This window comes from Agelaius phoeniceus, unplaced genomic scaffold (genome assembly GCF_051311805.1).
Source record: "Agelaius phoeniceus isolate bAgePho1 unplaced genomic scaffold, bAgePho1.hap1 Scaffold_434, whole genome shotgun sequence".
In the NCBI taxonomy this organism is placed as follows: Eukaryota; Metazoa; Chordata; class Aves; order Passeriformes; family Icteridae; genus Agelaius; species Agelaius phoeniceus.
Window position 1 is genome coordinate 1 of NW_027510007.1, and position 62,208 is coordinate 62,208.

At 54.8% G+C, this 62,208-nt stretch overlaps 3 protein-coding genes and 1 long non-coding RNA gene across 4 annotated transcripts; 1 reads left to right on the forward strand and 3 right to left on the reverse strand.

Moving 5' to 3' along the window:
- Positions 1 to 3,268: 3,268 nt before the first annotated feature.
- LOC129134641 (uncharacterized) lies at positions 3,269 to 7,610 on the reverse strand. The gene is made up of 4 exons (XM_077173221.1): positions 7,479 to 7,610; positions 5,776 to 5,846; positions 4,712 to 5,182; positions 3,269 to 4,192 (listed from the first exon to the last, which is right to left on the reverse strand). The coding sequence occupies exons 1-4, from the start codon at positions 7,528 to 7,530 to the stop codon at positions 3,269 to 3,271; spliced, it is 1,518 nt and encodes a 505-aa protein (XP_077029336.1). The 5' UTR covers positions 7,531 to 7,610.
- A 3,128-nt stretch (positions 7,611 to 10,738) lies between these two features.
- On the reverse strand, positions 10,739 to 11,330 carry LOC143693232 (uncharacterized). The gene is made up of 2 exons (XR_013180746.1): positions 11,206 to 11,330; positions 10,739 to 10,953 (listed from the first exon to the last, which is right to left on the reverse strand). It is a non-coding gene; the product is annotated as an uncharacterized LOC143693232 (long non-coding RNA).
- Positions 11,331 to 16,870: 5,540 nt separating this feature from the next.
- SRRT (serrate, RNA effector molecule) lies at positions 16,871 to 56,668 on the forward strand. The gene is given in 23 exon segments (XM_077173222.1): positions 16,871 to 17,017; positions 18,091 to 18,210; positions 19,621 to 19,746; positions 22,150 to 22,228; positions 22,230 to 22,306; positions 23,486 to 23,674; positions 30,225 to 30,394; positions 34,816 to 34,985; positions 35,773 to 35,889; positions 36,458 to 36,545; positions 38,440 to 38,657; positions 41,183 to 41,244; positions 42,268 to 42,346; positions 45,289 to 45,552; positions 47,175 to 47,366; positions 48,587 to 48,740; positions 50,990 to 51,183; positions 52,399 to 52,562; positions 53,460 to 53,518; positions 53,521 to 53,550; positions 55,201 to 55,272; positions 55,275 to 55,305; positions 56,473 to 56,668. Coding segments are annotated over 22 exon segments (2,730 nt in total). The 5' UTR covers positions 16,871 to 17,017; position 18,091; the 3' UTR covers positions 56,549 to 56,668.
- Positions 56,669 to 57,172: 504 nt separating this feature from the next.
- Positions 57,173 to 60,231, reverse strand: TMEM256 (transmembrane protein 256). The gene is given in 5 exon segments (XM_077173223.1): positions 57,173 to 58,891; positions 58,894 to 58,972; positions 59,678 to 59,758; positions 59,898 to 59,935; positions 60,072 to 60,231. Coding segments are annotated over 5 exon segments (336 nt in total). The 5' UTR covers positions 60,148 to 60,231; the 3' UTR covers positions 57,173 to 58,829.
- Between the last annotated feature and the right edge of the window lie 1,977 nt (positions 60,232 to 62,208).

The window sequence follows — 62,208 nt, forward strand, 5'->3', positions numbered from 1 at the left end:
TGACCCCCAAAATCCCCCCTTGGGACCCCCAAAACACACCCAGGAACCCCAAAATTCCACCAAGGAACCCCCAAATCCCAACCGAGTGAGAGACACACCCAGGAACCCCAAAATCCCCCATTGGAACCCCCAAAATCCCCTATTGGGACCCCCGAAACACACCCAGGACCCCCCAAATCCCGCCTGGGACCCCTAAAACACCCCGAATTCCCCCCCAAACACCCCAAAATTCCCCCCAAACACCCCAAAATTCCCCCAAATTCCCCCAAAATGCCCCAAACCCGAGTACCGGAGCAGGGGTCCGCGGCTCCCTCGCCCGGGGCCCGGTAAAATCCCGGCCGGCAGCGGCACCCGGGGGCTCCGGGGGCGGGGGCTTCGCTCTGGGCGGGGCAGGGCCGGCACCGCCCCGCCCCCGGCTCCGCCTTGAACGTCTGGGGGGGACACGCTGGGGGGGGGGGACACACAGAGGGGGGGTCAGCCAGAGACCCCCAAATATCGCACATCAAGACAGCTGAAAACGCCCAAAAACAGCGAAAAACGCCCGAAAATACTGCACGAAACACCTCAGGATACCCCAAACACCCCAAAACGCCTGAAAACGCCCCAAAAACAGCGAAAAACGCCCTAAAATACTGCATGAAACACCCCATAATACCCCAAACACCCCAAAACACACCAAAACACCTGAAAAAGCCCCAAAAACAGCGAAAAACGCCTTAAAATACTGCATGAAACACCTCAGAATACCCCAAACACCCCAAAACACCTGAAAAAGCCCCAAAACCAGCGAAAAACGCCCTAAAATACTGCATGAAACACCTCAGAATACCCCGAACACCCCAAAACGCCTGAAAACGCCCCAAAAACAGCAAAAAACGCCCTAAAATACTGCATGAAACACCTCAGAATACCCCAAACACCCCAAAACACCTGAAAACGCCCCAAAAACAGCGAAAAACGCCCTAAAATACTGCCTGAAACACCCCAGAATACCCCAAACACCCCAAAACACCTGAAAACGGCCCAAAAACAGCGAAAAACACCCTAAAATACTGCATGAAACACCCCAGAATACCCCACAGCCCCCCCAAACACCCCGAAACACCTGAAAAGGCCCCAAAAACAGCGAAAAACGCCCTAAAATACCCCTCAAAACACCCCAGGAATCTCCCACAGACCCCAAAACACACCAAAACCACCAAAAAACACCAAAAACCACCCTAAAATACCGCCCAAAACACCCCAGAATACCCCAAACACCCCAAAACACACCAAAAACACCAAAAAACACCAAAAACCACCCTAAAATACTGCCCGAAACACGCCAGGAATCCCCCAAACACCCCAAAACACACCAAAAACTCCCCAAAAACACCCTAAAATACCCCCCAAAACTACCTAAAACAGCCTGAATCACCCCAAAACACCACCAAACACCCCAAAACACCACCACACACCCGAAACCATCCTAACACACACCAGAACGCATCAAAAAGCACAACAAAGCACCCTGAAACACCCTAAATTTACATCAGGGGACCCTAAATCACCCCAAACATTTCGAAACACCCTAAAAAAACCCGAAAACACACACAAAAAACACCCTAAAACAACCCTAAAACACCCCAAAACCGGCTCAAATCACCCCAAAACCAGCTCAAATCACCCCAAACTCACGCCGGCACCCCAGGGCGGGCAGCTCGGCCCAGCGCCCGTCCCACAGCCCATAAATCACCCAAAATCCCCATAAATCACCCAAAACCAGCCGAAATCACCCCAAATTGCCCGTAAATCATCCTAAATTCCCCATAAATCACCCCAAAATCCCTGTAAATCACCCAAAATCCCCATAAATCACCCAAAATCCCCGTAATTCACCCCAAACTCACGCCGGCACCCCGTCCCTTCACTGGGCTCCATTCCGGCCCCGCACACGCATCCCAGGGCAGGGGGCTCGGCCCAGCGCCCGTCCCACACCCTATAACACCCCATAAATCACCCCAAAATCCCCATAAATCACCCAAATTCCCATAAATCATCCTAAATTCCCCATAAATCACCCAAAATCCCCATAAATCACCCAAAACCACGGTAAATCGCCCCAAACTCACGCCGGCACCCCGTCCCTTCACTGGGCTCCATCCCGGCCCCACACACGCATCCCAGGGCGGGCGGCTCGGCCCAGCGCCCATCCCACACCCCATAAATCACCCAAAACCAGCCCAAATCACCCCAAATTTCCCGTAATTCACCCCAAACTCACGCCGACACCCCGTCCCCTCGCTCGGCTCCATCCCAGCCCCGCACACGCATCCCAGGGCAGGGGGCTCGGCCCAGCGCCCGTCCCACACCCTATAACACCCCATAAATCACCCAAAACCAGCTCAAATCACCCCAAACTCACGCCGGCACCCCGTCCCTTCACTCGGCTCCATCCCAGCCCCACAGACGCATCCCAGGGCAGGGGGCTCGGCCCAGCGCCCGTCCTCCCGGCAGTACATCAGCAGCATCCCCTTTGCGGCAATCCCACACCCCAAAATCCCCATAAATCACCCAAAATCCCCGTAATTCACCCCAAACTCACGCCGGCACCCCGTCCCTTCACTGGGCTCCATCCCAGCCCCACAGACACATCCCAGGGCGGGCGGCTCGGCCCAGCGCCCATCCTACACCCTATAACACCCCATAAATCACCCCAAAATCCCCATAAATCACCCAAATTCCATAAATCATCCTAAATTCCCCATAAATCACCCAAAATCCCCATAAATCACCCAAAACCACCATAAATCGCCCCAAACTCACGCCGACACCCCGTCCCTTCACTGGGCTCCATCCCGGCCCCGCACAAGCATCCCAGGGCAGGCGGCTCGGCCCAGCGCCCATCCCACACCCCATAAATCACCCAAAACCAGCCCAAATCACCCCAAATTGCCCGTAAATAACCCCAAACTCACGCCGACACCCCATCCCTTCACTGGGCTCCATCCCGGCCCCGCACACACATCCCAGGGCAGGGGGCTCAGCCCAGCGCCCATCCTACACCCCATAAATCACCCAAAATCCCCATAAAACACCCAAAATCCCCATAAATCACCCCAAACTCACGCCGGCACCCCGTCCCTTCACTCGGCTCCATCCCAGCCCCGCACACGCATCCCAGAGCAGGCGGCTCGGCCCAGCGCCCGTCCTCCCGGCAGTACATCAGCGGCGAGCCCTTTGTGGCAATCCCACACCCCAAATCCCCATAAATCACCCCAAAACCAGCTCAAATCACCCCAAACTCACGCCGACACCCCGTCCCTTCACTGGGCTCCATCCCGGCCCCACAGACACATCCCAGGGCAGGCGGCTCGGCCCAGCGCCCGTCCTCCCGGCAGTACATCAGCGGCGAGCCCTGCGCGGCGGGCACGGCGCCCGGCACGCACTGCCCGGCCACGGGCGCCACCAGCTCGGCGGGCACGGTGGCGGGGAAGCGGGCGAGGCGCGCCGTGGCCGCGGGGCAGCGGCGGAAGAAGAGGCGCACGGAGAGCAGCGCCATGCAGGCGCCCAGGTCCTGGAAGGCCAGGTAGAAGCCGGCGCGGCTCAGCGGGCCCAGCCGCAGCACCTTGCGGTTGACGCGGCCCCGGGGCCCGCCCGGCCGCGCCAGGTGCTCGGCGGCCACCGTGTCCACCTTGACGTAGGGGTTCTCCATCCACGGAGGGGACGTGGCCGTGGCCGTGTCGGCGTCGGACTCGTGGTAGAACACCGAGAACGTTTCCTTGCAGGTGCGGGGCGCGGCGGGGACGGGGCTGCGGCGGCGGCGGCGGGCGGGGCCCGGGGCGTGGAACGGGTGGAGGTCGAGGGGTTCGGGGTCCTTTCCATGGAGATCGCGGGGTTCGGGGTCGTTTGGGTGGAGATCGAGGGGTTCGGGGTCGTTTCCGTGGAGATCGAGGGGTTTTGGGTCATTTCCATAGAGATCGAGGGGTTCTGGGTCGTTTCCGTGGAGATCGAGGGGTTCGGGGTCGTTTCCATGGAGGTCGAGGGGTTCGGGGTCGTTTCCTTGGAGGTCGAGGGGTTCACGGTCGTTTGGGTGGAGGTCGAGGGGTTTTGGGTCCTTTCCATAGAGATCGAGGGGTTCGGGGTTGTTTCCGTGGAGATCAAAGGGTTCAGGGTCATTTCCATAGAGATCGAGGGGTTTGGGGTCCTTTCCCTGGAGATCGAGGGGTTCGGGGTCCTTTCCATGGAGATCGAGGGGTTCGGGGTCGTTTCCATGGAAATCGAGGGGTTCGGAGTCGTTTGGGTGGAGGTCGAGGGGTGGATTGGGGTGGTTGTCATGGAAATCAATGGATTTTGGGTCATTTCTTTGCAGATCCAGGTGTTTGGGGTCGTTTCCATGGCGATCCAGGTGTTCGGGGTCGTTGTCCCACGTCCCCCTGGCCCTGTCCCTGTCCCTGTCAGTGTCCGGTATCCCCCGTGTCCCCCTGGCCCTGTCCCTGTCCCCCGGGCTGGCCCCGAGGCTGTCCTTGTCCCTGTCCCTGTCCCTGTCCCTGTCCCTGTCAGTGTCCCGTGTCCCCCTTGCTCTGTCCCCGGTGCCCGGGCTGGCCCCGAGGCTGTCGCTGTCCCTGTCCCTGTCAGTGTCCCGTGTCCCCCTGTCCCAGTCGCTGTCCGGTATCCCCCGTGTCCCCCTGGGTCTGTCCCGTGTCCCCGATGTCCCCAATGTCCCCCCGGCCAGGATGTCCCTGTCCCTGTCCCTGTCCCTGTCAGTGTCCGGTATCCCCCGTGTCCCCCTGGCCCTGTCGCTGTCCCCGGTGCCCGGGCTGGCCCCGAGGCTGTCGCTGTCCCTGTCCCGGTCCCTGTCCGGTATCCCCCGTGTCCCCCTGGCCCTGTCCCGGTCCCGGTCCCGGTCGCTGGCCCCGAGGCTGTCGCAGGCCATCACGGTGAACCGGATCTCGGCCATCACGGTGGTGGCGGCGCCGCGGGGCACCCAGCGCGACCGGAGCCAGCTGTTCTGGGCGGGGCTCCAGCTGTTCTGGGCGGGGCTCCAGCTGTTCTGGGCGGGGCTCCGGCCGTTCTGGGCGGGGCTCCGGCCCCGCGGAGGGGCGTGGTCCCGCTCGGCCCCGCCCCCGCCCCGCCCCGAGCACACCTCGAAGGTGCGAACGGCCCCGCCCAGCTCCGCGTCCAGCGCGCTCAGCTCCTCCCACTGCGGGCACGGACGGACGGACGGACACCGGGGGGACAGAGGGACAGAGGGACGGACAGAGGGACAGGGAGGGACAGGGGGACAGGGGGGACACCGGGGGGACAGGGGGGGACAGGGGGGACAGAGGGACAGAGGGACAGAGGGACAGAGGGACAGGGGGGACAGAGGGACAGAGGGACAGGGGGACAGGGGGTGAGCGGGGCTGGCGACCTCTGGTCCACCCCGCCGCGTCCCCAGGTGTGTCCCAGGTGTGTCCCAGGTGTGTCCCAGGTGTCACCTGTCCCTCCCCAGGTGTGTCCCAGGTGTGTCCCCAATGTCCCAGGTGTCCCCAGGTGTGTCCCAGGTGTGTCCCAGGTGTGTCCCCAATGTCCCCAAGTGTCTCCAGGTGTCCCCAATGTCCCCAGGTGTGTCCCAGGTGTGTCCCCAGGTGTGTTCCAGGTGTCCCCAGGTGTCACCTGTCCCTCCCCAGGTGTGTCCCAGGTGTGTCCCCAATGTCCCCAGGTGTCACCTGTCCCTCCCCAGGTGTGTCCCCAATGTCCCCAGGTGTCACCTGTCCCTCCCCAGGTGTGTCCCCAGGTGTCCCCAGGTGTCACCTGTCCCTCCCCAGGTGGATGCACCGTCCAGCGCAGGTCGCTCGTCTCCAGCCTCGTGTCCAGCAGCGTCTCTGGGGGGGCGGGGGGGGTCAGACCGGGGCCCAAAATATCCAAAAACCCCAAATCTGCCCCAAAAACCCCGGATATCCCCCAAAAACCCCGGATATCCCCAAAAACCCCAAATATCCCCCAAAAACCCCGGATATTCCCCAAAAAACCCCAAATATCCCATCAGAAACCACAAATATCCCCCCAAAACCCCCCAAAAACCCCGAATATCCCCCAAAACCCCGAATATCCCCAAAAACCCCGGATATCCCCCAAAAAACCCCGGATATCCCCCAAAAACCACAAATATCCCCCAAAAACCCCGGATATCCCCCCCAAAACCCCGGATATCCCATCAGAAACCACAAATATCCCCCCAAAACCCCCCAAAAACCCCAAATATCCCCCAAAAACCCCGAATATCCCCCAAAAAACCCGGATATCCCCCAAAAACCCCAAAAATTCCCCAAAAACCCCGGATATCCCCCAAAAACCCCGAATATCCCCCAAAAACCCCAAAAATTCCCCAAAAACCCCGGATATCCCCCAAAAACCCCGGATATCCCCCAAAAACCCCGAATATCCCCCCAAAACCCCGGATATCCCCCAAAACCCACAAATATCCCCCAAAAACCCCAAATCTGCCCCAAAAACCCCGGATATCCCCCCAAAACCCAAAGCATCTCCCGAAAACCCCAAATCCACCCAAAAAACCCCTAAAATCAGCCCAAAACACCCCAAAATCGCCCGGAACCCCCCAAATCTCCCACCAGAAAACCCAAATCCAGCCCAAAAAACCCCAAATATCCCATCAGAAACCACAAATACCCCCAAAAACCCCAAATATCCCCCCAAAACCCCAAATATTCCACCAGAGACACCAAATCTGCCCCAAAAACCCCAAATATCCCCCAAAAACCCCAAATCTGCCCCCAAAACCCCCAAATATCCCCCCAAAAACCCCAAATCTCGCACCAGAAACCCCAAATCCGCCCCAAAAAACCCCAAATCTCCTCCTCAGAGGGTCCCGGGGGGGTTTTGGGGGGTCCCGGGGTGTCCCAGGGGGGTCCCAGGGGAGTTTTGGGGGGTCCTTGGGGGTTTTTGGGGGTCCTTGGGGGTTTCAAGGAGGTTTTTTGGGGGTCCCAGGGGGTTTTTGGGGGTCCTTGGGGGTTTTGGGGGGTTTTGGGGGTTCCAGGGAGGTTTTTTGGGGGTCCCAGGGGGGTTTTGGGGTCCCGGGATGTCCCACGGGGGTTTTGGGGGGTCCTTGAGGGCTTGGGGGGTCCCGGGGGAGTTTTTGGGGGGTGCCAGGGGGTTTTGGGGGGGTTTTGGGGTCCCAGGAGAGTTTTGGGGGTCCCGGGGGGATTTCTGGGGGTCCTTGGGGGTTCCAAGGGGGTTTTTGGGGGGGTCCCAGGGGGATTTGGGGGTTCCAAGGGGGATTTGGGGGTCCCGGGGGTGTTTTTGGGGGGGGGTTTGGGGTCCCAGGAGGGTTTTGGGGATCCCAGGGCGGTTTTGGGGGGTCCCAGGAGGTTTTTGGGGGTCCCAGGGGTTGTTTTGGGGTGTTTTTGGGGGATTTTGGGGGGTTTTGGGGTGTTTTTGGGGGGTTTTTGGGGGGTTTTTGGGGGATTTTTGGGGGGTTTTTTTGGGGGGTCGCTCACCCTCCTCCGCCAGCCCCAGGGGGACCCAGAGCCAGAGCAGCCACAGCCCCATGGCCGGGGGGGGGGGTCCCCAAAATCCGGGGGGCTCCCAAAATCCGGGGGGGTCCCAAAATCCGCGAGGAGGCTCCAAAAAATCCCGAGGAAATCCCAAAATCCGCGAGGGGGATCCCAAAATTCCGAGGGAGTCAGAAAATCCAGGGGGGGGGTCCCAAAATCCAGAGGGGGATCCCAAAAATCCAAAGGTGAATTTCAAAGTCTGGGAGGTCCCAAAAATCCGAGGAAATCACAAAATCCAGGGGGGAGATCCCAAAATCCAGGGGGGGTCCCAAAATCCAGGGGGGGTCCCAAAAATCCAGGGGGAGACCCCAAAAATTCAGTGAGGATCCCAAAAATTCAGTGAGGATCCCAAAAAAATCCAATGGGGGAGATCTCAAAATCCAGGGGGGTCTCCAAACTTTTTATAAGGATCCCAAAAATTCCGGGAGGGTCCCAAAAATTCCACGGGGACCCCAAAAACTCCCGGGAGGGTCCCAAAAAATCCCCAGGGGGGTCTCAAGAGATTCCAGAGGGTCCCAAAAAAATCCGGGGGGGGGAGACCCCAAAAAATCCAGAGGGGGGATCCCAAAAAAACCCGAGGGAATCCCAAAAAATCCGGGGGGGGGGGGGGGTCCCAAAAACCTTTTCGGAAAGACCCCAAAAAACTCCCCGAGGGTCCCAAAAATTCCACGGGGACCCCAAAAACTCCGGGAGAGACCCCAAAAAATCCAGAGGAGGATCCCCAAAAAATCCGAGGGAATCCCAAAAAATCCGAGGGAATCCCAAAAAACCCGAGGGGGTCCCAAAAACCCTTTTTGGGGGGGGGGTCCCAAAACCCCAGAGGGTCCCAAAATTTTTTGGAAGGGCCCCAAACACCCCCGGGGGGGTCCCCAGAATCCCCGGGGGGTCCCGGCCGCCCCCCCCCGCGCGTTTCGGGGGTCCCGGCGCCGTTTTTGGGGCGATTCGGGCGCGTTTGGGGCGGGCGGGGCCGCCCCTGCCCCTCCCCCCCCCGCCCCTCGGGGGTCGCGGGGGTCGCGGGGGGAGGGGCGGGGTCCCCCCCCCACAGGAAAGGAGCCCCTCCCCCCACAGGAAAGGAGCCTTTGTTCGGGGCTTCCCGGGAGGGACCGGGAGGAACTGGGAGGGACTGGGGGGGACTGGGGGGGCTAAAATGGGACTGGGAGGGACTGGGGGGGACTGGGATGGAACTGGGGGGGCCCCAAAATGCAACTGGGAGGGACTGGGGGGGACTGGGAGCGACTGGGGGGGAATTGGGGGGGCTAAAATGGGACTGGGAGGGACTGGGGGGAACTGGGGGGGACTGGGATGGAACTGGGAGGGACTGGGGGGAACTGGGATGGACTGGGGGGGGATTGGGAGGGACTGGGAGGGACTGGGGGGAACTGGGAGGGACTTGGGGGGCTAAAATGGGACTGGGAGGGAACTGGGAGGGGATTGGGGGGGATTGGGATGGAATTGGGGGGGACTGGGGGGGGATTGGGAGGGACTGGGGGGGAATTGGGGGGGACTGGGATGGACTAAAATGGGACTGGGAGGGACTGGGAGGAACTGGGATGGAATTGGGGGGGCTAAAATGGGACTGGGAGGGGACTGGAAGGAACTGGAGGGGACTGGGGGTGGACTGGGGGGAACTGGGATGGACTGGGAATCACAGACTGGGACACTGGGAGGGACTGGGGGGGGTACTGGGGGGGCTAAAATGGAACTGGGAGGGACTGGGATGGACTGGGAGGAACTGGGAGCACTGGGTGGGGGACAAAATGCAACTGGGAGGGACTGGGAGGGAACTGGGAGGAACTGGGGGGGAACTGGGGGAGACTGGGAGCACTGGGGGGAAGCCCAAAATGCAACTGGGAGGAACTGGGATGGACTGGGGGGGTACTGGGAGCACTGGGAGGGACTGGAGGGGACTGGGAGGGCTAAAATGGGACTGGGATGGACTGGGATGGACTGGGATGGACTGGGATGGACTGGGAATCACAGACTGGGAGCACTGGGGGGGACTGGGGGGGTACTGGGAGCACTGGGGGGGGGGGTTCCAGTTTCTGACCCATTTTTGACGAGTACAAACCAGTACAGACCAGTTTGGGCCTGTACGGACCAGTAAAAAAAACCAGTACAAACCAGTATAAAACCAGTACAAACCAGTACAAACCAGTATAAAACCAGTATAAAACCAGTACAAACCAGTATAAAACCAGTACAAACCAGTACAAACCAGTATAAAACCAGTATAAAACCAGTACAAACCAGTATAAAACCAGTACAAACCAGTACAAACCAGTATAGAACCAGTATAAAACCAGTACAAACCAGTATAAAACCAGTATAGAACCAGTATAAAACCAGTACAAACCAGTATAAAACCAGAACAAACCAGTACAAACCAGTATAAACCAGTACAAACCAGTATAAAACCAGTACAAACCAGTACAAACCCAGTATAAAACCAGTATAAAACCAGTACAAACCAGTAGCCATCATCACCAACCCCTGTGTGGAAAACGGCTCGATTTTTTAAAATCGCTCGATTTTAAAACTTTAGAAGTTTAACAGCAATAAAATGGTTATAAAAACAGTGACACAATTAGAATAATAATAATTTGGGCAATTTTAATTAGGACAATTTGAGGCAACAAAAACAAAGAGTTAGGGACAGTCCGGGTCCCATTTCTGGGCAAAATAAACCCAAAAAAGGACCCGGGTTAACAGAGGATCAACCCTTAAAATCAACAGCCTGTTGAATATTCATAGACCTCATTAGCGATGCATAAATTCCACTCAAACACAGGATTCTGGCTGCTCAGTGCGTTTATTTTGATAATGGGGCAATAAATTCTCTTTCTCTGAAGGATTCAGGCGTCCTCCTTTCTTTTAAAAAATAAAGGATATATTTATATGTGTTTGTATATATATATTTATATATATTATTATATATTTATTTATAATATATTATATAATGTATATAATATATATAATATAAATATATATAATATATATAATATATAATATATATAATATATATTATATAAATATATAATAAATAAATAAATATATTTATAAAATATATATTTATATATTTATATATGTTTATATATTTATATATATTTGTATATTCTCCTACACAGCGTCGTTTCTATTTGAACAATTTTTATAACCTAAAACTGTATTTAAAGCACTACATAAGAGAATTAAAACAGCATCACTTTCCACCACGACACGTACAACATTTATTTGAATATTTGCCAAAATCCAAGCACAAAACGCGGGCGTTTTTCACACTTAGAACGTGGGCAGCAGATTCCGCCGTCCCTTTTCGCTTTTGGCAATTCTTTTATCTCGTGAGGTGGGACGGCCGCATGGCACAGGCACGGCTGCAGCATTTGGAATTTCTTCTTTGCAAATCTGGCTTCATCCCAGCCTGTTAGTCGAAAATAATCAAAATATTTTTGTGGGTTTTCTAATTTTGGCATTAATGCTGGCGAATTTTGAGCATTTACTGTCTAATTTTGGGTCGAGAAATCTGTCCCAAACACTGAGGGGACTCTGGAGCTATTTGGGAACAGTTCTTTTTTGAAATTCTTTTTTGTTGGGATCAAAGGGTTGGCATTGGCAGGGGCAAAATAATTCTCTGTCTGTCCTGTATTTATTAAAGCAGCTGTCATATTCCAACCTCCTCCTCCTCCTCCTCCTCGCACGGTTTGTGTGCACGGATGTGGCTGTGCAGACAAATCGTGACACAAAGTAGTCCCACTCGGTGTGGAAGGCAAAAACGCGGAGGGATACCAGGTGTGGGTTCGACCGCTTTACGCGCTGCGGAGGGATCTCTCGGTGATGCGGCCCTGCCCTCCTCAAGTTCCGGCAGCGGCAGAGACGCGGAAGGATACGTGCAAGGCGCTGCAGTTTTCGCCTGCTGTGGTGCCGTGTATAGACGCAGTGGCGGCAGAAGTGGCGTGACAGGGCACAGGGATGCCGGCTGTGGCTGGACAGCGGCACGCAGTGGCTCGGAACCGGGACCGCGCTGTGCCAAAGCTGCGGCGAACGCAGTGGGGGGTGGCAGCGGGGCCGTGGAGATAGAACTGCGCATGCGTGCGGCTGATCCCGGAAGCAGCGCTGTGGTTGGATGAGGCGGCGCGGAGTGATATCGCTGGTGCTGGGTTGTAGCAACTGCGCATGCGTGGCTCCCGTCACTATGGCAACGTGGGCACAGCTATCATGGCGGCGGGCGGGCTGGGGGGTGCGGGAGGCGGCGGAGCCGCGGAAACGGGAACGCGGCTGCGGCTGCGGCCATGGAAGGGAACCGGGAACGCCGCGGTTGCAGGAGGCGGCGGGGCCGCGCCATCCGGCAGCTCTGAAGAGGGGGGCCGCGCTGGGGAAGGCGCGGCTCGGCCCCCGCCATGCAGCGGCGGCGGCAGGAGCGGGACAGCGACCGCGGGCGGCGGCGGGGCGGCCTCGTCAGCGGGAGATGATCCCGGGGTGGCGGGAGGAGCGGCGTGGAGGCGGCGGGAGTCTGTTGCGGGGTGGGGGGGCGGGACAGGCGGCGGCTCGGCCGCGGCGTGCAGCCGCTGGGGGCTGCGGTGGCTGCCGGCCCGGCGGGCAGGGGCGGCGCTGAGGGGAGGCTGCGCTGGAGCGGCGGGGGGGGGCCGCGGCGTGCGGCCGCTGGAGGCTGCGGTGGCTGCCGGCCCGGCGGGCAGGGGCGGCGCGTACCGGAGGCTGCGCTGGAGCGGCGGCAGAGGCGGCGCTGGAGCGGCTGCAGGCGCGGCAAAGGCTGCACACACCGGTGTAGGCGCCGCGGCGCCGGCACGGGGCGGCCGGGCGGGCTGGGGCGCCCCGGTCCCGGCGCAAGCGGGGCCGTGCCGGGCTCCCGCGGCAACGCGCACAGGGGGCGCCAGAGGCGGGGGGGCGGCCGCGCCCGGAGCGCTCGGCACCGCAGATCCGGGAGCCGCGGGGAACGGCAGAGACGCGGCAGCAGCGGCGGGACCGGGGCCAGTACCGGCCCCGCTGGGTCCGCAAAGGGAGGGGGGGGGGGGCAGGAGCGGCCGCACTCGCGGGTAACGGGGGGGGGGGGGGGGGGGGGGGGGGGGAAAAGCGGCGGGATCAGCGGGGGCAGGAGGGGGCGGGGCCGCGGTGACGCCGGGGGGCGGGCTCGTAGCGGCGGGGTTAGGGGGCGGGGCCGCGAGGATGGCGGGAGCGGTGGGAGGGGCCGGGGGGCGGGGCGGAAGGCGTGGGCGGGACCGCGGGTACCGGAGCTGTGCGGTCACGTGGGGGGCGTGTCCCGCCGGAGACTCGCGGCGGCGAGGGGCGGAGTCGCGGCAGGGGCGGAGCTGGGCGGGGCGGCGGCTGCGGGCCCCCCCCCGTGCGGCAAACGCGGCTCGAGCGGCGCCCGGCGGGGCTGGGAGCGGCCCCGCGGCAGCCACGGCCCGGCGGGAGATGCAAATAAACGGCTTGAAACACCTGGGTCTCAAAAGTCTCTGGGAAACGCGGCTGAACGGCAGTCGCGCTTTACGGCCCCTTTTGCGACAGTCGCGCTTTACGGCCCATTTTACGACAGTCGCGCTTTACGGCCCCTTTTACGACAGTCGCGCTTTACGGCCCCCTTTGCGACAGTCGCGCTTTACGGCAGTCACGCTTTACGACCCCTTTTACGACAGTCGCGCTTTACGGCACCTTTTTACGACAGTCGCGCTTTACGGCAGCCGCGCTTTACGGCACCTTTTGCGACAGTTTTGCTTTACGGCAGTCGCGCTTTACGGCCCCTTTTGCGACAGTCGCGCTTTACGGCCGCCGCACTTTACGGCAGCTTTTACGACAGTCGCGCTTTACGGCAGCCGCCCTTTACGGCACCTTTTACGACAGTTTTGCTTTACGGCAGTTTTGCGACAGTCGCGCTTTACGGCACCACGCTTTATGGAACTTTTTCGGTACTTTACATCACTTTATGGTTTTTATTGTGTTTTTCATTAATTTTTAATAATTTTTTTTTATTTAATTTTTAATTCAATTTTTATTTTTAATATTTCTATTTTTAAAGCTTTTTAAAATTTTTAAAAATTTTTATTGTTAATTTTTCTATTTTTAAAGCATTTCTTGTTTTTTAATTGTATTTTTCATTTAATTTTTATTTTTAATTTTTCTATTTTTTGAGCTTTTAATTTTTTTTAATATTATTTTTTAGTTAATTTTTTTTTAAATTTTTCTATTTTTAAAGCTTTTTAAATTTTTTATTTTATTTTTATTTTTATTTTTTCTATTTTTAAAGCATTTCTTGTTTTTTAATTGTATTTTTCATTTAATTTTTATTTTTAATTTTTCTATTTTTTGAGCTTTTAATTTTTTTAATATTATTTTTTAGTTAATTTTTTTTTAAATTTTTCTATTTTTAAAGCTTTTTTAAATTTTATTTTTATTTTTATTTTTATTTTTTCTATTTTTAAAGCATTTCTTGTTTTTTAATTGTATTTTTCATTTAATTTTTATTTTTAATTTTTGTATTTTTTGAGCTTTTTATTTTTTAATTTTATTTTTTCCTTAATTTTTTAAAAATTTTTTTTATTTTTAAAGCTTTTTAAAATTTTTTATTTTATTTTTATTTTTATTTTTTCTATTTTTAAAGCATTTTTGTTTTTTAAATTTTATTTAGTTTTTTTAAAATTTTTCTATATTTGAAGCATTTTTTAATTTTTTTAAATTTTATTTTTAATTTTTCTATTTTTAAGGGGTTTTTTTCTAATTTTGTTTTTTATTTAATTTTTAAAAATTTCTCTACCTTTGAAGCATTTTTAATTTTTTTAATTCTATTTTTTATTTTTAATTTTAATTTTTCTATTTTTACAGCTTTTAAATTTTTTATTTAATTTTTATGCTTAGTTTTTCTATTTTTAAAGCATTTTTTTAAATTTTGTTTTTTATTTATATTTACTTTAATTTTTCTTTTTTAAAATAGTTTTAATTTTTTTATTTTATTTATAATTTTTTTTATTTTTTGTTTTTCTGTTTTTGAAGCATTTATTTTATTTTTAAAATTTTCTTTCTTTAATTTTTATTTTTAATTTTTTTATTTTTGAAGCTTTATTTTTTAATTTTGTTTTTTATTTAATTTTTAATTTTAGTTTTTCTATTTTCAAAGCATTTTTTTATTTAGTTAGTTTTTGTTTTTATTTATTTATATTTTTATTTTTTCTTTTTTTGAAGCGTTTATTTTTATTTTTTAATTTTGCTTTTATTTAATTTTTATTTTTAATTTTTTGCACTTTTGAAGCATTTATTTTTTTAATTTTTTTTTTTTAATTTTTCTATTTTTAAAGCAGTTACTTTTTAAATTTTGTTTTTATTTAATTTTTATGGCAGTCGCGCTTTACGGCATTCCCTTTTTATGATGCTGTTTTCACAGCTGGGAACTGGGATGAGCTGGGGGGGCCTAAAATGGCACTGGGAGCGACTGGGAGCACTGGGGAGGGTGAGAGGAGGGACTGGGAGGGAACTGGGACGGACTGGGAGGGAACTGGGATGGACTTGGGGGGAACTGGGACGGACTGCGGGGGAACTGGGATGGATTGGGGGGAACTGGGACGGACTGGGAGGGAACTGGGACGGACTGGGGGGGAACTGGGATGGACTGGGAGCACTGGGGGGGACTGGGGGGAACTGGGATGGACTGGGAGGGGACTGGGATGGACTGGGAGGGAACTGGGGGGGAACTGGGATGGACTGGGAGGGAACTGGGACGGACTGGGGGGGAACTGGGATGGATTGGGGGAACTGGGGGGGACTGGGGGGGAACTGGGAGGGAACTGGGATGGACTGGGAGCACTGGGGGGGACTGGGGGGAACTGGGATGGACTGGGAGGGACTGGGAGGGAACTGGGATGGATTGGGGGGAACTGGGACGGACTGGGGGGGAACTGGGATGGATTGGGGGGAACTGGGAGCTCTGGGGGGGGACTATGAGGGAACTGGGACGGACTGGGAGGGAACTGGGATGGATTGGGGGGGAACTGGGATGGATTGGGGGGAACTGGGACGGACTGGGGGGGAACTGGGGGGGAACTGGGAGCTCTGGGGGGGACTATAAGGGAACTGGGATGGACTGGGAGGGACTGGGAGGGAACTGGGATGGACTGGGGGGGGAACTGGGATGGATTGGGGGGAACTGGGAGAGAACTGGGATGGGCTGGGAGCACTGGGGGGGACTGGGGGGGTGAGAGGAGGGACTAGGATGGATTGGGGGTAAACTGGGTGGCGTAAAATGGAACTGGGAGGGACTGGGAGCACTGGGGGGGGGGTAATTGAGGTGGCTAAAATGAAACTGGGATGGACTGGGGGGACTGGGAGGGATTTAGGGGACACTGGGGGTCAATTTCTGACCTATTTGTGACCAGTACAGACCAGTACAAACTGGAACGGGCCTGCACGGGCCTGTGCAGACCAGGACAAAACCAGTATGAGACCAGTGCAAACCAGTTTGTGCCTGCACACACCAGTAAAACACCAGTACAAACCAGTACAGACCAGTATCCAATGTCACCAATCCCTGCGAACATTCCAATGGTTCTGAGGGGGGCACTGTGGCCATACTGGGATGATACTGGGAGCACTGGGGTGATACTGGGAGGGTACTGGGAGCACTGGGGGCACTGGGGTGATACTGGGGGGCACTGGGAGGACACTGGGAGGGCACTGGGACCATACTGGGAGGCACTGGGAGGGCACTGAGCAATACTGGGAGCACTGGGGGGGTACTGGTGGTACTGGGGGGGGGCACTGGCGGCACTGGGGCTATACTGGGAGCACTGGGAAGGCACTGGGGTGTTACTGGGAGGGAACTGGAGTGATGCTGGGGGCACTGGGGGAACTGGGAGGGCACTGGGGGCACTGGGGGGGCACTGGCGGCACTGGAGCTATACTGGGAGCACTGGGAGGGCATTGGGGGGGGCACTGGCAAAATGTCGGCGTCTGAAACGGCCTCACAGCCGCTCTGCGCCTGCGCGGAACCCGCCGACACAAAATGGCGGCCGCCCGCGTCACGTGACGCGGGCGGAGAAGATGGCGGCGCCCAGGGAGGGGCGGGGCCATCCCGCGCGCGGTAGCGGCGGTCAATGGGAAGGCGGCGGGCGCGCAGGCGCAGTCGGCGAGGCGCCATCTCCCCCCTTCAGGGACCATAGAGAGGAGCGCGGGCGGAGCGGCCCCCGCGACCATAGAGAGGAGCGGGGCCGCGGCGGCTGCAGCGGCTCCTGGGAGCGCCCCGAGCTCCGCCCGCGGCCCCGGCGGTTTCTGCGCACCGGAGCAGCCCCAGGTGAGGCTGCGGCGGGCGCGTGGCAGCCCCAGAGGCGGCTCGGTCCTCCCCCCCCGCCTCAACTCCCCCCTCTCCGCCAGCGCCATTTTGGCGGCGGCGGCGGCCCCGTGGACGTCTCTTCCGGCGGAAGCGCCGCGGGCCGGAAGCGAGCGGGCGGCGAGCGGCGCGCGCGGGGCCGGGAGCGCGCGGGCAGGTCTGGGGGGGTGGGGGGTCTCCGCCTGACGTCACGGAGAGGGGCAGTGACGTCATAGAGGGGGTGCGATGGGGGGGTTCAGCACCCGGGGTCCGGGAAGGGGGCGGGGGGTCCGGGGGAGGCCGCAGAGCATCACGGGAGGGGCTCCGTGAGGGGCTGGGGGGGAGCCGGGGGTCTGGGCTGGGGAACTGGGGAGTCCCGAGGGTCTGGGGGGGGGTCTGGGGGATCATGGGAGCGGAACTGGGGGGTCCCGAGGGTCTGAGAGGGGCCTGGAAGATCATGGGAGCGGAACTGGGGGGTCCCGGGGCTCTGGGGGGGCCTGGGGGATCATAGGACGGAATTTGGGGGCTGTGGGGGGGGCCCAGGGGAGCATGGGAGGGCGATTTGGGGCGACCTGGGGTCACTGTGGGGGTCAGGGGTGTCCGGGGGGTCCCTTTGGGGGTCACTTTGTGGCTCCGGGGGTTCCTTTTGGGTGCAGTTTGTGAGTCTGGGGGTCACTGTGGGGGCAGTCTATGGGTCTGGGGGGTCACTGTGGGGGCAGTTTATGGGTCTGGGGGTCACTGTGGGGGCAGTCTATGGGTCTGGGGGTCACTGTGGGGGCAGTTTGTGAGTCTGGGGGTCACTGTGGGGGTAATTTATGGGTTTGAGGTGTCACTGTGGGGGTCAGGGGTGTCCAGGTGGTCACTCTGGGTGTCCCTTTGGGGACAGTTCGTGGCTCTGGGGGTCACTCTGGGCGCTTGGGGACAGTTTGTGCGTCTGAGGGGTCACTTTGAGGGTCCCTTTGGGGTCACCCTGTGACCCCCGGCGTTGGGGTGGTCACTGTGGGGGTCAGTGCAGTGGTCACTGTGGGGTCAGGGGTGTCCGGGTGGTCCCTGTGGGGTCAGGGGTGCCCGGGTGGTCACTGTGGGGGTCTCAGTGCAGTGGTCACTGTGGGGTCAGGGGTGTTCTGGGGGTCCCTGTGGGGTCAGGTCTGTCCGGGTGGTCCCTGTGGTGGTCACTTTGTGCCCTGGTGGTCCCTCTGGTGGTCAGTGACCCCGCGGTGACCCTGCGGTGACCCCGCGGTGTCCCCTCAGGATGGGTGACAGTGACGATGAGTACGACCGGCGGCGCAGGGACAAATTCCGGCGGGAGCGCAGCGACTACGAACGGTCCCGGGAGAGGGAGGAGAGGAGGAGGGACGACTGGAGCGACCGGTACCGGGAGCACTGGGGATACTGGGAGGGACTGGGAGGGACTGGGGGCACTGGAGCGACCGGTACCGGGGATACTGGGGATACTGGGAGGGACTGGGGGATACTGGAGCGACCGGTACTGGGGGCACTGGGAGGGACTGGGGGGGACTGGGGGGGACTGGGGATACTGGAGCGACCGGTACTGGGGATACTGGGGATACTGGGAGGGACTGGGGGGGACTGGGGATACTGGAGCGACCGGTACTGGGGATACTGGGGAGACTGGGAGGGACTGGGGGGGACTGGGGATACTGGAGCGACCGGTACCGGGGATACTGGGAGGGACTGGGAGCATTGGAGCAACTGGTACCGGGAGCACTGGGGGATACTGGGAGGGACTGGGGGGCACTGGGGATACTGGGCAGGGTCACTGGGAGGGACTGGGAGCATTGGGGATACTGGGAGGGACTGGGAGGGACTGGGGGCATTGGAGTGACCAGTAGTGGGGGGACTGGGAGGGATTGGGAGGGACTGGGGATACTGGGAGGGACTGGAGAGGGACTGGGAGCATTGGAGTGACCGGCACTGGGGATACTGGGGATGCTGGGGGGGACTGGGGGCACTGGAGCGACTGGTACTGGGGATACTGGAGATACTGGGAGGGACTGGGGGCACTGGAGCGACCGGTACTGGGGGAACTGGGGATACTGGGGGGGTACTGGGAGGGACTGGGAGGGACTGGGAGCATTGCAGTGACCAGTACTGGGGATACTGGGAGGGACTGGGGGCACTGGGGATACTGGGCAGGGTCACTGGGAGGGACTGGGAGGGACTGGGGGGCACTGGAGCGACCGGTACTGGGGATACTGGGAGGGACTGGGAGGGACTGGGAGGGATTGGGGATACTGGGAGGGACTGGGAGGGACTGGGAGGGACTGGGAGGGACTGGGGGCATTGGAGTGACTGGTACTGGGGATACTGAGAGGGACTGGGAGGGACTGGGAGGGACTGGGGGCATTGGGGATACTGGGAGGGACTGGGAGGGACTGGAGAGGGACACTGGGAGCATTGGAGCGACTGGTACTGAGGATACTGGGGATACTGGGAGGGACTGGGAGCATTGGAGTGACCGGTACTGGGGATACTGGGGATACTGGGGATACTGGGAGCACTGGGGACACTGGACAGGGTCACTGGGAGGGACTGGGAGCACTGGGGACACTGGGAAGGACTGGGAGGGACTGGGAGCATTGCAGTGACCGGTACTGGGAGCACTGGGAGGGGTCCCTGGTTCCCAGTTGATCCCAGTTTGCCCAGTACCAATACCGAGGGGGTTCTGGGGGTTCCCTGGCTCCCAGTTGATCCCAGTTGATCCCAGTTGATCCCAGTTGATCCCAGTTGATCCCAGTTTAACCCAGTTTGGCCTCACAGGGACTGGGAGCGGGGCCGGGAGCGCCGCAGCCGCGATTACCGGGACTACGACCGCACCCGGCGGGAGCGATTCTCCCCACCCCGGCACGAGCTGAGCCCGCCCCAGAAACGGCTGCGCAGGGACTGGTGAGAGAGCCCCAAAACGGCCCAAATTCACCCCAAAATCACCCCAAAACTGCCCCAGAAACGGCTGCGCAGGGACTGGTGAGAGAGCCCAAAACGGCCCAAATTCACCCCAAAATCACCCCAAAATCAGCCCAGAAACGGCTGCGCAGGGACTGGTGAGAGAGCCCCAAAACGGCCCAAATTCACCCCAAAATCACCCCAAAACTGCCCCAGAAACGGCTGCGCAGGGACTGGTGAGAGAGCCCCAAAACAGCCCAAATTCACCCCAAATTCACCCCAAAACTGCCCCAGAAACGGCTGCGCAGGGACTGGTGAGAGACCCCAAAACAGCCCAAATTCACCCCAAAATCACCCCAAAATCAGCCCAAAATCATCCCAGAAACGGCTGCGCAGGGACTGGTGAGAGAGCCCCAAAACGGCCCAAATTCACCCCAAAATCACCCCAAAACCATCCCAGAAACGGCTGCGCAGGGACTGGTGAGAGAGCCCCAAAACGGCCCAAATTCACCCCAAAATCACCCCAAAACTGCCCCAGAAACGGCTGCGCAGGGACTGGTGAGAGAGCCCAAAACAGCCCAAATTCACCCAAAATTCACCCCAAATTCACCCCAAAATCAGCCCCAGAAACGGCTGCGCAGGGACTGGTGAGAGAGCCCCAAAACGGCCCAAAATCACCCCAAAATCATCCCAAAATCACCCCAAATACAGCCCAAAACTGCCCCAGAAACGGCTGCGCAGGGACTGGTGAGAGACCCCAAAACGGCCCAAATTCACCCCAAAATCATCCCAGGTAAACCTCAAATACAGCCCAGAAACGGCTGCGCAGGGACTGGTGAGAGAGCCCCAAAACGGCCCAAATTCACCCCAAATTCACCCCAAAATCAGCCCAAAACTGCCCCAGAAACGGCTGCGCAGGGACTGGTGAGAGAGCCCCAAAACGGCCCAAATTCACCCCAAAATCACCCCAAAATCAGCCCAAAACTACCCCAGAAACGGCTGCGCAGGGACTGGTGAGGGAGCCCCAAAACGGCCCAAATTCACCCCAAAATCAGCCCAAAACTGCCCCCTGAGTGACCACTGTCCACTGTCCAGCCGCAGGGATGACCACAGCACTGACCCCTGACCCCTGTCAGTGACCCCCAAGTGACCAATGTCCACTCTGTGGCCGCAGGGATGACCACAGCACTGACCCCTGTCCCCAGTGACCCCCCTTACCCCCCAAGTGACCAATGTCCACTCTGTGGCCGCAGGGATGACCACAGCACTGACCCCTGTCCCCTCCCTGTCCCCTGAGTGACCTCCAAATGACCAATGTCCACTCTGTGGCCGCAGGGATGACCACAGCACTGACCCCTGTCCCCTCCCTGCCCCCTGTCAGTGACCCCTGAGTGACCAATGTCCCCTCTGGCCGCAGGGATGACCACAGCACTGACCCCAGTGACCCCCCTTACCCCCCAAATGACCACTGTCCACTCTGTGGCCGCAGGGATGACCACAGCACTGACCCCAGTGACCCCTGAGTGACCCAAGTGACCCCTCCCTGCCCCCCAAATGACCAGTGTCCACTCTGTGGCCGCAGGGATGACCACAGCACTGACCCCTGACCCCTCCCTGTCCCCTGAGTGACCAATGTCCCCTCTCCGGCCGCAGGGATGACCACAGCACTGACCCCTGACCCCTGACCCCTGTCAGTCCCCCCTGAGTGACCAATGTCCACTCTCCGGCCGCAGGGATGACCACAGCACTGACCCCTGACCCCTCCCTGACCCCTGTCCACTCTGGCCGCAGGGATGACCCCAGCACTGACCTCTGTCCCCTCCCTGCCCCCCAAATGACCACTGTCCACCCTCTGGCCGCAGGGATGACCACAGCACTGACCCCTGTCCCCTGAGTGACCCCTGTCAGTCCCCCCCCAAATGACCAATGTCCACTCTGGCCGCAGGGATGACCACAGCACTGACCCCTGACCCCTCCCTGACCCCCAAGTGACCACTGTCCACTCTGTGGCCGCAGGGATGACCACAGCACTGACCCCTGACCCGAGTGACCCCTCCCTGCCCCCCAAGTGACCAGTGTCCCCCCTCTGGCCGCAGGGATGACCACAGCACTGACCCCTGACCCCTCCCTTACCCTCCAAGTGACCAATGTCCACTCTCCGGCCGCAGGGATGACCACAGCACTGACCCCTGTCCCCTCCCTGACCCCTGTCAGTGACCCCCTGAGTGACCAATGTCCACTCTCCGGCCGCAGGGATGACCACAGCACTGACCCCTGACCCCTCCCTGCCCCCTCCCTGCCCCCCAAATGACCAATGTCCACTCTCCGGCCGCAGGGATGACCCCAGCACTGACCCCTGACCCCTCCCTGCCCCCCAAGTGACCAATGTCCCCTCTCTGGCCGCAGGGATGACCACAGCACTGACCCCTACCACGGCGGGTACGAGCTGCCCTACGGGGGGGGCGGCGCCGGCCCCACCTACGGCCCCCCCCCAGGCGCCCTGGGGCCCCCACGAGATGCAGCAGCAGCTCCTGCAGCACCAGCTGCTGCCCATCCAGGCCAGGTGAGCCAAAATCCCCTGAATTTACCCCAAAAAATGAGCCCAGACACCCCAAAAACCCCCCAGAAAATCCCGAAATTCCCCGAGTTCTGTGAGCCCCCAAAATGTCCCAAATTCACCCCAAAACCGTGCGGGGTCAGCAGCAGCAGCTCCTGCAGCACCAGCTGCTGCCCATCCAGGCCAGGTGAGCCAAAATCCCCTGAATTTACCCCAAAAACCGAGCTGGGACACCCCAAAAACCCCCCAGAAAATCCCGAAATTCCCAGAGTTCTGTGAGCCCCCAAAATGCCCCAAATTCACCCCAAAACCGTGCGGGGTCAGCAGCAGCAGCTCCTGCAGCACCAGCTGCTGCCCATCCAGGCCAGGTGAGCCAAAATACCCTGAATTTACCCCAAAAAATGAGCCCGGACACCCCAAAAACCCCCCAGAAAATCCCAGAGTTCCCAGAGTTCCCTGAGCCCCCAAAATGTCCCAAATTCACCCCAAAACCGTGCGGGGTCAGCGGCAGCAGCTCCTGCAGCACCAGCTGCTGCCCATCCAGGCCAGGTGAGCCAAAATACCCCAAATTCACCCCAAAAAATGAGCCCGGACACCCCAAAACCCCTGAGCCCCCGTAATGACCCCAAATTCTTCAGTAATTGCCCCAAAGTGCCCCATTGTGACTCTAAATCCCTGATATTGATCCCAAATTCTCAAATAGTGACCCCAAATCCCTGATATTGATCCCAAATCCCCGATATTGGCCCCAAATCCCCAATAGTGACCCCAGACCCCCCAATATCGCCCCCAAATATCGCGATATCCCCCGATATCGATCTCAAACCCCCTGATATTAACCCCAAACCCCCCAATATCCCCCGATATCGACCCCAAACCCCCGATATCGCCCCCAAATATCGCAATATTGATCCCAAACCCCCCGATATCCCTCGATATCGATCCCAAACCCCCAATATTGATCCCAAACCCCCCAATATCCCCCGATATCGCCCCCAAATATCGCGAAATCCCCCAATATCGCCCCCAAATATTGCGATATCCCCCAATATCGCCCCCAAATATCGCGATATCCCCTGATATCGATCCCAAATCCCCGATACCAACCCCAAACCCCCCGATATCGCCCCCAAATATCGCGATATCCCCCGATATCGCCCCCAAACCCCCGATATCGCCCCCCAGGCTGGGCACGATCGCAGAGGTGGACCTGGGCATGGCGCCCCCGGTGATGAAGAGCTTCAAGGAGTTCCTGCTGTCCCTGGACGACGCCGTGGACGAGACGGAGGCCGTGAAGCGCTACAACGACTACAAGCTGGACTTCCGGCGGCAGCAGCTGCAGGAGTTCTTCCTGGCACACAAGGACGAGGAGTGGTACGTGCTGGAAGGGGTTCTGGAAGGTTCCGTGCCTCTAAAGTGTCATGGGAGACCCCAAAAGTGTCCTGGGAGGCCCCAAAATGGCCTGGGAGACCCAAAAATCCGGGCCCACAAGGACGAGGAGTGGTAGGTGCTGGAAGGGGTTCCGGAAGGTTCTGTGTCACTAATGTGTCATGGGAGACCCCAAAATTCCAGTTCTGCACCCCAAAAATCCGGGCCCACAAGGACGAGGAGTGGTACGTGCCCAAAGGGGTTCTGGAATGTTCTGTGCCACTAATGTGTCATGGGAGACCCCAAAAATGGCCTGGAGACCCCAAAATTCCAATTCTGCACCCCAAAATTGTCCTGGAGACCCCAAAAGTCCTGGCCCACAAGGACGAGGAGTGGTAGGTGCCCAGAGGGGTTCTGGAATGTTCTGTGTCACTAATGTGTTATGGGAGACCCCAAAAGTGTCATGGGAGGCCCCAAAAATGGCCTGGCCCACAAGGACGAGGAGTGGTAGGTGCTGGAAGGGGTTCTGGAATGTTCCGTGGCACTAAAGTGTCATGGGAGACCCTAAAATTGTCCTGGAGACACCAAAAATCCGGGCCCACAAGGACGAGGAGTGGTACGTGCCCAGAGGGGTTCTGGAACGTTCTGTGCCTCAAAAGTGTCCTGGGAGACCCTAAAAGTGTCATGGGAGACCCCAAAAATGGCCTGGAGACCCCAAAATTCCAATTCCGCACCCCAAAAATCCGGGCCCACAAGGACAAGGAGTGGTAGGTGCTGGAAGGGGTTCTGGAATGTTCTGTGTCACTAATGTGTCATGGGAGACCCTAAAAGTGTCATGGGAGACCCAAAAATGGCCTGGAGACCCCAGAAATCCTGGCCCACAAGGACGAGGAGTGGTACATGCTGGAAGGGGTTCTGGAAGGTTCCGTGCCACAAAAATGTCTGGGCGACCCCAAAAATGGCCTGGGAGACCCCAGAATGTCCTGGGAGACCCCAAAAACCCAATTCTGCACCCCAAAATTGTCCTGGGAGGCCCCAAAAACCCAGGCCCACAAGGACGAGGAGTGGTACATGCTGGAAGGGGTTCCGGAATGTTCTGTGCCACTAATGTGTCATGGGAGACCCCAAAAATCCTGGCCCACAAGGACGAGGAGTGGTACGTGCTGGAAGGGGTTCTGGAAGGTTCTGTGCCTCTAAAGTGTCATGGGAGACCCCAAAAGTGGCCTGGAGACCCCAAAATTCCAATTCTGCACCCCAAAATTGTCCTGGAGACCCCAAAATTGTCCTGGAGACCCCAAAATTCCAATTCTGCACCCCAAAATCCCCCCCAGACCCCTCAACGGGGGAGCCCCCCCCCACCCTGGGCCCTGTGGGGTCTCGGTTTGGGGCGGATTTGGGGCAGGTTTGGGGCAGTTTTGGGGCAATTTTGGGGCAGTTTGGGGTGGATTTTTGGGGTCTCTCCAGGTTTAACACTTTGCTTCTCCCCCAGTGCCCTTGGGGCAGTTTTGGGGTTGGTTTTGGGGCAGTTTTGGGGCAGTTTGAGGTGGATTTTTGGGGTCCCTCCAGGTTTGACCATTCCCTTATTTCAGCCGTCTCGGGGCAGTTTTGGGGTGGATTTGGGGCAGTTTTGGGGTGGATTTTTGGGGTCTCTCCAGGTCTGACACTCGCCTTATTTCAGCCGTCTCGGGGCAGTTTTGGGGTGGATTTTGGGTGATTTTGGGGTGGATTTTTGGGGTCTCTCCAGGTTTGACCATTCCCTTGTTTCAGCAGTCTCAGGGCAGTTTTGGGGTGAATTTGGGGCAGTTTTGGGGTGGATTTTTGGGGTCTCTCCAGGTTAAACACTTTGCTTCCCCCCCAGTGCCCTTGGGGCAGTTTTGGGGTGAATTTAAGGTGATTTTGGGGTGGATTTTTGGGGTCTCTCCAGGTTTAACACTTCCCCTCTCCCCAGCGCTCTCAGGGCAGTTTTGGGGCTGGGTTTGGGGCAGTTTTTTGGCAGTTTTGGGTTGGATTTTGGGGTCTCTCCAGGTTTAGCGATTCCCTTATTTCAGCAGTCTCAGAGTTGGTTTTGGGGCAGTTTTTTGGCAGTTTTGGGGCAGTTTTGGGATGGATTTTTGGGGGTGTCTCCATGTTTGACATTCCCTTCTCTCAGTAATCTCGGGGCTGGATTTGGGGCAGTTTTGGGGTAGATTTTGGGGCAGTTTTGGAGCAGTTTTGGGGTGGATTTTGGGATGGATTTTTGGGGTCTCTGCAAGGTTAATGCTTCCCTTCTCCCCCAGTGCCCTCAGGGCGGTTTTGGGGTAGATTTTGGGGCAGTTTTGGGGCAGATTTGGGGCAGTTTTGGGGTAGATTTTGGATAGATTTTGGGGCATTTTTGGGGTAGATTTTGGGGCAGTTTTGGGGCAGTTTTGGGGTAGATTTTGGATAGATTTTGGGGCAGTTTTGGGGTAGATTTTGGGGCGTCTCCGGGATTAACGCTCCCCCAGCGCCCTCGGGGCAGTTTTGGGGCAGTTTTGGGGCACATTTTGGGGCAGTTTTGGGGCACTTTTGGGGCAGTTTCGGGGCAGTTTTGGGGTGTATTTTGGGGCAGTTTTGACATACATTTTGGGGCAGTTTTGGGGCAGTTTTGGGGTGTATTTTGAGGCAGTTTTGATGTACATTTCGGGGCAGTTTTGGGGCAGTTTTGGGGCAGTTTCGGGGCAGTTTTGACGTACATTTCGGGGCAGTTTTGGGGCAGTTTTGGGGCAGTTTTGGGGCAGTTTTGGGGTGTATTTTGGGGCAGTTTTGACGTACATTTCGGGGCAGTTTTGGGGCAGTTTTGGGGCAGTTTCGGGGCAGTTTTGGGGCACATTTTGGGGCAGTTTTGACGTACATTTTGGGGCAGTTTCGGGGCAGTTTTGGGGTGTATTTTGGGGCAGTTTTGATGTACATTTTGGGGCAGTTTTGGGGCAGTGTTGGGGTGTATTTTGAGGCAGTTTTGACGTACATTTCGGGGCAGTTTTGGGGCAATTTTGGGGCAGTTTTGGGGTGGTTTTGGGTCTGTTTCGGGTTTAACGCTTCCCTTCTCCCCCAGCGCCCTCGGGGCAGTTTCGGGGCAGTTTTGGGGTGTATTTTGGGGCAGTTTTGACGTACATTTTGGGGCAGTTTTGGGGCAGTTTGGGGCAGTTTTGGGGTGTATTTTGGGGCAGTTTTAACGTACATTTCGGGGCAGTTTTGGGGCAATTTTGGGGCAGTTTTGGGGCAGTTTTGACATACATTTTGGGGCAGTTTCGGGGCAGTTTTGGGGCAGTTTTGGGGTGCATTTTGGGGCAGTTTTGATGTACATTTTGGGGCAGTTTTGGGGCAGTTTTGGGGTGGTTTTGGGTCTGTTTCGGGTTTAACGCTTCCCTTCTCCCCCAGCGCCCTCGGGGCGGTTTTGGGGCAGTTTTGGGGTGTATTTTGGGGCAGTTTTGATGTACATTTTGGGGCACATTTTGGGGCAGTTTTGGGGCAGTTTTGGGGTGTATTGTGGGGCAGTTTTGATGTACATTTTGGGGCAGTTTTGACATACATTTTGGGGCAGTTTTGGGGCAGTTTTGGGGTGTATTTTGGGGCAGTTTTGACGTACATTTTGGGGCAGTTTTGGGGCACTTTTTGGGGCAGTTTTGGGGCAGTTTTGGGGTGTATTTTGAGGCAGTTTTGACATACATTTTGGGGCAGTTTTGGGGCACTTTCGGGGCAGTTTCGGGGCAGTTTTGGGGTGTATTTTGGGGCAGTTTTGACGTACATTTTGGGGCAGTTTTGGGGCAGTTTGGGGCAGTTTTGGGGCACATTTTGGGGTGGTTGTGGGGTCTGTTTCGGGTTTAACGCTTCCCTTCTCCCCCAGCGCTTTGGGGCCATTTTGGGGCACATTTTGGGGCAGTTTTGGGGTGGTTTTGGGTCTGTTTCGGGTTTAACGCTTCCCTTCTCCCCCAGCGCTTTCGGGCCAGTTTCGGGGCAGTTTTGGGGCACATTTTGGGGCACATTTTGGGGTGGTTTTGGGTCTGTTTCGGGTTTAACGCTTCCCTTCTCCCCCAGCACCCCGAGGAGCCGCTCTGGAGCCGCCGGGCGGGGCAGGCAGAGAGGGCGGGGCCGCGCACAATGCGGCGAGGTCTCAGTGCAGGACGTAGCCAGGGACTTTTGTTGTTTTATTTTTTTTTTGGGGGGGTTCGCCACCAAAAAAAAAAACCCAAACAAACCAAAAACACAAAAAAACCCAAAAAGCCGCGGCCGATTTTTCGGGGTTTTTAAAAGCGCCGCAGTTTTCGGGGCCCGGCGGACGGCGACGCTCGCGGCGAGTGTAGGTATGAGCATCCCCCCCACGGGACACCTGGCAACACCTGGGACACACCTGGAACCGCCCTCAGAGAGCCCCAGAGCAGCCCAGAAACGCCCCAAAAACACCCCAGGAACGCCAGCCCAAAATAGCCTAAAACAGCCCAAAAATGCCCCAAAAACACCCCGGGAACACCAGCCCAAAATAGCCTAAAATATCCCCAAAATGCCCCAAAAGCACCCTGGAAACGCCAGCCCAAAATGTCCTAAAATATCCCCAAAATGCCCCAAAAACACCCCGGGAACGCCAGCCCAAAATGTCCTAAAATATCCCAAAAATGCCCCAAAAACACCCCAGAAATGCCAGCCTAAAATATCCCAAAAATGCCCCAAAAGCACCCTGGAAATGCCAGCCCTAAATGTCCTAAAATATCCCAGAAATTGACCCAAAAGCACCCCAGGAACGCCAGCCCAAAATAGCCTAAAATATCCCAAAAATGACCCAAAAACACCCCAGGAACGCCAGCCCAAAATAGCCTAAAATATCCCCAAAATGCCCCAAAAACACCCCGGGAACGCCAGCCCAAAATAGCCTAAAATATCCCAGAAATTGCCCCAAAAACACCCCGGGAACGCCAGCCCAAAATGTCCTAAAACAGCCCAAAAATGCCCCAAAAGGACCCTGGAAATACCAACCCAAAATGTCCTAAAACAGCCCAAAAATGCCCCAAAAACACCCTGGGAACGCCAGCCCAAAATGTCCTAAAACAGCCCAAAAATGCCCCAAAAACACCCTGGAAACGCCAGCCCAAAATGTCCTAAAACAGCCCAAAAATGCCCCAAAATCACCCTGGAAATTCTCAAAATTTTGCTCAAAACAGCCCAGAACCAGCTAAAAATGATGCTGGAAGTTCCCCTAAACTGCATCAAAATTGTGCCTAAACACTTTGAGATGATCCCAAAATATGATAAAAACTGGGAAACCACCCAAAAATGTACCTGAAAACGCCCAGAAACCTGCATTTAATGCATGGTTAAAAACAGCCCCAAAAATGAAAAAAGCAGCGCCAAAAATGCCCCTGAAAATGTCTTGAAACGGCCCCAAAAATGCAAAAACCGGCCCGAAAATGAGCCATGAAAACGTCTTGAAACACCCCAAATTCAGAGCCAAATTCAGGCCCAAATTCTCCCAATTTCAGACCCAAATTCTCCCCAGTTTCAGACCCAAATTCAGAGCCAAATTCTCCCAAATTCAGAGCCAAATTCTCCCCAAATTTTCCCAAATTTAGACCCAATTTCAGACCCAAATTCTCCCAATTTCAGACCCAAATTCTCCCAATTTCAGGCCCAAATTCGCCCAAATTCAGAGCCAAAATCTCCCAAATTTAGATTCCATTTCAGACCCAAACTCTCCCAATTTCAGACCCAATTTCGGACCCAAATTCTCCCAGTTTCAGCCCCGAATTCTCCCCAAATTCTCTCAATTTCAGACCCGGGTTCAGCCCCAAATTCTCCCATTTTCAGCCCCAAACTCTCCCATTTTTAGACTCAGTTTCAGACCCGAATTCTCCCCAAATTCTCCCAATTTCAGACCCACATTCAGACCCAAATTCAGACCAATTTCAGACCCAATTTTCTCCCCAAATTCAGACCCGAATTCTCCCAATTTCAGAACTAAATTAAGACCCGATTTCAGACCCAAATTCTCCCAGTTTCAGACCCAGTTTCAGACCCAAATTCTTGCAATTTCAGACCCGGTTTCAGACCCAAATTCTCCCCAAATTCAGACCTAAATTCTCCCAATTTCAGCCCCAAATTCTCCCAGTTTCAGCCCGAATTCTCCCATTTTCAGACCCCATTTCAGCCCCAAATTCTCCCAGTTTCAGACCCAGTTTCAGCCCCAAATTCTCCCAGTTTCAGCCCCAAATTCTCCCATTTTCAGCCCCAAATTCTCCCCAAACTCTCCCATTTTCAGCCCCAATTTCAGCCCCAAATTCTCCCATTTTCAGCCCCAATTTCTCCCCAAACTCTCCCATTTTCAGCCCAAATTCGAGCCCCCTCCCTCTCCCTCTCCCCTCTCTCCCCCTTCCCGACCCCCCCCACATTCCGGGGTCCCCCCTGCGCGCCCCCATCTCCGTCCCCCCGTGTTTCTCACCCCGATCCCAGGTTCCGCTCCAGGTACCCCCTGCTCAATCCCCCCCCATTCCGGGGTCCCCCCTGCGCGCCCCCATCTCCGTCCCCCCCGCATTTCTCACCCCGATCCCAGGTTCCGCTCCAAGTACCACCCGGACGAGGCCGGGCGGCGGCAGCAGGAGGCGCAGGCGGCGCTCAGGAACCGCCTGGGGGTGTTCCTGTACCTGTGGGAGCACGGCTGGCTGGAGAACCTGCTGCTGGACATTGACCGTGCCCCGCAGATTGTCAAAACACTGGACGCAGGTACCCCAAAATAAATATAAAATAATTATAAATATAGGTATAGATATAGTTATAGCTATAGAAATACATATAGACATCGAGAACCTGCTGCTGGACATCGACCGTGCCCCGCAGATTGTTAAAACCCTGGACGCAGGTAATCCTGAAAAATATAAATATAAAATAATTATAGATAATAGTTATAGATATAAATATAGCTATAGAAATACATATAGACATCGAGAACCTGCTGCTGGACATCGACCGTGCCCCGCAGATCGTTAAAACACTCGATGCAGGTAACCCTGAAAAATATAAATATAAAATAATTATAAATATAGAAATACATATAAACATTGAGAACCTGCTGCTGGACATCGACCGTGCGCCGCAGATCGTCAAAACCCTGGATGCAGGTAATCCTGAAAAATATAAATATATAAATATAAATATAGGTATAGATATAGTTATAGCTATAGAAATGCATATAGACATCGAGAACCTGCTGCTGGACATCGACCGCGCCCCGCAGATTGTCAAAACACTCGATGCAGGTAACACCAAAAATAATGTAAAATAAATATAAATATAGGTATAGATATAGTTATAGCTATAGAAACATCGAGAACCTGCTGCTGGACATCGACCGTGCCCCGCAGATTGTCAAAACACTCGATGCAGGTAACCCAAAATAAATATATATATATATAAATATAGTTATAGATATAGAAATACATATAAACATCGAGAACCTGCTGCTGGACATCGACCGCGCCCCGCAGATCGTCAAAACACTCGATGCAGGTAACACCAAAATAAATATAAAATAATTATAAATATAGGTATAGATATAGTTATAGCTATAGAAATACATATAGACATCGAGAACCTGCTGCTGGACATTGACCGTGCCCCACAGATCGTCAAAACCCTCGATGCAGGTAACCCTGAAAATATATATATATATATATAAATATAGGTATAGATATAGATATAGCTATAGAAATACATATAGACATCGAGAACCTGCTGCTGGACATTGACCGTAGCGCCGCAGATTGTCAAAACACTCGATGCAGGTAGCACCAAAAATAATGTAAAATAAATATAGATATAGATATAGGTATAGAAATACATATAAACATCGGGAACCTGCTGCTGGACATTGACCGTAGCGCCGCAGATTGTCAAAACCCTGGACGCAGGTACCCCAAAATAAATATATATATATATAAATATAGGTATAGATATAGATATAGCTATAGAAATACATATAAATATCGAGAACCTGCTGCTGGACATCGACCGTGCCCCGCAGATCGTCAAAACACTCGATGCAGGTACCCCAAAATAAATATAAAATAATTATAGATAATAGTTATAGATATAAATATAGCTATAGAAATACATATAAATATCGAGAACCTGCTGCTGGACATCGACCGTGCCCCGCAGATCGTCAAAACACTCGATGCAGGTAACACCAAAAATATAAAATAAATATATATAAAAATATAAATATCGAGAACCTGCTGCTGGACATCGACCGTGCCCCACAGATTGTCAAAACCCTGGACGCAGGTAATCCTGAAATTAAATAAATATATATATATAAATATAGTTATAGATATAGTTATAGCTATAGAAACATGGAGAACCTGCTGCTGGACATCGACCGTGCCCCGCAGATTGTCAAAACCCTGGACGCAGGTAACACCAAAAATAATGTAAAATAAATATAAATATAGATATAGATATAAATATAGCTATAGAAATACATATAAACATCGGGAACCTGCTGCTGGACATTGACCGCGCCCCGCAGATCGTCAAAACACTCGATGCAGGTAACCCAAAAATATAGATATATAAATATAAATATAGATATAGATATAGGTATAGATATAGATATATGTATAGAAATACATATACATATACATATAAACATCGAGAACCTGCTGCTGGACATCGACCGCGCCCCGCAGATCGTCAAAACACTCGATGCAGGTAACACCAAAAATATAAATATAAATATAAATATAGATATAGATATAGATATAGCTATAGAAACATCGGGAACCTGCTGCTGGACATTGACCGTGCCCCGCAGATCGTCAAAACACTCGATGCAGGTAACCCTGAAAAATATAAAATAAATATAAATATAGATATAGATATATAAACATCGGGAACCTGCTGCTGGACATCGACCGCGCGCCGCAGATCGTCAAAACCCTGGACGCAGGTAACCCAAAAATAATGTAAAATAAATATAAATATAGTTATAGCTATAGAAATACATATACATATACGTATAAACATCGAGAACCTGCTGCTGGACATCGACCGTGCGCTGCAGATCGTCAAAACCCTGGACGCAGGTAACCCAAAAATATAGATATATAAATATAAATATAGGTATAGATATAGATTTAGCTATAGAAATATCGAGAACCTGCTGCTGGACATCGACCGTGCGCCGCAGATCGTCAAAACACTCGATGCAGGTAACACCAAAATTAAATAAATATATATATAAATATAGGTATAGATATAGATATAGCTATAGAAATACATATAGACATCGAGAACCTGCTGCTGGACATCGACCGCGCGCCGCAGATCGTCAAAACACTCGATGCAGGTAACCCTGAAAAATAAATATATATAAATATAAATATAGTTATAGATGTAGAAATACATATAAACATCGAGAACCTGCTGCTGGACATTGACCGTGCCCCGCAGATCGTCAAAACACTCGATGCAGGTAACCCCAAAAATAATGTAAAATAAATATAAATATAGGTATAGATATAGTTATAGCTATAGAAATATATATAAACATCGAGAACCTGCTGCTGGACATTGACCGCGCCCCGCAGATCATCAAAACACTCGATGCAGGTAACCCTGAAAAATATAAAATAAATATATATATAAATATAAATATAGATATAGATATAGATATAGCTATAGAAATACATATAGACATCGGGAACCTGCTGCTGGACATCGACCGTGCGCCGCAGATTGTCAAAACACTCGATGCAGGTAACACCAAAAATATAAATATAAAATAATTATAAATATAGAAATACATATAAACATCGGGAACCTGCTGCTGGACATCGACCGCGCCCCGCAGATCGTCAAAACACTCGATGCAGGTACCCCAAAATAAATATAAAATAAATATAAATATAAATATAAATATAAATATAGATATAAATATAAATATAGAGGACATTGACCGCGCGCCACAGATCATCAAAACCCTGGATGCAGGTAACCCCAAAAATATAAATATAAATATAGATATACATATAGATATAGATATAGAGGACATTGATCCCCATTTTTTGCCATTCCTAACCCATTTTTTGCCACTCCTAACCTGTTTTTTGCCCTTTTCCCCCATTTTTTGCCATTTCTAACCTGTTTTTTGCCCGTTTCCCGCCCATTTTTTGCCATTCCTAACCCATTTTTGGCCATTCCTAACCCATTTTTGGCTGTTTCTAACCCGTTTTTTGCCCGTTTCCCCCCGTTTTTTACCATTTCTAACCCATTTTTGGCCGTTCCTAACCCATTTTTTGGCCATTTCTCCCCCATTTTTGGCCGTTTTCCCCCCATTTTTTGCCATTCCTAACCCCTTTTTTACCATTTCTAACCCATTTTTGCCCATTTTTCCCCCATTTTTTGCCATTACTAACCCATTTTTTGCCCTTTCTAACCCGTTCTTTGGCCGTTTTCCCGCATTTTTTGCCCGTTCCTAACCCGTTTTTTGCCATTCCTAACCCATTTTTGCCCATTCCTAACCCATTTCTGGCCGTTCCTAACCCATTTTTTTGCCATTCCTAACCCATTTTTCGCCGTTCCTAACCCCTTTTTTTCCCGTTTTCCCCCATTTTTTGCCATTTCTAACCCGTTTTTTGCCCTTTTCCCCCATTTTTGCCATTCCTAACCCATTTTTTGTCCTTTCTAACCCATTTTTTTGCCATTTCTAACCCATTTTTGCCCGTTTCCCCCCGTTTTTTGCCATTCCTAACCCATTTTTTGCCCATTCCTAACCCATTTTTTGCCATTCCTAACTCATTTTTTACCATTTCTAACCCATTTTTGCCCATTTTTCCCCCATTTTTTGCCATTACTAACCCATTTTTGCCCTTTCTAACCCGTTCTTTGGCCGTTTTCCCGCATTTTTTGCCCGTTCCTAACCCGTTTTTTGCCCGTTCCTAACCCATTTTTGCCCATTCCTCACCCATTTCTGGCCGTTCCTAACCCATTTTTGGCTGTTTCTAACCCATTTTTTGGCCATTTCTAACCCCTTTTTTTCCCGTTTTCCCCCATTTTTTGCCATTTCTAACCCATTTTTTACCATTTCTAACCCATTTTTGCCCATTCCAAACCCGTTTTTTGCCGTTTTTCCCCCGTTTTCGCAGCGGTGATCAAGATGGAGGGGGGCACGGAGCACGACCTGCGCATCCTGGAGCAGGAGGAGGAGGAGGAGCGCCCCGACAAGGCCGAAGGCCCCAAGAAGGAGGAGCCGAGGGCCCCGGAGCCGCCCGGGAAGGGCCCGGCCGAGCGCCCCGAGGGCGACCCCGGCGCCAAGGTCGGGGGTCGGGGGGGCCCCATTGGGATTTTGGGGGGCTTGGGGGGATTTTGGGGGGTTCTGGGGGTCCCCATTGGGATTTTGGGGGGTTCTGGGGGTCCCCATTGGGATTTTGGGGGGCTTGGGGGGTTCTGGGGGTCCTCATTGGGATTTTGGGAGTCCCTGGGGGATTCTGGGGGTCCCTGTGGGGATTTTGGGGGTCCTCATTGGGATTTTGGGGGTCCCTGGAGTCTTCCTGGGGGGATTTTGGGGTCCCCTGTGAGGATTTTGGGGAATTTTGGGGTCCCTTTGGTCCTTGAGGTCGTCCTTGGGGTCTCCTGGGGGATTTTGGGGTTCTTCGAAGGATTTTGGGGAATTTTGGGGTCCCTTTGGTCCTTGGGGTCTCCTGGGTGATTTTGGGGTCCCCATTGGGATTTTGGGGGATTTTGGGGTCTTCCTTGGGGGATTTTGGGGGGCTCGGGGAATTTTGGGGGTTCTCATGGGGATTTTGGGGGGTCCCTGTGAGGGTTTTGGGGTCCCTTTGGTTCTTGGGGTCTTCCTTGGGGTCCCCATTGGGATTTTGGGGTCCCTCTGGTCCTTGGGGTCTTTCTTGGGGGATTTTGGGGGATTTTGGGGTTCCTTGAGGGATTTTTGGGAATTTTGGGGTCCCTTTGGTCCTTGGGGTCCTCATAGGGATTTTGGGTTTCTTGATGGATTTTGGGGAATTTTGGGGTCCCTTTTGTCCCTGGGGTGTTTTTTGGGGGCTCTTTTGGGGTCCCCCTTTGACCCCCCCCCAATCTCCCCACAGGCCGAAGGGGCGGAGCCGGGGGCGGAGCCTGCATCAGGGGCGGGGCCAGAGGAGGAGGAGGAGGGGCCAGACAAGGGGCCCAAGGCTGAGGAAGGCGACAAGGAGGGCGGGGCCAAGGTCGGTGACCACGCCCCCAAGTGACCACGCCCCACAAAGCTCCACCCCCACCATTGCCACAGGGAGGCGGGTGAAGCCACGCCCCTTTATCTTAGCCACACCCCTTTTATAACAAGCCACACCCCTGTCTATGAACCCATGTTTTCTGTGAGCCACACCCCTTTCTACCAGGCCACACCCCTTTCTGTTAGCCACGCCCCTTTCTGTTAGCCACACCCCATTCTAGCAAACCACACCCCCCAATAGCACCTCCCCATGGAAAGCCCCGCCTCTCTACACAAACCACGCCCCTTTCTAACAAACCACACCCCTTTTCTGTTAGCCACACCCCTTTCTGCTAAGCCCCACCTCCCCATGGAAAGCCCCGCCTCTCTACACAAACCACGCCCCTTTATGTGCTCCTCCCCTTCAATCAATCCCCCACACAGGCCCCTCCCACCCTCATTAAATCCCTCCAGCCCCTCCCCTTTCTCCATCCCCACCCAGCCCCTCCCGTTTAGCCAAGCCACGCCCCTTTGGCCAAGCCCCGCCCCTTTATTGGAGCCCCGCCCTCTGGCGCCCCCTGCAGGCGCGGCCGCGTCAGCGCAGCCGGGACAGCGAGGACGGGGACAGCGACAGCGGGGACAGCGAGGGGACACGGAGAGACCCTGGGAAGGGTGAGAGGGGACATTGGGGACACATTGGGGACAGTGGGGACACTGGGGACACTGGGGACAGCGACAGCGGGGACAGCGAGGGGACACGGAGAGAGCCTGGGAAGGGTGAGAGGGGACACTGGGGACACTGGGGGGACATTGGGGACACTGGGGACATTGGGGACACTGGGGACATTGGGGACACTGGGGACAGCGACAGCGGGGACAGCGAGGGGACCCAGGGGACACGGAGAGAGCCCGGGAAAGGTGAGAGGGGACAGGGAGGGGACAGTGAGGGGACATTGGGGACACTGGGGACACATTGGGGACACACTGGGGACACTGGGGACAGCGACAGCGGGGACAGCGAGGGGACACGGAGAGAGCCCGGGAAAGGTGAGAGGGGACAGTGAGGGGACATTGGGGACACTGGGGACAGTGAGGGGACATTGGGGGCATTGGGGACACATTGGGGACAGCGGGGACAGCGACAGCGGGGACAGCGAGGGGACACGGAGAGAGCCCGGGAAAGGTGAGGGGGGCATTGGGGACAGTGAGGGGACATTGGGGACAGCAGGGACACGGAGAGAGCCTGGGAAAGGTGAGAGGGGACAGCGAGGGGACACTGGGGGGACATTGGGGACACTGGGGACACATTGGGGACAGTGAGGGGACACTGGGGACACATTGGGGACATTGGGGACAGCGACAGCGGGGACAGCGAGGGGACACGGAGAGAGCCTGGGAAGGGTGAGAGGGGACAGTGAGGGGACACTGGGGACAGTGAGGGGACACTGAGGGGACACTGGGGACAGTGAGGGGACACGGAGAGAGCCCGGGAAAGGTGAGAGGGGACATTGGGGACAGTGAGGGGACATTGGGGACATTGGGGACACACTGGGGACAGTGAGGGGACAGCAGGGACACAGAGAGAGCCTGGGAAAGGTGAGAGGGGACACTGGGGACACTGAGGGGACATTGGGGACACATTGGGGACACTGGGGACAGCGAGGGGACACGGAGAGAGCCTGGGAAAGGTGAGAGGGGACACTGGGGACATTGGGGGGACATTGGGGACACTGGGGACATTGGGGACAGCGAGGGGACACGGAGAGAGCCCGGGAAAGGTGAGAGGGGACATTGGGGACACTGGGGACAGTGAGGGGACATTGGGGACACATTGGGGACAGTGGGGACAGCGAGGGGACACTGGGGACCCGGAGAGAGCCTGGGAAAGGTGAGGGGGGACAGCGAGGGGACATTGGGGACATTGGGGACATTGGGGGGACACTGGGGATAATCAGGGGGGTTTGGGGGTCTCTGGGTTGGGTTTTGGGGATTTTGGGCTCTCTGGGTGGGATTTTGGGGTCTCTGAGGGTCTCTTTGGGGTCTCTGAGAGTCTGTTTGGGGTCTCAGGTTGTGTTTTGGCAATTTTGGGTTCTCAGGTTGGGTTTTGGTGGTTTTGGGGTCTCTGAGGGTCTGTTTGGGGTATTTTGAGGTGGGTTTTGGTGATTTTGGGGTCTCTGGGTTTTGGTGATTTTGGGGTCTCTTGGTTGGCTTTGGTGATTTTGGGGTCTCAGGTTGGGTTTTGGCGATTTTGGGGTCTCTGGGTTGGGTTTTGGGGATTTTGGGGTCTCTGAGGTGGGGTTTTGGGGTATTTGGGGTCTCTGAGGGTCTCTTTGGGGTCTCTGGTTGGGTTTTGGGGATTTTGGGGTCTCTCTGGGTTGGGTTTGGTGATTTTGGGGTCTCTGGGTGTGGTTTGGGGGTCTCTGGGGGGTATTTGGGGTCTCTGGGTTGGGTTTTGGCGATTTTGGGGTCTCTCTCTCTGTGGGGGGTGGGGGAGGGGCTCCGTGCTGCGTTTCTGGGCCCCTCCCCCAATTTCCCCCCCCCCCCCAATTTCCCCCCCCCCCCCCAGAGGAGCCCAAGGAGGACAAAGCCCCCCCCGAGGAGGCGGCCGGGACCCCTCCCCCCACGGGCAGCGCCCCCTCCCCCCCGCCCCCCCCCAAGGCCAAGGAGGGGCCGGGGGGGGCCCCGGGGGGGGGTCCCGAGGCCAGGCCGAGACCCCTGCACAAAACGTGCTCGTTGTTCATGAGGAACATCGCGCCCAACATCGCCCAGGCCGAGATCGTGGCGGTGAGAAACGGCCCTGGGACCCCCAAAAACGGCTCTGGGACCCCCAAAAACCCCAAAAACCGCCCCAAAAACCCCCAAACCCCTGCACAAAACGTGCTCGTTGTTCATGAGGAACATCGCGCCCAACATCGCCCAGGCCGAGATCGTGGCGGTGAGAAATGGCCCAAAAACAGCCCTGGGACCCCCAAAAACGGCTCTGGGACCCCCGAAAACCCCAAAAACCACCCCAAAAACCCCTGAAACCGCCCCAAAATACCCCTAAATCCACCCCAAACGTGCTCATTGTTCATGAGGAACATCGCGCCCAACATCGCCCAGGCCGAGATCGTGGCGGTGAGAAACGGCCCAAAAACAGCCCTGGGACCCCCAAAAACGGCTCTGGGACCCCCGAAAACCCCCAAAACCACCCCAAAAACAGCTCCGGGACCTCCAAAAACCCCAAAAACCACCCCAAAAACCCCCAAACCCCTGCCCAAACGTGCTCGTTGTTCATGAGGAACATCGCGCCCAACATCGCCCAGGCCGAGATCGTGGCGGTGAGAAAACAGCCCTGGGACCCCCAAAAACGGCTCTGGGACCCCCAAAAACCCCAAAAACCGCCCCAAAATACCCCAAAAACCGCCCAAAAATCCCCAAACCCCTGCCCAAACGTGCTCGTTGTTCATGAGGAACATCGCGCCCAACATCGCCCAGGCCGAGATCGTGGCGGTGAGAAATGGCCCAAAAACGGCTCTGGGACCCCCAAAAACCCCAAAAACCGCCCCAAAAACCCCCAAAATGGCCCCAAAATACCCCTAAAACCTCCCCAAACGTGCTCGTTGTTCATGAGGAACATCGCGCCCAACATCGCCCAGGCCGAGATCGTGGCGGTGAGAAACGGCCCAAAAACGGCCCCGGGACCCCCAAAAACGGCTCCGGGACCCCCAAAAACCCCAAAAACCGCCCCAAAATACCCCAAAAACCACCCCAAAAACGGCTCCGGGACCCCCAAAAACCCCAAAAACCACCCCAAAAACCCCCAAAACGGCCCCAAAATACCCCAAAAACCGCCCCAAAATACCCCTGCACAAAACGTGCTCGTTGTTCATGAGGAACATCGCGCCCAACATCGCCCAGGCCGAGATCGTGGCGGTGAGAAAACGGCTCTGGGACCCCCAAAAACGGCTCTGGGACCCCCAAAAACGGCTCTGGGACCCCCAAAAACCCCAAAAACCGCCCCAAAATACCCCAAAAACCGCCCCAAAATACCCCAAAAACCCCCAAACCCCTGCCCAAACGTGCTCGTTGTTCATGAGGAACATCGCGCCCAACATCGCCCAGGCCGAGATCGTGGCGGTGAGAAACGGCTCCGGGACCCCCAAAATCCCCAAAAACCACCCCAGAAACGGCTCCGGGACCCCCAAAAACCCCAAAAACCACCCCAAAATACCCCAAAAACCGCCCCAAAATACCCCTAAATCCACCCCAAACGTGCTCGTTGTTCATGAGGAACATCGCCCCCAACATCGCCCAGGCCGAGATCGTGGCGGTGAGAAACGGCTCCGGGACCCCCAAAAACGGCTCTGGGACCCCCGAAAACCCCAAAAACCGCCCCAAAAACCCCAAAAACCGCCCCAAAATACCCCTAAATCCACCCCAAACGTGCTCGTTGTTCATGAGGAACATCGCGCCCAACATCGCCCAGGCCGAGATCGTGGCGGTGAGAAACGGCCCAGAAACGGCCCCGGGACCCCCAAAAACCCCAAAAACCACCCCAAAAACCCCCAAAACGGCCCCAAAATACCCCAAAACCGCCCCAAACCCCTGCCCAAACGTGCTCGTTGTTCATGAGGAACATCGCCCCCAACATCGCCCAGGCCGAGATCGTGGCGGTGAGAAACGGCCCAAAAACAGCTTTGGGACCCCCAAAAACGGCTCTGGGACCCCCAAAAACGGCTCTGGGACCCCCAAAAACCCCAAAAACGGCTCTGGGACCCCTGAAAACCCCAAAAACCACCCCAAAATACCCCAAAACCGCCCCAAAAACCCCTAAGAACGTCCCCAAAACCCCAAAAACTGCCCCAAAAACCCCAAAAACTGCCCCAAAATACCCCTAAAACCACCCCAAAACCCCCCCAAAAACCACCCCAAAAAGTGCCTCAAAAACCCCAGAAACCACCCCAAAAACCAGTCCTGGGAACCCCCAAAAAAACCCCAAAAAGCCCCAAAGGAGCCGGCAAATTCCCCCCCAAAAAAAACCCCAAAAAACCCCAAAAATCCCCCAAAATCCCCCTGAACCCCCCAAAATCCCCCAAAATGCCCCCAAAATCCCCCTGAACCCCCCTGAACCCCCCAAAATGCCCCAAAACCCCGAAGAACCCACCAAAATCCCCCCCAAAAAAACCCCAAAAAACCCCAAAGGAGCTGGCAAATTCCCCCCCAAAAAAACCCCAAAAAACCCCAAAATGCCCCCAAAATCCCCCTGAACCCCCAAAATGCCCCAAAATCGCCCAAAATGCCCCAAACCCCCCGCTCTGTGCCCCCAGCTGTGCAAGCGCTACCCCGGGTTCATGCGCGTGGCGCTGTCGGAGCCGCAGCCCGAGAGGAGGTGAGGGCAGTTTGGGGTAAATTCAGGGGATTTTGGGGCTTTTTGGGGCTTTTTGGGGAATTTGGGGGGGTTTGGGGTCATTCGGGGTCACCCCGGGGGGGGTTCAGGAGGTGAGGGCGTTTTGGGGCAAATCTGGGGATTTTGGGGCTTTTTGGGGTGGGATTGGGGTCACCCCGGGGGAGTTCAGGAGGTGAGGGCGTTTTGGGGCAAATCCGGGGCTTTTTGGGGCAAATTCGGGGGATTTTGGGGCTTTTTGGGGCTTTTGGGGCAGGATTGGGGTCACCCCTGAGGGGGTTCAGGAGGTGAGGGCAGTTTGGGGCAAATTCGGGGCTTTTTGGGGCTTTTTGGGGAATTTGGGGGGGTTTGGGGTCATTCGGGGTCACCCCGGGGGGGTTCAGGAGGTGAGGGCGCTTTGGGGCAAATTCTGGGGATTTTGGGGCTTTTTGGGGTGGTTTGGGTCACCCTGAGGGGGTTCAGGAGGTGAGGGCAGTTTGGGGCAAATTCGGGGGATTTTTGGGGCTTTTTGGGGTGGATTTTGGGTGGAATTTTGGGGTTTTTGGGGCTCACCGTGGGATTTTTCACTCTCAGATTTTTGAGGATGGACTGGGCAGGTTTTGGGTGAAATTTTGGCGATTTTGGAGCTCACAGTGGGATTTTTTCTCTCAGGTTTTTGAGGATGGGCCGGGCGGGTTTTGTGGTGGATTTTGGGTGTAATTTTGGGGATTTTGGGGCTCTCTGTGGGATTTTTCCCTGTCAGGTTTTCAGGATGGTCTGGGCGGGTTTGGGGTGGATTTTGGGTGTAATTTTGGGGATTTTGGGGCTCTCTGTAGGATTTTTCCCTGTCAGGTTTTCAGGAGGTGCTGGGTGGGTTTTGGGGTGGATTTTGGGTGTAATTTCGGGGATTTTGGGGCTCTCTGTGGGATTTTTTCTCTCAGATTTTTGAGGATGGGCCGGGCGGGTTTTGGGGTGGATTTTGGGTGTAATTTCGGGGATTTTGGGGCTCACAGGGATTTTCTCTCCCAGGTTCTTCAGGAGGGGCTGGGTCACCTTCGACCGCAGCGTGAACATCAAGGAGATTTGCTGGAGCCTGCAGAACATCCGGGTGCGTTTTGGGGCAAATTCCGCGGGTTTGGGGTTCTCTTTGTGTATTCTCGGGTGTCCTTGGTGGATTTTGGGGTGGTTCTGATGAATTTTGGGTCGATTCTGATGGATTTTGGGGAGATTCTCATGGATTTTTGTGATTTCCAGCTCCGTGAGTGTGAGCTGAGCCCCGGCATGACCTGGGCTGGGTTCGATGGTTTTTGGGGATATTTTGATGGATTTTGGGGTGGTTTTGGGGTGGTTTTAATGGATTTTGGGGTGGCTTTGATGGATTTTGAGGTGGCTTTGATGGATTTTGAGGTGATCCTGATGGATTTTGGGGAGATTCTCATGGATTTTTGTGATTTCCAGCTCCATTAGTGCGAGCTGAGCCCTGCCGTGACCCAGGCTGGGTTTTGGGGTGATTTTGATGGATTTTGGGGTGGTTTTAATGGATTTTGGTGCGGTTTTAATGGATTTTGGAGCGGCTTTGATGGATTTTGAGGTGATTCTGATGGATTTTGGGGCGATTTTGATGAATTTTGGGGCGATTCTGACGGATTTTTGTGATTTCCAGCTCCGTGAGTGTGAGCTGAGCCCCGCCGTGACCCGGGCTGGGTTTGATGGATTTTGGGGATATTTTGATGGGTTTTGGGTTTTGGGGTGATTTTAATGGATTTCGGAGTGGCTTTGATGGATTTTGGGGTGATTTTGATGGATTTTGGGGAGATTCTCATGGATTTTTGTGATTTCCAGCTCCGTGAGTGTGAGCTGAGCCCCACTGTGACCCAGGCTGGGTTTGATGGATTTTGGGGATATTTTGATGGATTTTGGGGTGGTTTTGATGGATTTTGGAGTGGTTTTGACGGATTTTGAGGTGATCCTGATGGATTTTGGGGCGATCCTGATGGATTTTGGGGAGATTCTCATGGATTTTTGTGATTTTCAGCTCCGTGAGTGTGAGCTGAGCCCCGGCATGACCCGGGCTGGGTTTGATGGATTTTGGGGATATTTTGATGGATTTTGGGGAGGTTTTGGGGTGGTTTTAATGGATTTTGGGGTGGCTTTGATGGATTTTGAGGTGGCTTTGATTTTGTGGTGATTTTGTGGTGATTCTGATGGATTTTTGTGATTTTCAGCTCCATGAGTGTGAGCTGAGCCCGGGTGTGACCCAGGCTGGGTTTTGGGGTGATTTTAATGGATTTTGGGGTGATTTTAATGGATTTTGGGGTGATTTTAATGGATTTTGGGGTGGTTTTGATGGATTTCGGAGTGGCTTTGATGGATTTTGGGACGATCCTGATGAATTTTGGGGTGATTCTCATGGATTTTGGGGAGATTCTCATGGATTTTTGGTGTTTTCCAGCTCTGTGAGTGCGAGCTCAGCCCGGGACCTGACCCGGCGTGTGCGCAACCTCTCGGGACTGGGTTTTAATGAATTTTAGGAATATTTTAATGAATTTTTGATGGGTTTTTTTTGCTGTTTTCGGTGTTTTCCAGCTCTGTGAGTGTGAGCTGAGCCCGGGCGTGAACCGGGACCTGACCCGGCGCATGCGCAATGTCTCAGGGCTGAATTTTAGGGATATTTTGATGGATTTTAGGGATATTTTGATGGCGTTTTTTTGCCGTTTTCGGTGTTTTCCAGCTCCGTGAGTGCGAGCTGAGCCCCGGCGTGAACCGGGACCTGACCCGGCGCGTGTTCAGTGTCTCAGGGCCGGGTTTTGATGGAATTTTGGGATATTTTGATGGATTTTGATGGGGTTTTTTTGCTGTTTTCGGTGTTTTCCAGCTCCGTGAGTGCGAGCTGAGCCCGGGACCTGACCTGGTGCATGCACAACCTCTCAGGGGCGGGTTTAAATGAATTTTTGGGATATTTTGATGGATTTTAGGGATAATTTGGTGGATTTTAATGGGGTTTTTTTGCCGTTTTCGCTGTTTTCCAGCTCCGTGAGTGCGAGCTGAGCCCCGGCGTGAACCGGGACCTGACCTGGTGCATGCGCAACCTCTCGGGGCCGGGTTTTTGGTTATTTTAATGAATTTTTGGGATATTTTGATGGTGTTTTTTTGCCATTTCCGATGTGTTTCAGCTCCGTGAGTGCGAGCTGAGCCCCGGCGTGAACCGGGACCTGACGCGGCGCGTGCGCAATGGGGTTTTGGTTATTTTAATGAATTTTTGGTTATTTTAATGAATTTTTGATGGTTTTTTTTTGCCGTTTCCGGTGTTTTGCAGCTCCGTGAGTGCGAGCTGAGCCCCGGCGTGAACCGGGACCTGACCTGGTGCATGCACAGCATCTCGGGGCCGGGTTTTTGGGATATTTTGATGGATTTTAATGGGGTTTTTTGTGCCGTTTTCGGTGTTTTCCAGCTCCGTGAGTGCGAGCTGAGCCCCGGCGTGAACCGGGACCTGACCCGGCGCGTGCGCAACGTCCTGGGGCTGGGTTTAAATGAATTTTAGGGATATTTTAATGAATTTTTGGGATATTTTAATGGATTTTAGGGATAATTTGGTGGATTTTAATGGGGTTTTTTGGCCGTTTCTGCTGTTTTCCCAGCTCCGTGAGTGCGAGCTGAGCCCTGGCGTGAACCGGGACCTGACGCGGCGCGTGCGCAATGGGGTTTTGGTTATTTTAATGAATTTTTGATGTTTTTTTGGTGCTGTTTTTGGTGTGTTTTCCAGCTCCGTGAGTGCGAGCTGAGCCCCGGCGTGAACCGGGACCTGACGCGGCGCGTGTGCAATGGGGTTTTGGTTATTTTAGTGAATTTTAGGGATAATTTGATGGATTTTGATGGGGTTTTTTTGGCTGTTTTTGGTGTTTCCCAGCTCCGTGAGTGCGAGCTGAGCCCCGGCGTGAACCGGGACCTGACGCGGCGCGTGCGCAATGGGGTTTTGGTTATTGTAATGAATTTTTGGGATATTTTGATGGATTTTGATGGCGTTTTTGTGCCGTTTTCGGTGTTTCCCAGCTCCGTGAGTGCGAGCTGAGCCCCGGCGTGAACCGGGACCTGACGCGGCGCGTGCGCAACGTCTCGGGGCTCACCCAGCACCGCCCCATCGTGCGCCACGACATCAAGCTGGCCGCGCGCCTGGTGCAGGCCCTGGACGCCCGCGCGCGCCTCTGGAGCCCCCCGGGAGCTGCTGCTGCTGCCACCGGGGACGGGGACACGGCCGGGGGGGACACGGGCAGCGGGGGCGGGGACAGCGAGGCCCCGCCCAGCACCGAGCCCGGGGTGAGACACGGGGGGGGACAGAGGGGGACAGCAATGGGGGGGACACAGAGGGACAGCAATGGGGACACAGAGGGGGACATAGAGGGACAGCAATGGGGACACAGAGGGACACTGGGGGGACAGAGTGACACCAAGGGGGGACACAGGGGGGGACACAGAGGGACACCAGGGGGGACACCAATGGGGGGACATCAATGGGGACACAGGGGGACACAGAGGGACAGCAATGGGGGGGGGGACACTGGGGGACACCAAGGGGGACACAGAGGGACAGCAATGGGGACACAGGGACAGCAATGGGGGAGGCACAGAGTGACACCAATGGGGGGACACAGGAGGGGACACAGAGGGACATCAAGGGACCCCCCAATGTCCCCAAAGGACACAGAGTGACACCAGGAGGGGACACAGAGTGACACCAGGAGGGGACACAGAGTGACAGCAATGGGGACATAGAGGGACACCGGGGGGGACACAGAGTGACAGCAATGGGGGGACACAGAGGGACACCAGGGGGGGACACAGAGTGACACCAGGAGGGGACACAGAGTGACAGCAATGGGGACATAGAGGGACACCAGGGGGGGACACAGAGTGACACCAAGGGGGACACAGGGGGACAGCAAGGGGACGACACAGAGGGACACCAAGGGACCCCCAATGTCCCCAGTGGTGTCACTGGGGCACGCCCAGGGTCCTTCAGGGTGTCCCGGGTGTCCCCAGTGCTGGGCCTGATGTCCCCAGGGTCCTTCAGGGTGTCCCTGAGGGATCCCCAATGTCCCCATTGCCGTCACCAGGCCCAGAGCCCCGTGCTCCAGCACATCACTGAAGCTGTCCCCAATGTCCCCATTGCTGTCCCCATTAATGTCCCCAATGTCCCCAGGCCCAGAACCCTGTCCTCCGGCACATCACGGATTACCTGATCGAGGAGTGAGCGCCCCCATTGTCCCCATTGCTGTCCCCATTAATGTCCCCAATGCTGTCCCCATTGCCATCCCCAGGCCCAGAACCCCGTGCTCCGTCACATCACGGATTACCTGATCGAGGAGCGAGCGTCCCCAATGTCCCCATTAATGTCCCCATTGCTGTCCCCATTAATGTCCCCAATGTCCCCAGGCCCAGAACCCCGTGCTGCGGCACATCACGGATTACCTGATCGAGGAGTGAGCGTCCCCAATGTCCCCATTAATGTCCCCAATGCTGTCCCCATTGCCATCCCCAGGCCCAGAACCCTGTGCTGCGTCACATCATGGATGATGTCCCCACTGTCCCCATTAATGTCCCCAGTGTCCCCAATGCTGTCCCCAGGCCCAGAACCCGGTGCTCCGGCACATCACGGATTACCTGATCGAGGAGTGAGCGCCCCCATTGTCCCCATTGCTGTCCCCATTAATGTCCCCAATGCTGTCCCCATTGCCATCCCCAGGCCCAGAACCCTGTCCTCCGTCACATCACGGATTACCTGATCGAGGAGTGAGCGTCCCCAATGTCCCCATTAATGTCCCCAATGTCCCCCCAGGCCCAGAACCCTGTGCTGCGGCACATCACGGATTACCTGATCGAGGAGTGAGCGTCCCCAATGTCCCCATTGCTGTCCCCATTAATGTCCCCAATGTCCCCAGGCCCAGAACCCCGTGCTCCGGCACATCACGGATTACCTGATCGAGGAGGTGAGCGCTGAGGAGGAGGAGCTGCTGGGGCAGGGCCAGGCCCAGGGGCAGGGCCAGGCCCAGGGCGCGGCCCCGGCCGAGGACGCCGCGCGCGAGACCAACCCGGCCGAGGTCACCGTGGAGCGCGACGAGAAACTGCTCAAGGTGCGTCCCCATGTGTACCCGGGGTGTGCCCAGGGTGTGCCCAGGGTGTCACCAGGGTGTCCCTAAAATGTCCCCAGGGTGTCCCTAAAATGTCCCCAGAGTGTCCCCAGGGTGCCTTCAAAAGTGTCCCAAGGGTGTCCCCAGGGTGTACCCAGGGTGTGCCCAAGGTGTCCCCAAAGTACCTTCAAGAGTGTCCCCAGGGTGTCCCCAAGGTGTCCCCAGAGTGTCCCCAACGTGTCCCCAGGGTGTCCCTAAAATGTCCCCAGAGTGTCCCCAGGGTGCCTTCAAAAGTGTCCCAAGGGCGTCCCCAGGGTGTACCCAGGGTGTGCCCAAGGTGTCCCCAAAGTACCTTCAAGAGTGTCCCCAGGGTGTCCCCAAGGTGTCACCAGAGTGTCCCCAACGTGTCCCCAGGGTGTCCCTAAAATGTCCCCAGAGTGTCCCCAGGATGTCTTCAAAAGTGTCCCAAGGGTGTCCCCAGGGTGTCCTCAAAAGTGTTCCCAACGTGTCCCCAGAGTGTCCCCAAGGTGTCCCCAAAGCACCTTCAAGAGTGTCCCCCAAGGTGTCCCCAGGGTGCCTTCAAAAGTGTCCCAAATGTGTCCCCAAGGTGTCTTCAAAAGTGTCCCCAGGGTGTGCCTAAAATGTCCCTAAAATGTCCCCAAAGTACCTTCAAGAGTGTCCCAAAAGTGTCCCCAAGGTGTCCCTAAAATGTCCCCAAAGTGTCTTCAAGAGTGTCCCCAGGGTGTCTTCAAAAGTGTCCCAAAGTGTCCCCAAAGTTTCTCCAGAGCGTCCCTAAAATGTCCCCAAAGTACCTTCAAAAGTGTCCCCAAAGTGTCCCCAGAGTGTCTTCAAAAGTGTCCCCATGGTGTCCCTGAAATGTCCCCAAGGTGTCCCTAAAATGTCCCCAAGGTGTCCCCAGGGTGTCCCTAAAGTGTCTCCAGGGTATCCTTAGGGTGTCCCCAAAGTGTCTTCAAGAGTGTCCCCTCAATGTCCCCCCATTGTCCCCTCAGTGTCCCCAATGTCCCCTCATTGTCCCCAATGTCCCCAATCCCCCCAATGTCCCCAATTGTCCCCAATTGTCCCCCCAGGTCCTGGACCGCCTCCTGCTCTACCTGCGCATCGTGCACTGTCCCCTCATTGTCCCCAATGTCCCCAACATCCCCAATGTCCCCTCATTGTCCCCAATGTCCCCTCATTGTCCCCAATGTCCCCAATGTCCCCAGGTTCTGGACCGCCTCCTGCTGTACCTGCGCATCGTGCACTCGGTCGATTACTACAACACCTCCGAGTACCCCAACGAGGACGAGATGCCCAACAGGTGCGGGATCATCCACGTGCGGGGCCCGCTGCCGCCCAACCGCGTCTCCCACGGCGAAGGTGAGCCCCAAAAAACCCCGAATTCACCCCAAAATAACCCCAGAAACCACCCCAAACCCAGCCACGTCTCCCATGGCGAAGGTGAGCCCAAAAAAACCCAAAATTCACCCCAAAATAACCCCAAAAACCACCCCGAACCCAACCGCGTCTCCCACGGCGAAGGTGAGCCCAAAAAACCCTGAATTCACCCCAAAAATCAACCCTAAAACCCCCCAAACCCAACCGCGTCTCCCACGGCGAAGGTGAGCCCCAAAATTCCCAAAATTTACCCCAAAAACCAGCCCGGAACCACCCCGATCCCAACCACGTCTCCCACGGCGAAGGTGAGCCCCAAAATCCCCAAAATTTACCCCAAAAACCAGCCCGGAACCATCCCCATCCCAACCGCGTCTCCCACGGCGAAGGTGAGCCCCAAAATCCCCAAAATTTACCCCAAAAACCAGCCCGGAACCACCCCAAACCCAGCTGCGTCTCCCACGGCGAAGGTGAGCCCCAAAAAACCCCGAATTCACCCCAAAATAACCCCAGAAACCACCCAAACCCAGCTGCGTCTCCCATGGCGAAGGTGAGCCCCAAAAAACCCTAAATTCACCCCAAAATAACCCGAAAACTGACCCAGAAACACCCCGAACCCAACCGCGTCTCCCACGGCGAAGGTGAGCCTCAAAATCCCCCAAATTCACCCCAAAAACCAGCCCAGAACCACCCCGAACCCAACCGCGTCTCCCACGGCGAGGGTGAGCCCCAAAATCCCCAAATTCACCCCAAAATAACCCCAAAAACCACCCCAAACCCAGCTGCGTGTCCCACGGCGAAGGTGAGCCCCAAAAAACCCCAAATTCACCCCAAAACCTGTCCCTGGTGTCCGAGTGGCAGCGCGGGTTCGAGGCCTCAATATCCCATTTTTACCCCATTTATGTCAATTTTTTGGGGATTTTCGGGGTTTTTTTGGGATTTTTGGGATTTTTCAGGGTTTTTTGGGATTTTTGGGGATTTTTTTCGGGGTTTTTGGGTTTTTTGTCACTCTCAGTGTCCCCTGTCCCCAGTGTCCGAGTGGCAGCGTGGCTTTGAGGCCCCAATATCCCATTTTTACCCCATTTATGTCAATTTTTTTGGGATTTTCGGGATTTTTTTGGGATTTTTGGGATTTTTGGGATTTTTTTGGGGGTTTTTGGGTTTTTTGTCACTCTCAGTGTCCCCCTGTCCCCAGTGTCGGAGTGGCAGCGCGGGTTCGAGGCGCCAATCCCAGTGACCCAATATCCCATTCTTACCCCATTTATGCCAGTTTTATGGGGATTTTTTGGGTTTTTTCGGGGTTTTGGGGTTTTTTGGGGGGATTTTTCGGGATTTTGGGTTCTTGGTCACTCTCAGTGTCCCCTGTCCCCAGTGTCCGAGTGGCAGCGCGGGTTCGAGGCCCCAATATCCCATTGACCCCAGTGGCCCAATATCCCATTTTAACCCCATTTATGTCAGTTTTTTGGGTTTTTTTCGGGATTTTTGCGGGGTTTTTTGGGGGTTTTTGGGTTTTTGGTCACTCTCAGTGTCCCCATGTCCCCTGTCCCCAGTGTCCGAGTGGCAGCGCGGGTTTGAGGCGCGCCTGGCCCCGCTCCTGGCCGGTCCTGGCTCTGTCCCCGAGGAGGAGGCGCAGTTCTATGGGGATTTTGGGGATTTTTGTGGGGATTTTGGGGATTTTCACGGGGTTTTTGGGGTTTTTGGGTTATTTGTGATTCTCTGTGTCCCCCTGTCCCCAGTTTCGGAGTGGCAGCGCGGGTTTGAGGCGCGCCTGGCCCCGCTCCTGGCCGGTCCCGGCTCTGTCCCCGAGGAGGAGGCGCAGTTCAATGGGGATTTTGGGGATTTTCACGGGGTTTTTGGGGTTTTTGGTCACTCTCAGTGTCCCCATGTCCCCTGTCCCCAGTGTCGGAGTGGCAGCGCGGGTTTGAGGCGCGCCTGGCCCCGCTCCTGGCCGGGCCTGGCTCTGTCCCCGAGGAGGAGGCGCAGTTCAATGGGGATTTTGGGGATTTTTGCGGGGTTTTTTCGGGGTTTTTGGGGTTTTTGGTCACTCTCTGTGTCCCCATGTCCCCAGTGTCTGAGTGGCAGCGCGGGTTTGAGGCGCGCCTGGCCCCGCTCCTGGCTGGCCCTGGCTCTGTCCCCGAGGAGGAGGCGCAGTTCAATGGGGATTTTGGGGATTTTCACGGGGTTTTTTGGGGTTTTTGGGGTTTTTGGTCACTCTGTGTGTCCCCTGTCCCCAGTGTCCGAGTGGCAGCGCGGGTTTGAGGCGCGCCTGGCCCCGCTCCTGGCCGGTCCTGGCTCTGTCCCCGAGGAGGAGGCGCAGCGCCTCGGCCGCAAGGACCCCGAGCAGGAGCTGGAGAAATTCGTGAGCGCCAACACCCAGGAGCTGGGCAAGGACAAGTGGCTGTGCCCCCTCAGCGGCAAGAAATTCAAGGTGGGGACATTGGGGACATTGGGGACACCTTGGGGACATCCTCGGGGTCATTGGGGACAGACACGGGACACAGGGGACAGACAGGGCACACCCAGGAGCTGGGCAAGGACAAGTGGCTGTGCCCCCTCAGCGGCAAGAAATTCAAGGTGGGGACATTGGGGACACCTTGGGGACACATTGGGGACATCCTTGGGGTCATTGGGACCATTGGGGACAGACACAGGACACAGGGCACACCCAGGAGCTGGGCAAGGACAAGTGGCTGTGCCCCCTCAGCAGCAAGAAATTCAAGGTGGGGACATTGGGGACACCCTGGGGACACTCTGGGGACACATTGGGGACATCCTGGGGACATTGGGGACATCATTGGGATCATTGGGGACACCCTGGGGTCATCCTCGGGGTCACTGCGGACACCCTGGGGACATCATTGGGATCGTTGGGGACACCCTGGGGACATCATTGGGATCGTTGGGGACACCCTGGGGACATTGGAGGGGTGATGTCCCCAATCCTGTCAGTGTCCCCAATGTCCCCAATGTCCCCAATGGTGTCTCCAGGGCCCCGAGTTTGTGCGCAAGCACAGGGACAGGATGGGGCTGTGTCACCCCAATGTCCCCAATGTCCCCAATGTCCCCAATCCTGTCAGTGTCCCCCAATGTCCCCAATGTCCCCAATGGTGTCCCCAATGTCCCCAATGGTGTCCCCAGGGCCCCGAGTTTGTGCGCAAGCACATCTTCAACAAGCACGGGGACAAGATGGGGCAGTGCCACCCCAATGTCCCCAATGTCCCCGGTGTCCCCAATCCCGTGGATGTCCCCAATGTCCCCAATCCCGTGGATGTCCCCAATGTCCCCAGTGTCCCCTGGTGTCCCCAATGTCCCCAATGTCCCCCCCAGGGCCCCGAGTTTGTGCGCAAGCACATCTTCAACAAGCACGGGGACAAGATGGGGCAGTGTCACCCCAGTGTCCCCAGTGTCCCCAATGTCCCCAGTGTCCCCCAGTGTCCCCCAATGTCCCCAATGTCCCCAATGGTGTCCCCTGCTGTCCCCAGGGCCCCGAGTTTGTGCGCAAGCACATCTTCAACAAGCACGGGGACAAGATGGGGCAGTGTCACCCCAGTGTCCCCAATGTCCCCAATGTCCCCAATGTCCCCAATGTCCCCAGTGTCCCCAATCCCGTGGATGTCCCCAATGTCCCCAATGTCCCCCCCAGGGCCCCGAGTTTGTGCGCAAGCACATCTTCAACAAGCACGGGGACAAGATGGGCGCCGTGCGCAAGGAGGTTTTGTTCTTCAACAATTTCCTGATGGACCCAAAGCGCCCGGCCCTGCCCGAGGGGGGCAAGGGCGGCCCCGCGGGGGGACCCAACGCAGGTGGGTGTCACCTGAGGGTCACCTGTGTCACCCTCTGGGTCACCTGTGTCACCTGAGGGTCACCTGAGGGTCACCTGTGACATCTCTGGGTCACCTGAGGGTCACCTGAATGTCACCTGAATGTCACCTGAATGTCACCTGTGTGTCACCCTCTGGGTCACCTGTGTGTCACCTGTCAACTGTGTGTCACCTGTGTCACCCGTGTCACCTGAATGTCACCTGTGTCACCTGTGTCATCTCTGTGTCACCTACCTGTGTGTCACCTGTCACCTGTGTCATCCCCATCACCCCTGTGTCACCTGAGTGTCACCTGAATGTCACCTGTGTGTCACCTGAATGTCACCTGTGTCACCTGTGTGTCACCTGTATCACCGTGTGTCACCTGTGTGTCACCTGTGTCACCTGTGCCATCTGTGCCATCACCTGAGTGTCACCTGAGTGTCACCTGTCAACTGTGTGTCACCTGTGTCACCTGTGTCATCCCTGTGTCACCTGAATGTCACCTGTGTCACCTGAGTGTCACCTGTCACCTGTCAACTGTGTCATCCCTGTGTCACCTGAGTGTCACCTGTGTCACCTGTGCCATCCCCTGTGTCACCTGAGTGTCACCTGTGCCATCCCGTGTGTCACCTGTGTCATCTCTGTGTCACCTGAGTGTCACCTGTGCTGTCACCTGAATATCACCTGTGTCACCTGTGTCACCTGTGTGTCACCTGTGCCATCCCTGTCACTCCTGTGTCACCTGTGTCATCTCTGTCACCTGTGTAACCCCTGAGTGACCCCATTGTGACCCTGAGTGACCCCTGTGTGACCCCATTGTGACCCCTGAGTGACCCCTGTGTGACCCCTGAGTGACCCCATTGTGACCCCATTGTGACCCCCGTGTGCCCTCTGACCCCAGGTCTGACCCCGGGGGGCTCCCGTACCCCCCCCAGTCCCCCCAGGGGCTGATGCCCTACGGGAGCCCCGGCCGCCCATGCTGGGATACGGAGGTACCGGGAAAACGGGGAGAAAACGGGGGAAAACGGGAAAAAAATGGGCAAAAACGGGAAAAAACGGGGAAAATGGGGGAAAACGGGCAAAAATGGGCAAAAACGGGGGAAAACGGGGGAAAACGGGGAAAATGGGGGAAAACGGGCAAAAACGGGGGAAATTGGGGAAAAATGGGGGAAATTGGGAAAAAATAGGGGAAATTGGGCAAAAACGGGGGAAAACGGGCAAAAATGGGGGAAATTGGGCAAAAAAGGGGGAAATTGGGAAAAAACGGGGGAAATTGGGAAAAAATGGGCAAAATTGGGAAAAAATGGGGGAAATTGGGCAAAAATGGGGGAAACTGCGCAAAATTGGGGGAAATTGGGCAAAAACGAGGGAAATTGGGCAAAAATGGGCAAAAATGGGGGAAATTGGGAAAAATGGGGGAAATTGGGAAAAATTGGGCAAAAACGGGGGAAATTGGGGGAAACTGGGCAAAATCGGGGGAAATTGGGGATTTGGGGGGAAATTGGGGGATTTTGGGAGGAATTTGGGGGATTTTGGGGGAGTTTGGGAGAAGATTTCGGGAGGAATTTGGGGGATTTGGGGGGGATTCTGGGAGGGATTTTGGAGGGATTCTGTGATGGAATTTGGGGGAGTTTGGGGGGGATTTCGGGAGGAATTTGGGGGATTGTGGGGGCATTTGGGGGGGGGTTTCGGGAGGAATTTGGGGGGATTTTGGGGGGATTTTGGGGGATTTTGGGAGGAATTTGGGGGGATTTTGGGAGGAATTTGGGGTGGGATTTTGGGGGGGATTCGGGGAAAATTTTGGGTGGTTTGGGGGGATTTGGCGAGAACGGAGGGGGATTTTGGGAGGTTTGGGGTAAGACTGAGGAAAATTGGGATGGGGTGGGGATTTTGGGTGCGTTTTGGGGGAAATTTCGTGTGTGTTTTAGGGAACATTTTTGGGATTTTTTTGGGATATTTTTGGGATATTTTTGGGATATTTTAGGGAATATTTTTGGGATTTTTTTGGGGATATTTTTGGGATATTTTGGACGGGGTTTTTTTTGACATTTCGGACGTTTTTGGGTGTTTTTAACCCCTTGTTTTCCGCAGGATCCCACCCATACCCCCCCAGGCCCAACTGGGGACATTTCGGGTGTATTTTAGGGAACATTTTTGGGATTTTTTTGGGGATATTTTAGGGAATATTTTTGGGATATTTTAGGGATATTTTGGGGGATATTTTAGGGAATATTTTTGGGATATTTTAGGGAATGTTTTTGGGATTTTTTTGGGGATATTTTTGGGATATTTTAGGGAATGTTTTTGGGATTTTTTTGGGGATATTTTTGGGATATTTTAGGGAATATTTTTGGGATATTTTTTGGGATATTTTTGGGATATTTTTTGGGATATTTTTGGGATATTTTAGGGATATTTTGGGTGTATTTTAGGGAACATTTTTGGGATATTTAAGGGAATATTTTTGGGGTATTTTTGGTATATTTTGGGTGTATTTTAGGGAATATTTTTGGGATATTTTTTGGGATATTTCGGGTGTATTTTAGGGAATATTTTTGGGATATTTTTGGGATATTTTGGACGGGTTTTTTTTTTGACATTTTGGACGTTTTTGGGTGTTTTTAACCCTTTCTTTTCCGCAGGATCCCACCCGTACCCCCCCGGGCCCTACGGGGGTCGCGGCAGCTACGAAACCTTCAGGGGGCAGGGGGGGGCCGGGGGGGGTACCTGAACAAACCCCGCAGCAGGTGAGGAACGGGGACCCCGGAAATGGGAACGGGGACCCCAAAAATGGGATTGGGGACCCCGAAAATGGGATTGGGGACCCCGAAAATGGGATTGGGGACCCCAAAAATGGGATTGGAGACCCCGAAAATGGGAACAGGGACCCCGGAAATGGGAATGGGGACCCCGAAAATGGGCACGGGGACCCCGAAAATGGGGTTAGGGACCCTGAAAATGGGGTTGGGGACCCTGAAAATGGGAACGGGGACCCCGAAAATGGGATTGGGGACCCCGAAAATGGGGTTGGGGACCCCGAAAATGGGCATGGGGACCCTGAAAATGGGAACGGGGACCCTGGAAGTGGGGGGGTGGGAATTGTGGGGTCCGGGTCCCTTTTTGGGGTGGATTTTGGGTGTTTTGGGGTGGATTTCAGGGTGTATTTTGGGTGATTTTGGGGCCATATTTTGGCTGATTTTGGGCTGGATTTTGGGGCTGGTTTTTGCTGATTTTGGGCTGGATTTTGGGGCTGGTTTTGGGTGTATTTGGGCTGGATTTTAGGGCTGTATTTTGCCGGATTTTGGGCCAGATTTTTGGGCTGGTTTTGGCTGATTTTGGGGCTGTGTTTTGGGTGTATTTGGGCTGTATTTCAGCTGATTTTGGGCCGGATTTTGGGCTGGTTTTGGCTGATTTTGGGGCTGTATTTTGCCGGATTTTGGGCCGGATTTTGGGGCTGTGTTTTGCTGATTTTGGCTGATTTTGGGGCTGTGTTTTGGGAAGTATTTTGGGTGTATTTGGGCTGGATTTTGCCGGATTTTGGGCCGTATTTGGGGCTGTATTTTGGGTGTATTTGGGCTTATTTTGGGCCGGATTTTGGGGCTGTATTTTGGGTGTATTTGGGCTGATTTTGCCGGATTTTGGGAGGATTTAGGGGTGGTTTTGGCTGATTTTGGGGCCGTATTTTGGGTGTATGTTAGCTGATTTTGGGCTGGATTTGGGGCTGTATTTTGGGTGTATTTTGGTGTATTTGGGCTGTATTTTGGGGCTGTGTTTTGGCTGATTTTGGGTGTATTTTGGCTGATTTTGGGGCCGTATTTTGGGGCTGTATTTTGGGTGTATTTTGGGCAGTATTTTGGTGTATTTGGGCTGATTTTAGCGCATTTTCGGGCTCTGATTTGCGTTTCCTGCCCCAGGATGGTGCGGGGCGACCCCCGGGCCATCGTCGAGTACCGGGACCTGGACGCCCCCGAGGACGTCGATTTCTTCTGACCCTCCCCCACCCGCGCCCCCCTTTTGATACGGCCCCGCCCCTCCCCCCTTTGTACGGCCCCGCCCCCAAACCCCACCCGAAAATCCCCAAAATTCCCCAAATAAAGAGGCCCCACCCACCCCGGGACTCGGCGCCTTCTTGGGGGAGATTTGGGGCAATTTGGGGCAATTTCAGGGTTTTGGGGGAAATTCTGGGGCGGTTTTGGCTGAATTTTGGGGATTTTGGGGCAGTGTTGGGTGAATTTTGGGTGAGTTTTTGGTTAATTTTGAGGATTCTGGGGAAAATTTGGGGCTTTTGGGGGGATTTTGGGCAGATTTTTGAGATTTTGGTTGAGGTTAATTTTGGGTGAATTTGGGATGAATTCAGGGCGTTTTGGAGGGATTGTGGTGAATTGTTTGGATTTTGGGTGAATTTTGGGGTATTTTGGACATTTTGGGGGGATTTTGGGTGAATTTCGGGGTGAATTTGGGGATTTTCGGGGGATTGTGGTGAATTGTTTGGATTTTGGGTGAATTTCGGGGATTTTGGACATTTTGGGGGGGTTTTGGGTGAATTTCGGGGTATTTTGATCCCAACGAAGGCGGGGCCATCCCTAAGCCCCGCCCCATGACGTAACGCATCCGTGACTACAACTCGATCGTTTATTGGTTCGCGATTCCGGCACCGCGGCCAATCAGCGCCACGGCCCCGACCTCAGCCAATCAGGAGCTGGAGGGCGGGGCAACCCGCACGCCATTGGCTGTCGCCCAGCAACAGCCGTGACGTCACCAGGAGGATGCAGGGAGCGCTCCCATTGGGCGGCGGCTCCACCAATGGGGGGGCAGGGGGAGGAGCCTCGGTTCTTAAAGGGGCAGCGCCCGAATGGGAGCGGTGACCTCCCGGTGACCCGACGGTCACTTCCGGTCACTTCCGGTCACTTCCGGTGGCCCCAGGCCCCTGAAAACCCTTGAAAAACCCCAAAACCCCTTAAAAACTCCAAAACTCCTTAAAAATCCAAAATAATCCTTAAAAAACCCCAAATCCCCTGAATTCACCCCAAAACCCCTTCAGCCACCCCGGGGCTGTCCGAGCCCCTCCCCCGATGAATTCTGGGGTAATTTTTATGATTTTTGGCTTCCCCAGAGGATATTCCAGCGATTTTGATGATTTTCGGGTGATTTTGATGATTTTTGGGTGGTTCCGATGATTTTCCAGGCTCCCTTGGCCGGTTTTGGGTGCTCTTGGTGGATTTTGGGGTATTTTGGTGATTTTGATGATTTTTTCAGCTTTTTGGCAGATTTTTCAGATTTTTGGCAGCGTTCGTCCAATTTCTGCTGGGTTTTGTCCGGTTTTGACGATTTTCTGGGCATTTTTGACGATTTTCAGCTGATTTTGACGATTTTTTCTCTCTTTTTGCTGCGTTTCAGGCGATTTTGATTATTTTTGTCTGGTTTTGATGGTTTCTGTCTGCTTCCCTTGGGTTTTGTCTGGTTTTGCCATTTTCAGGCGGTTTTGATCCCTTTTTTCTCAATTTTTGATGATTTTTTTGTCCATTTTTGCCCATTTCCGGGTGATTTTTACCAATTCTGTGTCCCTAGAGGGCCGTGGCTGCCCAGACCAGGATCAGCAGCATCGATTTCCAGGTGGTTTAGGGCGAATTTTGGTCCATTTTGGCCGTTTTTTGTCCAGTTTGGTTATTTTTGTCCATTTTTGCCATTTTTTGTCTGTTTTTTCCCATTTCCAGGTGTTTTTTGCCCGTTTCTGTGTCCCTAGAGGGCCATGGCGGCCCAGCCCAGGATCAGCAGGGTCCATTTTCGGGTGATTTTTTGCAGATTTTCAGGCAGATTTTGCCGTTTTTTTTGCTCATTTTTGCTGTTTTTTGTCCATTTTTGCCGTTTCTTGTCCGTTTTTGCCCATTTCCAGGCGTTTTTTGCCCGTTTCTGAGCCCTCAGAGGGCCATGGCTGCCCAGCCCAGGATCAGCAGGGTCCATTTTCGGGTGTTTTTTTGCAGATTTTCAGGCGGATTTTGCCGTTTTTTGCTCATTTTTGCTGGTTTTTGTCCATTTTTGCCGTTTTTGTCCGTTTTTTCCCATTTCCAGGTGGTTTTTGCCCGTTTCTGTATCCCTAGAGGGCCACGGCTGCCCAGCCCAGGATCAGCAGGGTCCATTTTCGGGTGTTTTTTTGCAGATTTTCAGGCGGATTTTGCCGTTTTTTGCTCATTTTTGACGCTTTTTCTCCATTTTTGCCGTTTTTTCTCCATTTTTTCCCATTTCCAGGTGTTTTTTGCCCGTTTCTGGGTTCTCACAGGGCCATGGCGGCCCAGCCCAGGATGAGCAGGGTCCCCCCCAGCGGCGCCGCCCGGTGAATTTGGGGTCCCCGGTGAGGCCGTGGAAGTAAAAGGGGCCACAGAAGAGGCCCAGCCCCGCCAGGAGCAGGGAGCCGGCCTGGGGAGGAATTCGGGGAAATTTGGGCAAATTCGGGAAAATTTGGGCAGAATTCTGGGATTTGAGGGGGTTTGGGGGAGTTTTACTCAATTTGGGGTGAATTTGGGGATTCGAGGGGGTTTGGGGAGGGGGAGATGGGATTAGGGGAGGATTTGGGGGAGTTTTGGGGCAGATTTTGGGGGTGAATTTGGGGTTTTGGGGGGAATTTGTGGGATTTGAGGGGGTTTGGGGCTGTTTGGGAGGGGATTTGGGGATGGTTGGGGGATTTTTGGGGCATTTGGGTGGGATTTATGGGGTTCGGGGAGAGTTTCGGGCAGAATTTGTGGAATTTGGGGGAAATTTGGGGGATTTGGGAGGTTTGGGGGAGTTTGGGGGATTTGGGGTGGAATTTAGGAGAATTTGGGGGGGTTGCGGGGAAATTTGGGGGATTTGGGGGGGTTAGAGGGATTTGGGGACTTTAGGGGGAACTTTGGGGGTTTTGAGGGGTTTTGGAGGAATTTGGGTGGAATTTATGGAATTTGGGGGAGTTTTGGGCAGATTCAGGGGATTTATGGGGGAGAATTTGGGGATTCTGAGCGGTTTTGTGGGGATTTTGGGGCGTTTTTCAGGATTTTTGGGGTGATTCGGGGAGGGCGGGGTTGGCACAAGTGGGGGCGGGTTTTGGGGTGAATTCAGCAGATTTTGGGGGGATTTCGGGGCTCTCACCAGGTGTGGTCGGCGGCAGTGCGGGGTCGCCAGCAGGGCCAGGCTGTGCAGGAGGTGGAAGCGATTCGCGGTCTCGTAGAGCTGGGGGGGGCGATTTTGGGTCATTTCGGGTGATTTTGGGTTTTTTAGGGTCAATTTCGTTAATTTTGGGTTTATTTTGAGGCGGTTTTGGGCTATTTTTTGGATTTTTGGGCGGTTTCCCCCCCCCCTCCTCACTCACCTCTTTCTGATACTCGTCCCGGTCACTGCGGCGCATTCCTGGGGGGGGAAATGGAGGTCAAAGACCCCCAAAATTCCCCCAAAACCCCCCCAAAATCCCCCCCAAATCCCGCCCAAATCCTCCCCAGGACCCCTCAGAGCCCCCCGGGACCGCCCCCTTCCCGCCCCGCCCCACCGTGGGCCCCGTAGGCCGCGCCCGCCATGGCGGCGGCTCCGCTGAGGGCCCCGACCCTGCCCCAGGCCGCCGCCATCGCTGCCCCCGCTCCGCTTCCGCTTCCGCTTCCGCGCGCTTCCGCTTCCGCCCCGCAACTCCGCGCCTCCCATTGGCCGCGCCGCGCGTCAATCAAAACTGAGGGTGACCAATGGGAGCGCGCAGAGCGGGTCCCGCCCCCCGGCGGGGTCACGGCGCCCCCTGGCGGGGTAGGGAGGGAGAGCAGCGACCCCCGGGGGGGATTTGGGGGGTCCCGGGGGATTTGGGGGGAATTTGGGAAATTTTGGGGTCCTAGAGGGGTTTGGGGGGGATTTAGGGGGTCCTGGGGGGGACCTGGGGGAGATTTGGGGGTATCTGGGGGGATTTTGGGGAGATTTGGGAAATTTGGGGGTTCTGGGAGGGTCCTGGGGGGTTGGGGGATTCCCAAGGGGAATTTGGGGAAAATTTGGGGGGATTTGAGGGAGATTTGGGGGTCCTGGGGGGTTTGGAGGAAATTTGGGGTCCTGGGGGGATTTTGGGGGGTCCTGGGGTTGATTCCTGTGGGGTTCCAAGTCGATTTTTGGTGGTTTTGGGATTTTTTTGGGGGCTCCAACCCCTCCCAAAGGATCCTGGGCCCTCCCAAATGTCGGGGGGCAAGGGGGAGGGTGAGGATGAGGATGGAGACGATGAAGGCGAGGATGATGAGGATGAAGATGGCAAGAGGGGTTGGCGATGATGATGACGATGAGGAGGGCGGGGGCCTGGGAATGATGAAGATGAAGACTAAGATGAAGATGATGAAGGCCCGGGCCTGGCCCTCGCATGGAGATGGTGCTGAGGATGATGATGATGATGAGGATGATGCGATGAAGATGAAGGGGCCGCCCCTGTCCCGGTGGTGCTGAGGATGATGACGATGATGAAGATGATGCTGACAATGATGAGGACGATGATGATGATGAAGATGAGGATGCTGTTGATGAAGAAGATGATGCTGTTGATGATGATGATGGTGGTGGTGGTGATGATGAGGATGATGACGAAGGCTGGGGATGGAGATGATGATGCTGCCAATGATGATGATGATGATGATGAGGAAGGCCAGGGATGCTGATGCTGAGGATGCTGTTGACGATGATGAAGATGACGATGCTGATGAAGGCCGGGGATGGTGGTGTTGCTCTCCAACGAGGCCGATGCCGATGCTGAGGATGCTGAGGATGATGAAGATGAAGGCTGGGGATGGGGATGATGAAGATGACGATGCTGATGGTGCTGATGCTCTCCGACGAGGATGAGGATGCTGAGGATGATGAAGATGAGGATGATGAAGATGATGAAGATGATGAAGATGATGAAGATGATGAAGATGAGGATGATGAAGATGACGATGCTGATGGTGCTGAGGATGCTGAGGATGCTGAAGATGATGAGGATGATGAAGATGAGGATGCTGAGGATGCTGAGGATGCTGAAGATGCTGAGGATGATGAGGATGATGAGGATGAAGGGGCGGGCGCTGCCGGGATGCTGAGGATGATGAAGATGAGGATGCTGATGATGCTGAAGATGAGGATGATGAAGATGATGAGGATGAAGGGGCGGGCGCTGCCGGGGCTGCCGGGGACGCTGAGGATGATGAGGACGCTGATGATGATGAAGATGATGAAGATGAGGATGCTGAAGGGGCGGGCGCTGCCGGGGCTGCCGGGGACGCTGAGGATGATGAAGATGATGAAGATGAGGATGCTGAGGATGCTGAGGATGAAGGGGCGGGCGCTGCCGGGGCTGCCGGGGACGCTGAGGATGATGAAGATGAGGATGATGAAGATGATGAGGATGCTGATGAAGATGAAGGGGTGGGCGCTGCCGGGGCTGCCGGGGACGCTGAGGATGCTGAGGATGATGAAGATGAGGATGATGATGAAGATGAAGGGGCGGGCGCTGCCGGGATGCTGAGGATGATGATGATGCTGAGGATGATGAAGATGCTGAAGATGCTGAGGACGCTGACGATGATGAAGATGAGGATGATGATGAGGATGCTGAAGGGGCGGGCGCTGCGGGGCTGCCGGGGACGCTGAGGATGATGAAGATGAGGATGCTGAGGATGATGAAGATA

Bases quoted from the DNA above. Each gene is read 5' to 3' on its own strand.
- LOC129134641 (XM_077173221.1), bottom strand. From the start codon at position 7,530: ATGGGGCTGTGGCTGCTCTGGCTCTGGGTCCCCCTGGGGCTGGCGGAG. The intron at 5,847-7,478 runs GTGAGCGACCCC...CCGCCCCCCCAG, and splicing joins CCTGGGGCTGGCGGAGGAGG to AGACGCTGCTGGACACGAGG. The intron at 5,183-5,775 runs GTGACACCTGGG...CCGTGCCCGCAG, and splicing joins ATCCACCTGGGGAGGGACAG to TGGGAGGAGCTGAGCGCGCT.